Here is a 72,089-nt window from a genome sequence, read left to right as displayed (position 1 = left end):
AATTGAGGCATCTCCTCTTACCCATTTTGTGGTCCATCATGTTGGCACCCTCCTAATGTGCTTGGGGGCCATCAGGACCACCCATTTTCCAACCATTTTGGAGCTGGGCCAGCAGCCCAACTGTTGGACGTCTAGCTGAGCTGACATCCAACAATGGAATGGCCGTCCTCCCCCTTGTGGCCCACCTTAATGTATGTTTTATCCAGGCCGTCCTCCCCTATGTGTGGCTCACTTGGTTAGGGACCATTCCTTGGTGGGACGTCCACAAGTGGGGCCCACCTTGGTGTTGTTTTGGGGCAGGCCGTCCAGGCCATTGGACCGCCCAACCCATGTGTGACACCCAGTATTTTGGGCTGCTGCTGGACTTGCAGTCCAGCAGCAGACCCACTTGACTTATGTATTGTATCTTCACCCTCCATCTGGTGGGGCCCTCTGTGATTATTGCTAGCCATCATAAGATTAATGTGTACTCAATTTTACTATCAGTTGGACCTCAACAGGCCCAGGAAGTTGGGTGGGCTGAAAGTCCAGCAAGGGGCCTTAGAATATTTTGTATATAGCTGAAAGTTGTCAGGTTGTGAGGCCCACAAAATAGAGAGACTTGTGTACATACATCATGCCTTTATTCTTGAGATTGTTGGGCTTAATTAGTGCCTTATGAGGCCCACCTTTAGTTGATTAATGACGACCCAACATAGTCCAGATTTTTGGGATGTCCAGCAAGCCCAGGTGGGCTGGGACGTCCAAATTTGACCCAGTCCTTGTGCATGGGCTGTTTTCACATTATGTTGGACTATGTGGGCTGAATTGTATATGTGATTGGGTCCTTGATTACCCACCTATTTTACCTAGACTTGGGCTGATATTGTAAGGCCCATCTTGGCCCAACTTGGATTTGTTTTACATATGTACTTGGGTTTATGGGCTGCCCATTAGGCCCAACATAATGTATGAATTCGGTAGCCATTGTTCTTGGGCCATAATTTGGCCCTTTGGGCCCATGTTGTTGTATGTAGGCCTAAGGCCGTTTTCTTGAGGCCCATCATGTGAGATGATATGTATGTATTGCTACCTATTTTATTTACATGGAGGTATTCGGGCCTTGGGCCTTAGTTTAGCTAGTTTTCTTGTTGGGCCACCTTCTTGGGGATAATGGTGGTTAAATGTCCCCATTGTGGACCCCTCTGGGCCCATTTGTTAGGCCCATTCTCATCTATTGGTGGTTGAATGTCCACCTTAGACCCTTTGGTAGGCCCATTCTCACCTATTAGGCCCATAGTATTTCTCACTTAATCTTTGTGGGCTACCCCAAATTGTTGGGCCCCACTAGTAGTTGTGCTCTTTCCATGCCTTTATTCTTGAGATTTTTCGACTATGTTGGGTCCTCATTAATCAACTAAAGGTGGGCCTCATAAGGCACTACTTAAGCCCAAAAATCTTAAGAATAAAGGCATGATGTATGTACATAAGTCTCTCCATTTGGTGGGCCTCACAGCCTGACAACTTTCAGCTATATACAAAATATTCTAAGGCCCCTTGTTGGACTTTCAGCCCACCCAACTTCCTGGGCCTGCTGAGGTCCAGCTGATAGTAAAACTGAGTGCACATTAATCTTATGATGGCCAGTAATAATCATAGAGGGCCCCACCAGATGGAGGGTGAAGATACAACACATAAGTCAAGTGGGCCTACTGCTGGACTGCAGCAGCCCAAAATACTGGGCGTCACACATGGGTTGGGCGATCTAATGGCCTAGACAGCCTACCCCAAAACAACACCAAGGTGGGCCCCACTTGTGGACGTCCCACGAAGGGATGGTCCCCATTCAAGTGAGCCACACACAGGGGAGGACGGCTTGGATAAAACATACATTAAGGTGGGCCACAAGGAGGAGGACGCCCAGCGCATTGCTGGATGTCAGCCCAACTGGACGTCCAGCAGTTGGGCTACTGGCCTATCTCCAAAATGGCCCGAAAATGGGTGGTTCTGATGGCCCCCAAGCACATGAGGAGGGTCCCAACATGATGGACCACAAAATGGGTAAGAGGGGAGGCCTCAATCTCATACATACATGAAACAAATTTATGGATAGTAAGGTTGAAATTAAAATATACTGCTGAAAATACTGTTGTCCCTGACTTGTACACCCCATTGGAGTGGGCCCATGCCTACCAAAAATTGGAAAAAATGGGTGGCCAACAAGCCTTCACAAGTGTACAACAAGGTGGGGTCCACAAAAGTGGCCCACCATCTCCAAAACCAAACTGATATTTATGTTTTTCCACCATACAAAGAGGCTGGATGGCCCAGAAATTTGGACCATCCCGACCCTCTGGGCCTGCTCCAATAACGTCCAATCAGGGATGGTTGTAGGTGGGATTCAACATACATCAAGGTGGGGTCCACACCTCCATGAATCTCCCCTTAATAAGGTTAAATCAAGTCTTCATGCAAGGCCAAAACCCCAACCAAAGATCAATCACAAAAGTCCAGAAAATAGTCCAAAAATTTCTGGATAGCAAAATATAGCTAAATATATCTATCCATATCTTGCTTGACAAAGGGAAATACTCCACAAAAATAATGGTATGGCCTACCTAAGTGGGCCCCACAAACTTCCAGACCAACATCCCACCTTAAAACTCATTGCATGTCACTTTGGGACAACAAGTCGGACACCCAATGTCCAGAAAATGGACAGCAAGGGGCATCCCACCTTGCTGGACAGTTTGGACATTCCAAGTCCTCTAAGTGGGCCACACACATCAGAAATCAATAATAGAGAAAGAAGAAAGTAAATTCGGCCATAGGAGAAAGGGCTCTGCCTCTATCGAGGCCCTCTCCATCTTCACAACCGTACAACATTCATTACATCAAGATACAAGCTAGATCTTACACATGTATGGATCTAGAAATCGAATCTAAGGTGGGGATGTCATCCCCACCAAGGATCTAGGGTCTAGATGACCCCAATAAGCCATAAATCAAAGGAAAATTACCATGATGGGGTCCATGGAGAATGGCCCCATCTATGGAACATACATGCACAAGGTGGGCCGTTGGCCACACCCATGGAGACATGGGGGACTCCACCATCAATTGATGGGCCCCACAAGCTCCTAAGAAGAAAATAAAGAAGATCTAAGAGGAAAAATTTGAAAACTACTCTAAATGCTCACCCACTTCACAAGAACTCCTACTTTCTCCTATCACCAAGCTCCTCTAGCTCCAAGGGATAGAGATCAACGGTTGAGATTGAGTTTTAGGGGTTAGATTTAGGGGGAAATGAGAGAAAAGAGGGCTAAAATTTGCTGGAATGATAGATGTTTTTCTCTCTTGCAAATGGAGAGGAAGAAAGGAAAATGAAGAGAAACGAGAGAGAGGGAGAGATGTAGTAAGAGAATGATGGTTTGTAAGCTCATGATGAGCTTTGAGAAGAGAAACAATGATGGCTCATGGGAAAGAGGGAGTGGTCATTGCCTTGAGAAGAGAATTCTCATGATAGCTAGGTAGGCTATATGTGGGCTAGGCTAGCTAGGTAATTATGGAATAGATGATGTCATGCTACTAGGGGGAACGTGCACATGCTAGGTGGGTCCCACAAACACAATCAAGGGTCCATATGAAGCGCAGCCTACAACTTTTGACGTACACATCGGATTTACGCATGAGACGTGGCGTTGGAACCGCGACGCCGACGTGGTCGCAAAGGTATAGGTTTCGGGTCGATCCGGGTCGGGTTTATAGGATGAGATTTAAGGATGATTACAAATGCTATCTACAGGACGTGGGTCACCAGAATTCGACCGGTAGGACCACGAGATCTAACAGAATAAAATAGATACTCGATTAAGGGTCTGACAGCTCTCCCCTCCTACAAGAAAATTTTCATCCTTGAAATTTATCACATCCAAGACAAAACAGGGAACAAGGAAAAACATCATCGCATATATATATATATATATCATTCAAAATAAAGCAGTACGTAATACAATACAAACAATCAATCAAAAAAATAAGGATAGTGCTCCCTAATCTCTGCTTCACAATCCCAAGACGCTTCTACCTTCGAATGATGATTCCACTGAACCTTTACCAGGGGAATGACCTTGGTTTGGAGAACCTGCTCCTTCCGACAACTGAGGGTCCTGCTGAGTGGTGTAGAATCTGCCCTAGGCTTGCGGGGGAGGTGCTTGTCCCCTCTGCATCTGCGGTCTCTACTGCTGCTGCTGCTGCTGTGGAGGCTGGTGTGGGGGCTGTTGTGGTGCCCTCGGCTGCTGCTGGGGATGGGGACACTCGTGCCTACGATGCCCCATCTGTCTACATCCAAAATAGACTCAGTAAACAGACCAGAAGAAGAAGCTAGTTGCGCTGCTGGCACTCTAAACCTCAAACGGCCCCTACACTGACGGTACTGATGTTGGTGGGAGCTACCGGAGTGCGCCTTTCTCTTCCGGTCTCCTCCCTGATCTTGGGACCTTTGAAAAGTGGCCCAATCATCCTCATAAACTAGAGCCCTCTGCACAATGTCAGCGAATGTCGTAAGAAGATGCCCAACCACTCGACTCTTGAGAGGCGGAAGGCCCGCTGTTTACACTCAATCTTATTATGAGAAGAGTACAACATCATCGCATGGCATACTTAGTTATCTTCATGACTCATTCCCATGTGCATCATATGTATGCTTGGTTGAGATGTAATTGGTCATGGTTTATGCCATTGGGCAGGCTGTTATGGGACTCCCTGAGTGATGGAGTTGCCCCTCTTGAGCACGTTGTATGCGCATGACTGATGCATGGTTGATTTGTGTGATTTATGCATCGGGCATTGCATAGCACGGTTTCTGAGTTTGGGGCGTGACACCTATATCCTAACAAAGGGACAAGTGTGAATCAGAATGGATATACTAGTGTCACTGGTAGTTTGATATATGCGATGAACTGTACTAGATTGAATATAACTTATGCTGTATGAAAACTAAATAAGTTTACTAGTAATCTCAGAAATGAGCATTGGAAAGCTATACGGAGAGTATTGAAATACTTAGAAAAGACTTAGCACTATGGTTTACATTATGGTAAACTTCCAGTAGTATTAGAAGGATATTCTGATGCTAATTGGAATTATATTTCTGATGGTTGAAAAGCAACCAGTGGCTACATCTTCCTTATAAGAGGAGGAGCTGTAACTTGAAAAATCTAAGACGCAATTTATTATTTCTGACTATACTATAGAGTCTGAACTTAAAGCTCTAACCTTCACTATGAAAGAAACCGAGTGGTTGAGAAATATACTGTATGATATTTCATTTTGGAGTAAACATGTACCTTTAGTAAAAATTAATTGTGATAGTTGTGAGACCCGACCCGAGTTCGCATGTGTGCATATGTGTGTAGGTATGTATTTCATTTCTCTTGATCCTGCAGTCCTACCGGTCGAATTTCGGTGACCCGCGACCCTTGGATTGTGTTTGCGATCATCCTTGAGTCCGGTCACGTAGACCCGACTCGGATCGACCCGAGACCTATGCCATCTTATTCGCATCGTCGCCGCGGTTCCGATGTCATGTCTCATGCGCCAATCCGATGGGTAGATCAAAAGATGTACTAATTGTAATTCTTGACCCTTGATTTAATGTGGGATCCACTTTAGTAGGGTGTGCACATATCCCTAGGAAGCAAGGCACACCCTAGGTGTAATCATTCCCTAGGTGTCTAGTGTAGCTAACCTACACCTTTTCTAGCTAGCTATGATAGCTAGAGTCTCCCTAAGCAACTAGCCTAGCTAACCATCATGTAGCCTCTCTAACCAAGACCATCATTAGCTTCCTTCCCTAAGAGAGGCATCATTACTTGCCCTTACCAAGGCCTCCCTTTCTAAGTAAACCCATCATTGCTATGGCTACAACCTTCCTTCTCTCCTCTCTCTTCCGCATTTCTTCTCCTTCTTTGCTAGAGGGGTTGGGACGTCCAACCCTCCCTCCATTTTTCCAGCCTCCTTCTTCCTTAATCCCCCACTATCTAACATTTGAAACTTCATCTCCACCATTGATCCATTTCCCTTCATGCTAGAGAATCCTAGTGTGGAAGTTTAGTGATCATATTTGAGGTGGGTGCTTCTTCTTCTTCCATTTCTCTTTTTCCTTTAGCCACATGCATGGAAGCATGTAGGGCCCACCAATCCATAGTGGAGGCCCTACATGGCTTCTAGGATGAAGGCCATGGGCCTAGATCTTACTCCTTTCCTTCCATGGTGGGTCATTCTCCATGGACCCATCATGATGTACTGCCCCTTCATTCTAGCATCTCCTAGGCCATTTAGGCCTTTGCATATATAGTGGGGAAAGGTGTCCCCACCTTTCAGTAACTTTTCTTGATGTATAGTAGCTTGCATGTAACATATGTACAATGTGGATGGCATGGATTGTTATGTAGAAGGTCCAATAGTGGCGGGACCTTCCACCAATGGCCGGATCACTCTCATTTTCTCTCCCTTTCCCTCCTTTTTCTTCTATTTATTTCTGATGATGTGTGGCCCACTAAGGAGATCAGCAATCTCAGATCCATCAGGGAGATGAGACGTCCATGCCCACCTTGTTGGACGTCCAGGCCCACCATGTATGCATGAGTTGGGTGGCCTCCAAACTTGATTTTCTTGGAGATTTTAATGCACTAATGGATCTAGAATCTTACTAACCCATCAAGGTAGCCTCCACTTAATGGATCAGGGTAATAAACCCTTGGATTAATTTATATGGGCTGAAATATGGACAGCATATGTTGCTGTCCAGATTTCAAGCCCAGTTGAAACATGACTTTTGAGCTAATGTTTGGATTTGTTTGCATGCCCTTTTCTCCCAAATTTCTTTGGAAATTTTGTAGTGCATGGACCACACTTTGATGTGGAATAGTGGCCCACGCCATTTCTCCCATGATTAAGACCCATGGGATGGGCCAAAGTGGGCTAACTGTCCAGAAATTTCTAGACAGTTCAGCAACACTGCAAGTTGGAAATGAGCATTTTTACCTGACTTTCTGGAAGAAGTGGGATACCCTAGTGGACCCCACTTGTTTGTTAGATGTAGGGCCACCCTTTTCCCAATTTTCTAAGGGTTTGGGTGGGTCTAGGCCCACTCCATGTGGTCCCAAACATGGGGATAGATATAATTCCAGCAACAACCAGATTTCTAGACAGATTATAATCCTGAATTAAAATAAAATACTTATGACTATCCAAAAATCATGAATTTTTTAGAGGTGTGTTCCATCCATGATAAGAACCACCTACCAATTTTTGGAGCCAACGGACCCCTGTGCACACCGTAGAAAGGGCTGGACCGGCCCACCACGTTGGGACGTCCAGGTCAGGCAGATTTTTGAACAAACTGTTTTCTTTAAATTAATTAAAATACTTTTAGTTATTCAAAAATTACAAAAATTTTTACATCTGTGTCCCACTCATGGAAGTACCACTCTGAAAATTTTCAGGGCCATCGGGCCCCTGTACCATCCGTGGTGTGGCCTGAAGTGGCCCATCAGGCTAGGACGCCCAGGCTGTGGTGTCCAGCCTTGGCTGACTATCCAGGCCACTTTGTGGGCCCACCTTAATGTATTTTATATCCCACCGTTCATCCACACGGGGCCAATAGGGGGATTTAATCATCCTCCCCTTCAGTAGCATCCAATTGGGGCCCATTGGATGAGTTTTTGGGCCAAACACCCAAGCCCATAGGACCACCCACCATGAGATGCCTAGCCCATTGGGCTGCTACTGGATATACAGTCCAGCAGCATGGCCCATCTAATCTGTGTGTTCAATCTACTCCCTTCATCTGGTGGATCCCCCTGTGACATGTATGGGTCACCAGGATTAAAATAAACATATAAATTAATTAATTTCTGAATTTCCAACAATGCCAGATTGTGGGTGGGCTAAAATTTCAGCAACAGGCCCAAAGTTGCTGCCCATCAATGAATGTTTTGGGGCAGCATCATCCACCAAATTTGGAGATATTATTACACATATCTTGCCTTATTTTTAATTAGATTTTAGGCTTAATTAGTGCATATTTAAGGTCCATTCTAATTTGGATCTTCTTGGACTAGTCTTCATAGTTATTTATTGGGTTTTCTTAGGCCCATTGACTTGAAACTTTCTTGATAGGCCCCTAACCTTTGAGCCTATATTTAATACACTATTGTGATGGGTTTTATGGGCCAAAATACTTAAGTAGTGGGGCCCTTGCTTGCCCATTAAAATAAACCCATACTTAGGCCGATATGTGAGGCCCAACTTATTTGTTTTAAATATAAGGATTACCCATATGTTGGAATAATGGGCTGCTCATAAGTCCCACCACAATATATGGGTTTATGATCTTTATGGTTAGGCCCAAACCTTGCCTATGGGCCCACCATATTGCTTATGAGATAGGCTTTGTATGTTTACCCACCAGGCCCATGATTAGTTTAGGCCTTGGGCCTTGATTTGTATTTGGTTAGAGGCGGGTTACCTCTTGGAAACCAGTTGAGGTTGGATGTCCTCCTGGGTGGTTCTAAGGTAGGCTCATGGGTTCTTCTATGGATGATTAAAGGCCGCCATAGGCCCTAAGCCATTTGTTTAAGGATCCATGTGAATGTATGTGAAACCTACCTTAACGCGTGTTTGGTCTAAGCCATCTAAGCCTTGGATCGCCCGATCATGGAAGCATTCTCTACCTTGGGTTGCTGCTGGATTCACAATCTAGTAGCAGGCCCACTTAATCTTTTTCATGATATATACACACCCTCTATCTGGTGGGGCCCCTTGTGAATATTATTGGCCTTCATGAGATCATTCCCACTTATTTGACTAATTTCTGGGCTTTAGCAGGCCCAGGAAGTTGAGTGGGCCGAACGTTTATCAAGGGGCCTTAAACGTACATTGTTATGGTTGAAACCTTATTAGACATGGGACCCACCATATTGAGAACTTGTGTACGTGTTGCATGCTTATATTTTATAATCCTTGGGCTTAATTAGTGGATTCTTTTGGGTCACCTTTAGTGATCATATGAGGACCCCATCTTAAAATCAAAATTTTGAGACATCCAGTGGGCCTAGAGTGGGCAAGGACATCCCAGCTTGGCCCAACCATACATCGGGCCGACTTCCACCATTTTGATGGACTTGGGCCTTGGGCCTTATTTCCCCTCTTGGGGCCCGTGTTGTTAAATGTAGCATTAGACCATTTTTCTTATGGCCCATTATGAGGAATATATGTATGTGACCACCTATTTTTATCTTGATAATGGGCCTTGGGCCTTCTATCCATATAGTTCATGGTTGATATGCCTTTTGGGGAATAGTGGTTAAATGTCCTCATTATAGACCTCCTCTAGGCCCAGTAGTATCTAAGTGTGATTGGATGTCTATCTTTGTGAGGCTCATATCCTATCCCGTACTGTTTTGTACGCTTCCGCGGTTCTCCCAGTTGAATTCCGGCAACTCGCAATCTATTATCGGTAGCTGCGCGTAACCTTGAGTCATGTCCCATATTCCAGAGTCAGCTCAACCTGAGACTTGTATAATTGCGACCGTGCTGTCGTCGCGGTTCCAACGCCGTGTCTTGTGCGCCAAGGCGATTCCCGAGCCAGGAGATGTGGGCTCGCATTCAGTTCGAGGAAAATGTCGCGTGTTGCAATCTTGAGAGAATCCATCACATCAATTCCATCAATCAAAGTACACATCACACTTCATCACTCACCCATCCCCAAGTACAACTACCCCTCCCCTAAAGTCAACTCTCTCTTACACAAGTACACATCACTCACTCACACCCATCACACCCATCTCTCTCTCTTACACCTCTCTCTCTCATCTCTCTTTCATACTCTCCCAAGCAACCCATGAGAGTCCATCGTCCAAGCTCCATGAGAGAAGCTTGGCATGGCCCACTCCCTACCACCCAATCCCACCCTCTAAAATCAATCTCGACCGTTGAATCGCACCATTTGGAGCTCTAGGTTGCATTGATGGAAAGAGTCCAAGAAGATCAAAGAGGGGTGTCTTTTTTTTTGAGTTGATTTGTGGATTGATGGGCCACATATGTGGGACCCATCTTGATGTATGTGTTATATAGGGAGGGCCCATAGTGGCGGGTTCCCTCCCCTTCTCACCGTCTCTCTCTCTTTCCATCTCTCTTTTTCTTTGTTTATGGCCCACTTTGATTTGGTGTGGGGCGACCCACCCTTCCATGGACGCCACCGTGATGTATGTCTTCCATCCACACCGTCCAGATGCTCTGGACGGTGGCACCACCTGGTTCAAATGCTGCTTCCAACATGAGGGGGTCCACTTGATGATGCATGTGTGGTGTCCACACCGTCCAACACTATGGGACGGTGGGACCCACCAGATACATTTCCAGGCCGTCCTTCCTAGACAGACCCCTGATGAAAGGAAGAAACAAATATATGCTTGATCGTATAAGCTGGTATGTCCCACACGTGTGGACCCATCAGATGGATATATCTCCAGCCGTCCAGCTCCTGCAACGTGCTGCAGCCCAGCAGCTATTGTATATTTATATTATATATATGTGTGTGTTATGGTGGGACACGTGTAAGTGGGACCCACATGCTGTGTGTATTTCATTCACACCGACCGTCCATGTGACCCACCTAGGCATGGTTCATCTACACCGTCTAGTAGACCTGGACGGTGGGAAAACCACAGATATCAGCTTGTTTCAAAAGCTGACAGGTCCCATGCTCATAGGCCTCACTTTGTTGCATGTGTGGTGTATCCACACCGTCCATCCAAGCCTCCGAGGCATGGGATGAGGCAGATTCAAATCTCAGATGTATCCTACCATGCACATGGATCTCCACTATGATGTATGCGTATATCCACGCCTTCTGTCCATTTCGATGGGACATGGGGCCACCTCACACGTGTGGCTTATGTGATGGTGGGGCCCACCAATAGGTATGTGTTTTATTTCCACGCTGCCCATTAGCGTTTTATCAAAACCGTCCATCCAAACGTCCAGCGTCTGGACGCTGGACTGGACCTAGTATTTTAATAATAATAATAGTATTATATTAATATATTTATATTATGTATTTGGTGTGCCGAGCTGATTGGCTAACGTGCCCCATGTCAGCTATATAGCTGGTGCATTGACCTCACTAAGTTCAGAGGGGTCCATCTGTACCGTGGACACCACACCATGATGTATTTGTTTCATCTACACCGTCCAGACAGTGCTAGACGGTGCTGGACAATGTTTGGGTGGTGCTGTGTGCCCCACCATGATTTGGACAGTGGACCCCACCATTGCAATAGTGAGAACAGTGACATCGAACCATTCAAATTCTAAGGGCCACAGTAGCTTCCAATTAAACTGATATTTGTTTTCACTTCATCTATCACTATGTTAACTTATGAATAGGTTGGATCTCAAAATAAATCCCGGCGGGCCACACCGTGATAAGTGCATGAAGTCCAGCCATTGATCAGGTGAACCACACTGCAAAGACTAGTGGGGATTGAACGCCCACCATTGAACCCCTTTTGGGAGTACAAAAGTTTTGGATGAGTATGAAATTTGTTTTTCCCACTAAATTCAGGTCTTTGTGACCTTATGAACAGACTGGATGGGAAAGAAACGTGATGGTGGGCCCTATGGAATTTCAACAGTAGAAATCATTATCTCCACTACTATTTGTAGCATGGTCCAGATGATCTTGCGATAGGATTCATCTTTAGCAATAGTGTGGCTCGACGTGTTGTTTATGAGGCCCGTTGGTGTGGCCCGTTGATGCGGCCCATTCGATATTTATTAGGCTCATTGGTGCGACCCATTGATGCGGCCCATTTGATGTTTATTCGGCCCATTGGTGTGACCCGTTGATGCGGCCCATTTGATGTTTATGAGGCCCTTTGGTGCAACTCGTTGATGCGGCCCATTTGATGTTTATTTGGCCCATTGGTGCGGCCCGTTGATGTGGCCCATTCGATGTTTATTAGGCCCTTTGGTGCGACTCGTTGATGCGGCCCATTTGATGTTTATGAGGCCCATTGGTGCGACCCGTTGATGCGGCCCATTCGATGTTTATTAGGCCCATTGGTGCGGCCCGTTGATGCGGCCCATTCGATGTTTATTAGGTCATTTGGTGCGACCCGTTGATGCGGCCCATTTGATGTTTATAAGGCCCATTGGTGCGGCCCGTTGATGCAGCCCATTTGATGTTTATTAGGCCCATTAGTGCGACCTGTTGATGCGGCCCATTTGATGTTTATAAGGCCCATTGGTGTGACCCGTTGATGCGGCCCATTTGATATTTATGAGGCCCATTGGTGCGACCCGTTGATGAGGCCCACTTGATGTATATGAGGCCCGATGTAATGTATTTATGACCCATGTGTCAAGGCTCATTGTGATGTACATGCGGCCCATGAGTGAGGCCTATAAGTGATGTGTATTGGCCCATTGTGTGAGGCCATGGGCCCACTATATATTATATTGGGCTCTATGTGGGTCACTCCTTGGGAGCAATGTTGGTTAAATGATCACATTGATGGGTAATGATGGTTTAATGTCCACGTTGTGACCTTCCCTTAGGCCTTGTTCGGCCCATTCTCATCGAGACCAATTATCGATTCTGATTCTGATTGTCATGGCCGATTGACCGATTAGCTGAGGCCGATTATCGATTCCGATTTTGATTGTCGTGGCCGATTGATCGATTAGCTGAGGCCGATTATCGATTCTGATTCTGATTGTCGTGGCCGACTACCGATTAGCTGAGGCCGATCATCGATTCCAATTCTGATTGTCGTGGCCGACTGACCGATTAGTTGAGGCCGATTATAGATCGATTCTGATTGTCATGGTCGATTGACCGATTAGCGATCGAGGCCGATTATCGTGACCGATTGTCGATTTCAAGTATTGAGGCTGATTATCGATTGATTCGGATTGTCGTGACCGATTCCGATTGTCGTGGCCGATTGACCGATTAACGATCGAGGCCGATTATCGTGACCGATTGTCAATTCCGAGTATTGAGGCCGATTATTGATCAATTATGATTGTCGTGACCGATTTCGATTGTCGTAGCCGATTGACCGATTAGCTGAGGCTGATTCCGATTGTTGAGGCCAATTCCGATTGTTGAGGCCGATTGTCGAGGCCGAGTATCGAGGCTGATTCCGATTGTCGAGGCCGAGTATCAAGGCTGATTCCGATTTGTCAAGGCTGATTCTGATTGTCGAGGCCGATTCCGAGTGTCGATTCCAATTGTTGAGGCCGATTTCGATTGTCGAGGCCGATTGTCGAGACCTATATGATGCACATACAGCCCGTATTTGAGGCCCATTGTGATGTGTATTCTTCTCGTGTTTAAGGCCTAATGTGATGAATATAAGGTCTATGTGATGAGGCCCATTATGATGCATTTGAGGGCCAGGCGATGGAGTCCATTATGATATTAGGCCCATGTGAGAGGCCTATCGTGATGTGTATTAACCTCTTGAGTAAGGCCCATGGTGTTGTATATTTGGCCCTTGTGTGAGGCCATGGGTCCACTATATGTTAGGCTCTATGTGGGTCATTCCTTGGGGGCAATGTTGGTTAAATGTCCACATTGTCGGAGTCGATTGTCGATGCCGGTTATTGATACCAATTATGAGTATGTGACTGCATAGCATCATGATACATGCCCACGCGCATCATCTGTATGTTTGTTATGAGATGTGGTTGACCATTGCATATGTCATTGGGCAGGTTGTTATGAGATTCCCTGATAGGCGGAGGTTATCTCATATGAGCGCACGACATGCGCAGGATTGATATATGATTGGATTGTATGACTCATACATCACGCATTTTGTGATATGACTACTATACGCCTTAGCGATATCACGGCTGTAGCCTCCACAGGCATATCGTGGATGGCCAGATGGGACACCGAAAATGTTTGGTTCTAGCATACGGGCGCCATATATGTCCCTGGGTGAAAATCTTTAAACCTCTGTGGCTAGGAGACGCCTTAACGTCGAGACCGAGTGGATGTATATGAGCGCATGAGGGCTATATACTAGTAGGCCGCGTCTCCCACTGTGTCGTGGTCGGTTGGGAGGGGGTGTGACCTTACTCGCCTAAGTGAGGGGGCAATATCTAGGTTGAGTCTGACCAGCTTGAGGAATTGGTCCGCTATTGACGAGCCGGACTCGATATTGGCAGGTGGATAGTAAGGTCTCTTCCACTTACCCAGTTGTGCTCTTGGATAGGGGCGACAAGCTGGTGTAGAGTGTAATAGACCTCGGTGATGATCCCAGAGATGAACAGTACTTATATGTGGACTTATTAAGTAGGAGTTGCATACTCATTCATTCATTCATTCATTCACTATCTACTTGGGCTAGTGGTGCGCAACTATTTGTTATCTGTACCTTCGCAATGGCCAGGATTTTGGTTGGGGCTCGCGACTAACCCGAGATCAGGAGTTTACTACATTAAGTCTGACTATCCAAATTTAGGTATGAGACTGATTTAGATAAAAGTCCCTTGTGATGGACCCCATAACCTGCAATATTACGTACTATCATCCCAACTTCACACTCCAGCATAGTCATTCCATTCGCATCGCATATTGCATTACATTCGTGGCATATGACATTTTGAGTTACCCGTATTTCTGCATTTATATGGTTTAGTTACGACATCTGATATTTGACTCTTTATGACTCCTCATTTGTATAGTTGATCTGTATTGTGTGTTTTGATATTGTCTTCATTTGTATAGTTGCTCTGTATCGCGTATTCTGATATTGTTTGACTCATGGACTTGTCAGTATTTTCGCTTACTCTGATAACATATGATTCATGACCTTGCGCCTATTTCAACATTATATGATTATAACATTGCGTTGAATACTTGACACCTACCTTGTGCACACACTTACACCACCCTCTAAGCTTTCTATAAGCTTATGCACGATAGATGCATGCAGGTGATGTTAGGTTGTAGCAGTATTGAGCTTAGAGTGTGCAGCGGTCTTTTGGAGCTTAATTTTTTATTTATGTATTTCCCTTTCAGCATTGTACTCAAATGATTATATTAGTGGATATGTGATGATGATGTTGCCTTTGTGAATTGGGTAATCTTGTAGTTATACTTATTATGAATTAAATGTACCAAAAAAATCTTCCTTGTAGGATCCCAGGATCGGAATCTGGCGTATGGACGCTAGGAGCCGAGAATGGGGTACTACGGAGGCTGTCGGCACTGGATTCAGCGATCGGGATTCCTATGAATCGGATCTCCGGGTTTAGGGCGTGACAATCTTAGACTCTTGTTAGGGCCATTTCTGCATTATTTAGTCATGTAGCTTATATGCTTAGTCTCATGGACTACACTAGGTAATTGGGCCTCCACTAGAGGTTGGATTCCTTATGGATATTGTCTAAATACTTAATCTTGTTCCCTTCTTAGGAGGAATGTACCGCATTGTATATCGCTGCATAACCCGTTTAGATTTATCTTCATGGCCCATGTGCATCATTGTATGCTTAAATGACACTGTGTGTATGTGGTTATGATTGTACCATTGGGCATTGCATGATACCTTCCCCGAGGGACGTAGTATCCCCTCTTGAGCATGTTGGATGCTTGGAATTGATACATGGTTAATTGTGTGATTCATGCATCTGGCATTGCATAGCATATGAGCATTATCGCCCTTGCTTCATCAGGGCTATAGCCTCCACAGATACATCATGGATAGCCATGTCTGGACACCGAAAATATTACTTGAGCATACCGGGTGAATATGATGCCCATGGGTGAAAATTTTAAAACTTTCATGGTACCAAGGATCTGCTCTAGCACCGTGACCGGGTGAAAATATGAGCGCACGAGGGCTTTATACCTTTAGGCTGCGACTCTCACTGTCGTGTAGTCGGTTGGATTGGGGTGTGGCCTTACCTGCCTGAGAGAAAGAGGGCAATAGCTAGGCTGAGTCTGACCAGCTCGTGAATGGGTCCGTTACCGTCAGGCCTTGCTGGTGATTGGCTGTCCACAGGCGGGTAGTGAGGTCTCCTATGCTCGTTTGACTGTGCGGGTCTGTAGAGCGGTAGTCATTCAGCAGTGTACTAAACCCCGGTGGTTTCCTTATGATGGAAATGTACTTGATATGTGGATTTGATATAAACACTGACATTACTTCGTATTGCATTTGCATCGGCTGTATAAGCCTCATATTTCATCGCCCTAACATGGCGCCCAGTACTCATTGCATTACAGTACTAATTGCATTATATAGCCTTGGTATGGCTTTCTGCATTATTATACTGTCTAGGTATATCTTCTTGCGTTCATGACAGCCTTGGTAAGGCTGATGGTGTTGGCTTTGATCATGTTTCCTTCCTGTATCTCCTGTTATTCTTTTGTGCACTATTATCACACACCTTCACCACCCTCTAAACTTCTATAAGTTTATGCACGATTGATGCATGCAGGAGATCCTAGATCGGCATCGTAGTAGCTGAGCTTGGATTAGAGTTGCGCCGACCCACCCCCCCCCCAAGTGTTGCAGATCTTCTTCCTACTCCCTTCGTTATCGGATGTATTTCTTTTCAGTTATGTACTTGTAAAAGTTCAAATTTATAGTGGATTTTGTAATGTGTCCTTTTGTTATTTTTGAAATTTACTTGTTGTGATATTGGGTATGCTCGTATTAGAAATGATTTTACTGTTATGAAAATCCTCCTTGTGGGATCCCAGGATCGAAACCTGCCTCAGGAGCCGAGAATGGGGTACTACGGAGGCTGTTGCGGCCAGAATAGGCTATCAAGTTCCTTATGAGTCCGGTTACCGAGTCTGAGGTGTGACATGAGTAATGCACGATATAATGGGAAAAGGAGACGCATAAGTCGAAAACACAGTACCATTGGAGAGTTACTCAAAGAATGAGTAATCTCTATAAATGAAATTTGAACGCCAGAAAATCTAGCGAATCCTTTAACTAAAGGCCTTGCAAGGGAGAAATAATCTATAATACTACGAGAGAAATGTGTCTTAAGCCAATTGAGTGAATTTCCTATAATGGCAACCCAACCAGTATGATTGGAGACCCCAGAAAATAGGTTTAATGAGAAAAATGTGTAATAGATTGGTTCTAATAGGAACTGGATAAAGGAAACTAGCTTTTCTGACTCATTCTAACAAAGGGTCAATACTACTTATGACTATCGAAAAGATGAGGTTAGACCTCTTAATGAGTTCTATAATCTTTATGGATGAGACGCATGGTTACAAGTGTATCCTTGATAGACTCACCTATACGAGTGTGAAGGTTTGTCCGCCTTCTATGAGAGTTTTGTTAATTCTCTAGAGAGCTCATGAAAGTAGGATTAACACATGGCCTTATAAGTGCTTTGTGCTAATATGCACCATAGAAGCGGTGATCAAACATGTGTGTGGAGTATTGATCTTACCAATTAATAGCTTCGTTTTAAAAGGCTTAGTCCACTAAGTCTATGGTAAAGGATTGCTTCTCATCAAGACAAGGTTTAAGTCCATGTGACACCATTGTTTATGCACGGAAGGTCAAATACTCACATATCTTTTATTTTTTTAAAATAGTAGAGGATTGTTAGTTTATTGGTATGGTTTTTTAAAAAACAAGATAGAGAGAGAGAGGAAGTTTGAGAAAAAAAGAACCTCTTTGATTTTTTGCTTGTGGGAATAGTCCCACATTAGAGAGAAATGAGAATTTTTTTCTCCTTTATATATACAAGCATGTAGTAAGCTTATGTTGAGCTCTTGAGAATGCCATGACTTAAACTACACATGCGTGCGCACTTGCCTGGCGTGCCGTGTTATGTCGTGACATGCGGGCTCGGGCTTGTCTACATGATTCCATTTTTTTTTCATTGTTTTTTTCTCATTTAACCGAGTCTTTTGCAACAGTACATGGGATTTTATCGCAATGTTTTGTGACCGTTTGTAAAATGGTGTTTATGTTGGTTGACACCTAAGCGTCAAGTGTCCGCCACGTCAGCCCATCAGCCCTATGATTACTATAAATAGTAATTTCAGGAAAAACCTAAAGGAGCAAGCGATCACGTAGTCATCTTTTCCAAAAAGATTTTTTTCCTGACTGATAACAAATTTCATTATTTTTATTTGTTTTCGAATTGATAGAGTTATTGTGAGCATCAATCACTTGGTGTTTGTGTCGGTCGTTCCAGACCGGTTAGTGGTTGCATTTCAAACACTTTTCGTTGCAGGAGATTTGGATCGGTCATCCAGGTCATCAAAAGGGTGCAAATAGTTTTCAAGAAAGTGACATGTATCTTCTCCTCCACTAAGTTTGTTGATATAATCCTCTAAGCGTTTCCTTCATTCATGGATCTTAGTGCTTTCCTTCTATTACGTTTTGTGAATTTCAAATCTTATAATCTGTCATAAGATTGATACATATTTAATTTTGGTTATTAATTTTTGTGCATTGGAATAATATGACACATACATCAGTAAGCTTTGTTGTCCGAATGGATGGACAATGCGGGCTTAAAACACGCAACAACGATTTTTGTTGTCTAAGTGGGTGGACAGTGCGAGTTTAACACATACATCAATGAGGTATGCTTTCTAAACAAGTGGATAACGTGGATTCATTACATACACCAGGTAGGTCCCACATCCCACCCTTATTTTGGCATAAAAGAAATTGGGTGGTGTGGATAGATCAATGCGGTAATTAACCCCTCTCCAATTGACTCTAGTGGTCGACTCCTCTTCCATAATAACCACCCTCCACTCCTCCCTTGCCTAGCTTCCTTTACCCGCTTCTTTTATATCCTTTCTTTCTCGCTTTTCTTTCTTTCTTCCCTTTTCTCTCCACTTCCTTTCTTTTCTCCTTTTTCTCTCTTCTTCTCTTTTCTCTATCTTTCTTTCTTTTCTCTCTCCAAGTTCTTGGGTCTGTAGAGTAAATGGCTAAAGAGTTGGAGTTGCGAGTAGGATAACCCCTCATGGGATAGGAAGGTGAGTGGATGGTGATATAAGGGTGATGGTAGTATTGGGATTATGGAGTGCATGCATTGGTGAATAAGGGAGGTGGAAAGTGTAGTGAAAGGTATGCATTGGTGCATGTGGGAGGCGGGAAGAGGAGAGAGGCTCACTTAGTGGAGGATGATGTAGGGTAGTAGAGTGTGACCTAAGAGAGATAGTGGAGTGTGTAGTAATAGATCATGGGCCTTAGTTTTACGAGCTTGACTTCAAAAAGGCCTATCACATTTTTATTTTTTATTTTTTAAAAAGGTGATGTGGAAAATGAAGTCAATATTTATAATAATTTGGTCTTAGTTAAACGTCCCTTTAAATATTTTTGTATGTGCATGTATAAGAGGTATATGCACGCTCACTCATGACGGTGTAGAAGTAATATACATGGCAAAGCTCACCTTCCATATAGTTTTTCTTTGTGTAGCCTATATGAAATACTAATGTACCTGATTTTTTAGCTACAAGACTAAGTTTTAGTATGACATCTAATGATTGGAGTGGATTCAATATAATAATCATGATGAGTCCGGTAAAAATCAAAGGTGGGCTTGTCTTTATTGTGGCCCCTCCTGAATTAAAGATCAACCTAATTTTAGGGATTACACATCTAATAGTTGAAACAACTCTCATAAACACATCTAATACTTGATTCCTTTCGAAAAAACAAGTCCCTTTGATTTTTGATGAGGCCCACCATGATATGTACATGAGATCCACTCCAACCATTGGATGTATCATTCATGTTAGGCTTAGATTTTTTTATTTTTATTTTTCTTAAAAAATCAAGCTGACTTGTGATTCAAGTAGGTTACTTCAAGATAAGGAGAGAGACGCCCACCCTTGAATTTTACAAGGCCCACTGTATTGATTATATTGAATACACTCTAACCATTAGATGCTAAACTAAAGCTTAGGCATGGGGCCTAAAAATCAGGCCTATTAGTGATTCAGGTGGGCCACACACAAAGAAAAATAGTTTGGAGGGTGAGCTTTGCACTATGCACCGTTCTAATCCTCTGGTTCACCTAAATCATGGATAGGGCTGACTTTTGAGCCCTAAGCCTGAAATGGGGTGATGAAACTCATGGTCGAGGTAGAATTCACACATCAACACTACAGTAGGGCCCGGTAGTGAGGTGAAATAACTTCGCTCCAGTATATTTATTAAGAGAAACTCCTTAGTTTAACTTTTTTTATGCACACAGCCCGCACATGGGTATTCGAACCCACTCTAAAGTTTAACTTTTTTTATGCACACAACCCATACGCATGGGTACTCGAACCCACAACCTCCTGTTGAAACTCTCAAGTTTAACCCGTTGGATGTCCAACAAGCTTAGAAATTTACTATTAATTAATCCTTAATTAATGTTAATACAAAATGGGTTGCTTGCTTGGGTGGGCCCTATTCTAGTGTTTACATAAAATCCACCCTAACCATTAGGTAAATCACCTCATGTTAGGCCCATGGTAAAAAACACAGCCACATCCTTGATTCAGGTGGACCACACAATTAAAAACAGTACACGGGACAACACTCACCATCTAAATTATTCCCTTTTTGTGTCTCGCCTAATTCATGAATGAGCCTAATTTTTAAGCCCCAGGCCTCAGTTTTAGCTTGTCATCTAATGATTAGAGTGAATTGTATAGAATCATGATGATGGGCCCTATAGAAATCAAGGGTGCACATCTCAATCACAACTGTTTCCCTTGGTGTGGCCCATCTAAATTACACATCAGCTGGATTTTTTAGCCATGAGCCTAAATGAGATTACAAATCTAATGGTCAAGAGTGGATATTACATTCACATCATGGTGGACTCCCTCAAAAATCAAGGGTAGCATCGTCTCCCACCCATTCATTCTGAAAAAGAGGAGTTCAAGTCCAACGGTTTGAACTGCAAGCTATAGTCACCATCATAACTTCCAAATTGTCTAAAGTGAAGGTCACATCTAGCCTTTTCAAGAGGTTGGGGCCACCTGGAGGATCGCTTGCGGCAATATTCAATCCTATTTACACATCTAGTAGGGATAACATTAAATTTTTTTTTTTCTTCCAAACATTGATAAATAAAGAAACATAAGTGGGATCCACTCAATGAATATCAGCGAGCTGGACCTTAACCCATACTCCAAGACCTACTCATTAAAAAGACAGAAAGAAAGAAAAAAAGGCTGCCCAAAAAAACTATGATAGGTGAACCCAGTGAAATGCCTTCTTCGGCTCCCTTTGAAAAAGGGGAGAGTCTCACGTGTAACAAGGCCCACTAAGCTACTGTACATGTGGTATATTGATGAAACCTAAAATAATACAATGATCAGTTCAACTCTAAAATCCAATTAACGGAATTATTCAAGCTATGCAAATGTTCGCCGTTTAAATGGACGGTTAATGTTAGTGAGTCACTTGTTTGTGATCTTACATTTATGGCCCACCAAAGACTTATAATTTTCTCATATTTTACAGAGTATCTTTTTCTATGGGCTTATTACAACCATTACTTGAACTATCACATATGTATATAAATTTAAAATATTAAAGCTCATTTGGTTAATCAAATTCCAGATCCATGGGAGTTCAAATGCATTCCAAATACAAGCTCCACATGGAAGGTTTAGATTCTAGTGCATTCATGCCAAACATAACATAGGATTCCAAATCATTTTGACTCTAAAGTAGTTGTGATATAGATTCCCACGCATTCCAAATACAGGCTCTCAAATGAGCCATAAGCCGACTCCGACCACTAGATGACACATTAAAACTTAGGCTTGAGGCCTAAAAATCAGGTTCACTCCTAATTTAGGGAGACTATGCCAATAAGAATAGTTTGGAGGGTGTGCGTTGTTATCCTGTATACTGTTTTTAATCATGTGAGCTGCCTGAATCAAGGATGGGGCTGACTTTCTATTCTTGGCCTGACATGGGGTGACTTATTTAATGGTCATAGTGGATTTTACATGAAGTTTATGGTGAGGTCCACCTGAGCGGCAACCCTCTTTTTTACTATTTATTAACCTAAATTAAGAATTAATTAATATCCAATTTCTAAGCTGGTTGGACGGAAAATCCATTGAACCCGAGAGTTTCTCATGAGATCAGGATGGAGGGAAGAGAATGGTAAGAAAGAGAAGAAATGGGGAAAGAGATATGGACGCGTACGCGTACTAGTCTCACCAGCATTGTCACTTGAGCGGACGGACATGTTGGGGCTCTATGGGACCACTGTGTGTGTGTGTGTATACACGGACATGTTACGGATGACTAGAGGCGCAGCGGCATTGGATGGAGATGACCCTCAAAACCCAACACAAGGTCTGATACCGAAACTTCTTCGCCGCCGACATCTCATATGGGGCCTCAATTACCCGCCGTTCACCGCCTATCATAGCTACGGCCATTACCTCCTCCGTTCTTTCTTTCCATCTTCCATCCGTCGCTATCTTCGCCTCCCGCGGCCACGAATCTCCTCTCAGGTCTGTCCTCTCTCTCTCTCTCTCTCTCTCTCTCTCTCTCTCTCCACATACATACATAAATCCATGAATTCGTTTTGCATCTATCGCCGCTCACTGGGACCCACACGCTAAATGGCCCCATGATCGAAACCGTCAATGCTGTGGACTTAATGCTATATGGAACAACCCAAGAAAATTTAGCTGAACGGATGGTTGCGGCCGTCACTATTTGTAGATGAATTTAGGACAGTGAAAAAGTAAAAAATTTTGATGGCCCAAATTCAACTGTAACAATGAAAAAGCTAGGATCATCACTGAAGATTGATTGTGTGACAGTAGCTATTTATGGTAGTAAAAAGAATATGAAATGTTAGAATCGTCAGACCATTTCATCATGTGGGCCCCAACGGGTGGTGATTCATGCTAGATCCTGAGTCTCAGGAGGGGCAAAATGAACTCAGCATCCATACATACATATACATATATGTCCAATCTGCTCTGTTAAAATCGGTTCTGGCTAGAGGTGTACATGAGTCGAACCAAGTGGAGCTTGGCACAGCTTGACTCCGCTCGGCCACTAGCTAACCCCAGCTCGAACTCGGCTCGGCTTGGTCCTCAAGCCTGACTGGCCAGCTCGGCTCAGTTCGGTCAGCAGCTCCAGCCAGTTCGAGCCGATTTCGAGCCAAGATCGAGTCTATGCGGCATTTTCACAAACACATGGAATGCACTTTCAATTTCTTACCGTATGTAAAACAGCAGCAGCTGTTTACAGGTATTTCATCAAACACCTTGTAGGCAACATCAAAATCAAGAAAAGGGTATTTGTTTCATACACATACCTTCCTTGCTACCAGCTGACACTTCGTTGAGTCATTTCATCAAACACTTGGTGAGCAACATCAATATCAAAGTAACTGAGTCATCAAACTGGTTCGATCCGAGTCGAGTAGAGCTCGGGCAAGCTCGAACTCGGTTCGGAATTTTTTCAAGCTCAAAAAATCAGCTCGACTCGGCTCGAACTCAATTTCGAACCGAGTCGAATCAAGCTTTTTCGAGTTGAGTCGAGCAAGCTAACTGAGCTAACTCGGTTCGTGTACAGCCCTAGTTCCAGCCCACTTTTGAAGCCCTGACATAATGGTCATAACAATGGGTTGGCGGGCCGGGTCCATTATGAGGCGCTAATTGCCGACATATCAGTCCTTTTTTTATTTGAATTGGGAGTTGCAATCTAAGATATTGGCCTATATCAACTGATGTGTGCGTGGGTCTCTCTCTCTCTCTCTCTCTCTCTATATATATATATATAGAGAGAGAGAGAGAGAGAGAGAGTATATATACTCTCTCTCTCTCTCTCTCTCTCTCTATATATATATATATATATATATATATAAAACACATCCTGAATAATGCGTTCGTTGTACCTTACCTATTATTTGTTGCCATATAAGAGCCTCAGCCTCGATGCTTGAATCATCACGAGATCTGCTATGGATCGCTAATTTGGGTGGGCAGAACATTTGTGATCGAGTGAGATGTCACTTAGGGCCTATTTGGATGCTACCAAATAGGTTACTTTTTCTACTTACAGCAGTAGATAAATGTTTTATTTTAGATAAGTAAGTTTGGTTTATGATTGTTATAAGTAACTTTTTTACTTGAAAGTATATAATCACTTTAGCTATTTTTTTTTAAAAAGCTTTTCTACTTTTCATGAGTTGCTTAAGAGAGTAGAAACTAAGATAAGCAACTTGTGGAGTAAGTAACTAATCTTAAGCAACTTATAACCTTAAGTTGCTTAAGATAAGCTACCTATGCAACAGGTAGCTTATGTTAGTTTCTACTTATTAAGAAGATAACTCTCTCCAGCAACTTAAGAAAAGTAGAAAACCTAAAAAAATTAACTGAAGTAATGAAGTACTTTTAAGTAAAAAAGTTGTTTATAACTAATCATAAACCAAACTTACCTATCTGCAATAAGTCACTTATCTACTGCTGTAGGTAGAAAAAGTAACTTATTTGGTGGTATCCAAACGGGCCCTTATAAAGACGTGGGTTTGATAGAGAATGAGCGGATGGCGCAAGGACTGGAATGACTTGAGGGTTGAGGGAGGAGATTAGGTAGGAAGCAACGCATTAGTGCCCTTGCGAGTTCCCAAGTTTTCATGTGTGGGATAGAGTGTGAGTGTTGGATTTGCCTCCAAATTGACGACGGGTTGTTGGAAACAGTGGATAGATAATCGTGCACTGAATCTAGATTGAGCAGATGATTGAAGTTAGGGGAAAATCATCCTAAGAGGCTTTGGGAGATTCCCTTTGCACGAGACCGTAAATAAGCTATCAATGGTCAGGAGGTCTGGAGGGTTCATGTGGGTCTCACTGTTATGTGTATGTGACTCCGTACATAAGGTTCATTAGCCCAAAGCAGTCCTAGGGCCCAAAAATCAGCCCTATCCGTTATTCGGGTGGGCTACATGAGTGAAAACAGTGTTAAGGGGGACACCCACCCTCCAAACCGTTTCCCCTTTTGTGGGCTACCTGAATCACGAATAGGGCTAATTTTTGAGCCCTGATCCTAAATTTTAGTGTATAGTGGATTTTAAAAATACATGATGGTGGGCCCACCCCATTTAGATAACACTTTAAGTAAAATTTACTGTTTTTCCCATACTGATGTGCTCACCGCCCTCTACCATGGTGTGAAGACTAGGGCCCACTGTGATGCATGCTTTTTATCATGCCGTCCATATGTTTTTCCATATCATTTTAGGGCATGAGACCATATTTGAAGTATATCCAAATCTCATGTGGACTACACCACAGGAAACGGTGGAAATAGAATGGCTACATTTGAAAACTTCCTGGGGGCCATAGAAGTATTGGATCAAGCTGGTATTTGTAGATTTGCGTGACCTTATGAACAGTTTGGATGACAAATAAACATCTCCTTGGGTCCTAGCATGGTTTCAACGGTGGACATCATTATCCCCACTGTTCTCTCTAGTGTGGTCCACTTGAGCTTTGGACATGCTTCAAATTCGGGCTCATGCCCTAAAACGAGCTGGAGAAATAGATGGACAGGGTGGATAAAATACATACATCATGGTGGGCCCCACAGAGTCTTACTGATGATAAGCCATATTTAATTTTGCAACAGATGGTTTTTCAAATTCCAAGTTTCTTTTCTATGCATCTTGCAAAAACTTGCAATGGAGCTGACGTCAACAAAATGGAAATGACATCAAATTTTCTGTGGAAATGCAAAACAAATTCCAAACTATGAAAAATAGTTTCCCATTTCCACATTTTCTTGGAAATTACGTCCATGGAAATCTAAATTTTCCACAACAAGGTATCCAAATGATTTCACCTATTAGATGGGATACTCTCCGTTCTGCAATTCTATAGGAATTAGGAACTTTGGTGAAGAGGCTGAGGGTTCTTGTCCAGTGAGGTTTACTCTAGGGCAATTATTTTGGCCTTTTATTTTTTTATTCCATTTCTTTATTGAAAAATCTCTACCCTTAGATGAATTTTGACCATTTCCTCCTATTTTTATAGTTTATCTCATTGATCATCATCATGTTAGCCTTTCTAAATCTTGGAGATACATGGAGAAAGAATCTAAATCTTCGAAGGAGGTTAACATGGATCTTAGAAGAGATACATGGATTATTTCTAGAAGAGCTGCGCTTCACTGGTATTGGTACCACTTTAAGCTTACGGTGATACTGGGAAGTTGTGAGGTCTATGTGATGTCTGAACACCATCCAACCCATCCATTAGATGTGTTACCTCAAGTTTCCCCAAGGGCCCATAGCTCAGCCCGATCCAAAACAAGGGTGGGCCATAGAATGGGGAAGAAGGTAGGAGGGTACACGTACACCCATCTTTTATTTTCACCAGGGCCCACCTAAGTCATGAAACCATTTTTACTTTTGGCCGGACCCTTCATCCAGTACAGATGAGGGGTCCAAACAACCTAGATTATATATACACAACACAGTGGGGGCCCTGTGCAAATCAAAGGAGGGTGTCCACTCACCTTGTACCCTCTGCTCTAGCCTACCTGAGTTTTGGATCAAGCTGAATTTCGTATTCTTTAGGAAAATTGAGGTGATGCATCTGATGGACAGGTTGAATTCCATGAACAAATCATGTATGACCCACATCTTCCTGGTACCACGGTAGCTTACAATGGTATTGGTACCAATGGAATGTGCCCCTTTCTACAAAATGACTGTGATTGGTTTGGCCATCTAGGAATGCTTAATCTCTGCTGCCTTCATTTGCTCCAGCTTCTCTGTTTCCATAAATACTACGGATTTTTGTGCTCAAGTGGAGGGCTCCGACGAAGTTCCTGCCTAAATATTTTCAGTTGCCATTGTGTTGGTAGGGTTCTTAGCCATTCTGGGCCGTGGTTCTGCCCACTGCAATGAATAACACTTAAGGTGGAAGAAGTTGACCTACCTCTTGTGGAGTAGAAGAAGAGAGGGGTGTACGTAACAACAGAGTAAAGATGGGACCATTCCCAACAGGGTAAGCCTGTTCATGTGCATTACCATATTCATGTTGGCATGACTTGTCTGTAATCCATGTACGTAGTTCCATCCATATGCATGATATGGACGGCTGCCTTCTATTTTCACACTCAAGTCTACATTAACTGGACCAACACCTCCTTTTTCCCTGCTGTAGTATTCATGTTAATACACTGAAGCCAGATACATTCTCTTCCCTGTAGTCTTCTCTTCCATTTAGAAATAATAACTAACCACTCTATCACTAGGTGTGTAAACTTGACAATGAGATCCCACTAGGTCATGATGGTGAAAGATACCAGCCATTGACCTGACATGAGAACCCCTGAAAAATATCAACAAATGGCTGGAGAAAAAGATGGATCCTGTCCTATCCAACAGGATAAGTATTCCTTCTCCTCCTAGCATTACCCTCCATTTGGGTAATTTGAACACGACTAAATGAGATGCCATTGGGTGATGATGATGTAACGTACACATCCTTGAAGAAAACTGTTTCAACTTTAGTATTTTGCATTTCCATCATCCCATGATCATTTCTTATTCTTCATTCACTTCCCAGTTACCTGAATTTTAATTTATTTCTTTAGGAGATAATTAAATCAGTTGTAACCAATGTTTGAAGTATCGATATCGCTACAAGTTTCGCTGGCTGGGGATATAGAAACAATATTGATATCGCTGATAACCAGAAATGTGGGAAAACATGAGGAAAACGGTAGAATTTTCAGTGATACTTCAGGAGATGATAAAATACACATATTTGCATATTTAGGAATAAAAAATTTGCAAAAAGAATGAATACACAATAAGTTTTCATTTAATGGGGGGCTTAAAAGCATGTGTTATCGTAAGAAACAGTCTAACCATCCCATCCATCCCATCTAACCATCCAATTATCCATGCAACCTTCCTTCCAAATATCATTCAATATTGCAGAATATCGATAACTCAAAATATTTTGCCAAGAAATCATTGACAATTGGAAATGACATGAAAGATTGTGGTCTTGATATCGCGCATGTTGCGACAACGATAATATTGAGATATTATCAATATTAGCAACGACAAATTGAAAATTGCATACAATAATGTGCTCATAAAAAATTTTGAAATATAATTTTTTGTAATAAATGAACTTTTCATGATATCTCTACATCGACAATTTTATTGAAATATCGCCGATACTCTTATGATACAAGTGTTGCCTATAATTTACACAGTAAAAAATATTAGTGATAGATTGGCAATATTGATACATTGGCAATACAAGTGACGCCTGGAATTTACATGTTGAAAATATTGGCGATATCGGTATGTTGGTGATACTTAGTGATACATCGCTGATGTCTGGAATTTCTAATACTACTGGTGTTACCGGTATCACCAAGCTGGAGATAACGATAATATCGGAGATAATTCAAACAATGGTTGTAACCATTCAATTTACTCTTACAAGCACTGGTAGCTTTCACATACAGCCCGGTCTTTCCTGCCAATTTTTATATGTATAGGATATCTGGGCGATGTGAAAAGATGGGTCACACCATGAAGATTACCTGCCATGAAAATCATGACAAATGACTCATTATATATGCCCCACCTGTATCTTGAGTCGGACTATCCACTGGCCATTGTTTATGATAGTGTGGCACGCCTGATCAGTGGACCAGCTTGATTTTCTTCCAGTTTGTATTCATGGTGAGAGCTACTTTTGCGTATCTTGGATCATCATCATCATCATCTAAGCCTTATCCCAACTAGTTGGGGTTGGCTACATGAATACTTTTCCCCATTCCATTCTATCAAGGACATGAATCCTTCAGCATGTCTTGGATGTTCTCTAGTTGTGACATGACAGGAAAGACGTGGATGTGGAAGTTCACGTACAGCACCTGTATGTGAATATATCTCATTATTAGAAAAAATGTGGTTCTTTGAGTTGAGATTTTCCCCTACTTCAGCCCAATGGAAACAATCATGCATTTGAGATCAAAGAAGCACCTAAAAATTATGTTGGGGTTGTGGTAGTGGGTTCTAAAAAGGTTATCCACATCCTTGCATCAAAAGGCCATGGGGCTGCTACCTTGAAGAAAAATTTCTGTAAGTCCTAAGGAAAGGATTTTGAAGCGACTAGGGACCCAAATACCATAGACGAAAGACAATTTAAATTCCAGATCAACAGGTTAATGCATGAAATGCATCAGAAATTTTGATAGTCGAACTTAACATTGATTATTGTGGAAGGAAACATGTAGCAATCTGCTAATTCAAATTGATCATGATGCATGCAGCAGAAACTACAACTGTGACATCCTCGCGGAAATAAAAAAATGTAATAGGTCCTTGTAAACTAATCATGGTAATAGATCTTAGTAAACTTATCATGGATCTAAGTTGTTGCAATGCAGCCTTTGTAAGGAAACTGCATTAAAGCATCAACTCTGTTATTGGGATTTTCCTTTCACTATCCTGATAGGGTGGGGTATATTGGATTACAGGGGGAAAAAAGGAAATCAGTTCCATTTGAGATACAATTCAGATGCAAGGGTACAAATACAATACCATTTTATGGTTTTGCAGTTTTCATTCTGCAAACAAATATAATAGCAGTAAGAAAAAAAATTATGCTACTTGGGTTCGACTTTGGCCGATAATGCGTACCCACCACTGTAGTCGAAAGCATCGCTATTTTCATCCTTTTTTAGTAGAGTTTGATCATAAGGATCGTGCACTGAACCCTTCATGAACCCAAAGTTCGTGGCAGACGAAGATGCGGAAGCTGAGTTTGTGTTCAGCCCATCATTCTGCAGTATGGTCTCGATTTCCTTCACCACCTCACTCATTGTTGGACGGTCCGCAGCCAATTCTTTGACGCATTGCATGGCCAACTCCAAAAACCTCCCAAAACCAATGAGATTGGTTGCATACCGAATGGAAGGATCCATTATCTCGCTCAGGCCGTAGTATTCTTCATTTTTATCCATTGCCATTTGGACCACCCGAACAATATACTTGCCATTCTCTATTGGCTTCTTCGCAGATATCAGCTCGAGCATAACCACACCGAAGCTGTATACGTCGCTCTTATCTGTCAGTTGTTGAGTCATGTAATATTCAGGATCGAGATAACCCTGTAACAAGTTGGTCATAGTGATGATAATGAATTGTCATAGATGTATGTAGATCAACACAGAAAACTCTCTCCATGTGTGTACTCAACCCAGAAAACTTGTTCAATTTCTTTGAAAATTATATCTTTTGAATTTTTTTAAAAGGAAAAATCAAATATTATTAAAACAGGGGTGCAAAGTACAAGCTAATTCAGGTGGGCCCACGAAAAGATCAGACTGAGCCTATCATATACACCACCGCTGAACAGACAACGACTTCACGCTCCCTCCACACTGTACAAACAAACACAGACCCAGGACCAAACTCATGCAGGCCGAAAGTAGGCCTTACCCTGCTTGATAGCAGCAATCCCCGCATTGTCCAAGGCAAGAAGACCCTGAATCTGGAATGGAAGCTCCGATCTCAACAGATAAATACTGTCGGAGCAACCACTGCTTCCCAAGCTAGATCCCAAGCTAGAGTTCTAAGTGAGATATAGTGAAATGTGGCAGGTGAAGTCCAGAATAAGAAATTGATCCAGAAATCTGCATGGTAATTTGGATATTCTTTCTCTTCCCCAGAAAAATTAGTTTGGAGATCAAATATTGATAATCACATCACAGAAGAAACTGCACAGAAAGACAACTTCATGTGAACTCTCAATAAAGAAGTTCAAGGTGCAACAAGTATAACAGAAATACTTACAAATGTGCCTTTAACTTGAGTAGAAACATGTCCCTTTCTGCTATCTGATACTAGCTTTGACAGGCCAAAGTCTCCAACCTTGGCAGTTAGATTTTCATTCAAAAGAATATTAGCAGACTTGACGTCTCTATGTATTATGGGAGGATCGGCGAGTTCGTGAAGATAAGCTAATCCTCTTGCTGAGTCTAAAGCAATACGAAGTCTCCTCTTCCATTCCAGATGGATGCCATTTCTCCCTACATTTTATAGTTACAGCAACATGGCTGAATACCACAATGTGAGACGGTTGATCTGAAATGGGGCTTGAGAACTTACCAGACAAGCTTTGGCTTAGTGTTCCATTTAGAACATATTCGTAGATCAGCATCTGTTCACCATTCTCAAAACAGAAACCCAAGAGACTGACAAGGTTCTTGTGATGAACCCTAGAAAGCAACTCAATTTCAGTCTTGAACTCCAGCCCACCTTGCATGGATCCTTGCTGTGCTTTTTTGATTGCCACAATCTGCCCACCTAGAAGTTTACCTCGGTAAACCTAAAGAAAGGAGGATATTATGCACAAGAGGAGATGCATGAAGAATGGATTCTGAAACTTCTGTGAACAATGACTTGCTATGGAATGGATCACCTTGCCATAACCTCCTGATCCAATCTCATTGATCTCTGAGAAGTTGTTGGTGGCCTTTTTGAGTTCATCATAAGAAAAACATCGTGCACCTTTTAGTTGTGGTGCACCGCCACTGTCTCCGCTGCTCAGACCCCAAGATGCTGTGACGCGGCAAACAAGCACTATTGAGAAGATTCACAATTTCCTGAGGTTATGTGCATTTTGCACTTAATATGGTTAGTATCAGATTTTACACATTACCGAAAGGTCTGCCTAATTGGATGGCTCTTTCAGCCCGTTTCTTTTGCCGGAAGGTGTATATCCCCACTCCCACTAGCAGGAGAACCATAACAGTGCAACCGATGGCTATCCCAATGATTATGCCTGAACTTATCGAAGTCCCTCCACTTCCCTCTGAAACATTTTTATGCTTTCAATGAGTTGAAGAGAGGAATTATTCACATTCTCTTTCGTAGAAAGGAGGGAGTGCATACCTGGGAAAGGATAATTTAGAGGTGTAATAAAAGAGTATGGTCCAAACTCATTGGGTGGTTTAAAACTTTGGTTGTGAAGAGCGAAGCCGATCCTCTGAATCTCTGACCAGTTGAAGGACTTTCCGTTGGAAGGGAAGAGTTCCAAGTCCATCACGAGACGGCGATGCATGTCTAAGGATAGGTTCTGAAGAGATACTGAACCTGGAGTTAGGCTGAGTTCCATCCACATTTTCATTTCCAGTGACTGGAATCTCGTGCTGTTGGACAAGTCACTGAAAGGAGGTGCTCTGAATATCAGAGTTCCAGTGAATGGGTAGGCACAATGGCAACTCTGAGGGCTTGGCCTCTGTCCGGAGGGACATGATATACTGCTACAGTTTTCCAGACTGGTTGAATAGGTTTTTGCTGATGATTGCTGGTCCCGGCAGTACTTATCATAGTCAGGCATAGGGGAAGTACAGAGTGGGTTCCCGACTAGTCTGCAACCATTGATTGAGAGAAAGATCTCATATAGACGAGGAACTGGTTGTAGAACATGGTATGCTAAATCCAACATAATAAAAAGATGGCGCGTGAAGATATGTTCTCACTCTAGAGTTTTTGTATAGCTGAGATGCTCCGTAACGGAGGTAATTTGGTTGTTTTCCAAATCTACCAGTTGTAGTTGTGGGCTGATGCTTTCACCCATGTCCAAGGTGCCATTGAATGCATTGTTCTTTAATTTCCTGTCACAAACTTACAATGACTAAATTGGCAAGATTGGACCAATTGGAATTGACTTGCGGACATCATCTTTGCAGCCGAAGCTCTTACACTTGCAGCAGTTGTGGAATGCTGAACAGCTCTTTGGGGACTGGACCTTCAAGTGCTCCGTTTTCCATGATTCTGGTCACCCATCAGCAAGAAGGGAATCTTGGGTAAGATGGATTAGTCTGAGGAATGTGGCGTATACAGAATTCCAAAACAGATAGCAAACTCACATAGTGGTGAGAGATCGTGTGGTTGAGAGCCAGTCCGGAACTTCTGATACATTGAATGAATTGTTGCTGAGGTCCCTGGAGAGAAAACCAAGGCATTAGTTGAAGCAGCACAAGATACCATTAGAACTTCCTGGTGCATTCAATTTTTTGGAATTTCCATGCTGATGTCGTACATGTAAGTGAAAGAAGTCATTCCTGTCAGGTCAGGTACTGGGCCTGTCAACTGGTTGTTTGCTAAATTCCTGAAAGAGATAGGAAGGGGTCAAGAAGGAAGCTGATATAAAAAATCATGGCTGATTATGGGGCTACTGTCAGTTCCAATTCGAAATACTACTCATAGTTCATTAATTCTTTGTTTTTCCCCCCTTTAAAGGTTATTGTTAAGGTTTTCCGGGGTGGGACCATTTATGGGGGTGTTTGGATCATAAGTTACTTTATATAAGCTACTTATTCCTCAAGTGGTTTATCTTGATTTCTACTTCAGCATATAAGTATGCTTGGTAAAAAACATGCTTATCAACTAGAAAGTAGAAGACCATGCATGCTTGGTTTCCAATGTGAGATAAGTACTTATCCCTCTAGTTTGTTCGGTCCACCCTTTAATATTCAGCACCTATCTTGTGGAGCCCACCTTCTCGAGCCCAGTGTGAAAATGCCCCCTCATTAATCACCCTCAGTGAGGAGTTTTGAACACGAGACCTCCCGCTCTAGTACCAATTTGATGCAGGACAATTAACCACTTTCTCTAAAAGCTCCAACTGATAGAGCATGACGAATTAATCCCTTTATCTCATAGCCCAGGCCTCAAATCCATGGGTTAGGTGGGCCACCTACCTCGAGTGTGCCCCCGCATCCCACAGGCCACCCCACTCGAGCTCGGTGTGAAAATGCCCCCGCATTAGGCCCACCTTGATGTGGTCATCCATCATGTGGGCCACTATCAGAATAAATTGTCCATGTGAGGCCACCATTAGAATAAATCGTCCATCATGTGGGACTCACTTTGAATGTCCACATCCCATCACGTGGAGCCTACCTTTGATGTGGACCATCCATTGTGCAGACCCCACCTTCAATGTGGCCGTCCATCACGCAGAGCCCGCCATGGTTGTGGGCCATTCATCATTATGGGCCAACCTTTGATGTGGACCATCCATTATGTGTGGCCCACATCCAATGTTATTGACCATCATGTGTGGCCACCTTCAATATTGCCAGAGGAATAAACGGTTTCCAACAGATCTGATATTCCTATCAAGTCGACTGTTGCAAAAGCAGCAATTACTTATATAAAAGTTCAGGTAAGTAGAAATAAAAACAGAAATCTAGCAACAGAAGGGAACAAATGAGTATATGGTTAGAGGGCCACTCACAGAAACTCTAGGGTTTGCACAAGCCCTAGTGTGGATGGGATCTCCCCAGTTAGTTGATTTCCATCAAATAGTCTGTCAGCAGAGAAGCACAAGCAGTTGGTAGAAGTGGAGAGTTGAGAGAGTAAGAACATTTCTTCAGTCGGTAGGTCTTTCCTTACATGTGTATCAGCTTCATTTCAGAGCTGAAAAGCTTGGCTGGAATTTTACCCAATAGCTTGTTATTGCTGAAATGGCTAGCAAGTGCATAAATTGGAAAAAACCGTTCATTCAATTGTGAGTATATCCTTGCCTTGCTTCCAAATGCTAATAAATTGACTCGTTAAATAAGACCCAGATGACGGTTTTTTTTTTTTTTTTTTTAAATAAAATAAAATCCCCTTTCGAGATGAAAACAGGGTGCTTGGAACACTCACAAATGCTTTGCATTGTGAAGATGGTCCAACCCGGGGGTGGTTGACGTTGAGACAGGGAGAGATCCAGTCAGCTGATTGTCTGCCAGGTCCAGCCAGTAAACTTTGGAGAGCATACCCAAAGAAGGAGGTATTTGACCAGTGAAGTTGTTTGAATTCAGAGCCCTGACAAGGAGAGTCGACATAGAAAATCAGATCTGTTGGAAACCATTAATGACATGGAAGTAGAAAAGCTTCGTGTGGAACTTACAGGAACGAGAGTTCTTGTAGGTTTCCTAATTCCTTTGGGATGTTGCCAGTGAAGCTGCAGCCAGCCAGGATCCTGACAGATAAAAAGAAATAGTGTTGAAGTTGAATTCATATCTTTCATCTCAATGCAATATGCATATATGTGCGGATACTTTCAATCTTACAGAGTGTTTAATTTCTTCAACCCGCTTATCGATGGAGAGATGAATCCAGATAGGCCCTTGTTGGAAGAAAGGTCCCTGAATTGGAAAAAAAGATATGTTAACAGAAAGCAATGATCATATGAGTCTGTAGACTCTGTACTAGATCAGACAAGTAGTGGGCTGCCCAAGGATTGAAATTATAAAAAAACAGACTACTTTGATCATTTCTGCCTCTGCTATTTGGAGTTGCATGTTGTAATTTCCATTTTGATCATTTTGTTTTTTAATTGGATCTAATCCATTTTGGGACAAACGACATGATAACACCTTTTACTTTATCTGGATTGAGTAGTAGGTTAGTTAATTGCACATAATATCTCAAATGAGAAGGAAAAACAGTATCCCATGATCACTCAAAGAAATAAAACCTTTATTTCAAGTCTAACTCGATTTTTAAACTAGCAATTTTTATTCTCCTTTTAGGTTCTACATTCTGTCTTCCATATCATTAAGTTCAGTCCCATCAAGAAGGAACCCTTGGATCTAGTGCAGAAATGGTTGCATAACGAATATTAATTGTTACAACTATTGGTTGTTCTGTTTCTTTCATCGAATACTATCTACTACTATACGACCAACTAATTACTTGAAATAAAAGGACTCAAAAAAAAAAAAAAAAACACTTTTCTACAACTATGAAAAGGGGGTTCTAGGTTTTGCATCTAATTGAATTGTAGGATATATTTCAAATGTCATTAAAAATGATTCACCACTCAATTTGAGTTGTAGCTAATAAAATGACATTCATGGATCAGAAGATCAGCTGAAAAGAATGGAATGGCGTAGGAGGATTTTATGACTGTCAATGGTATAAAATTATACCCACTACTTATATCATTTTTCCTTCTATTATTTTGAGTTGCATGACATGTTGCTCAAATCTTATGACAATGGTATCAAATTAAAGAAAAGAAACTAAGATGATCTCATTTGGAATTGTGTAAGTGGTGCGCAGATCTTATGCTTTACAATTCAAATGCCATGGAAAATGATCCACTACTTGGTTTGAATCGCATCTGATAAAAGGACATGCATGAATTGAAAGATCCGTTGGAAAGAATAAATGAATTGAAATGTAGTTCTCATAGTTTGGAAGGATGTGAAATCGAACTTTAAGTTGTGTTGTAGTGAGATTTCTTTGCAATGTTTGATGGCTTATACTGTACACAGTTCATTACCATATAGAAATGTACTATATTTCTCTACTATTTTCAGTATTTCTATTACTTCTTTAAATTACAATATGATTTGAAACAGACCACTAATGTTTGTAATGTGATTCCATTTTCAAGACATTGAGCGCGCATATCTGCTTTGGTGCCTCTTATTGGAGAAATCTTGTGGTTTTGGACACTTTGGATCTTGGTTGTTTTTTTTTTTTTTTTTTTTTTTTTTTTTAATTTAAAAAAAAAAACCTGTTTTTTGTAGTCATCCATGTTTTCATTTATTTGCTGCTTTAGGTAATCCATCAATTACCTGCGGTATTGGCAATGTTATCAAAGTCGTACAATTCACAATATGAATCGGATGATTCATATTGTATTGTATGGGTGTACGATTTGAATATTGGATGATTCATATCGTATTGTATGGGTGTACGATTTGAATTGTATATCCAAATCGTAAATCCTAAATAATCGTACGATTATTGTATTAATCGTATCGATCATACCATAATCATATCAAATCGTATGATAATTGTAGACTGAGTAAATGGGCCCAGAAAATACTTAAAAAAATCAATCGATTATCATGTTTTATTCAAAAATTTTCCATTCTTTGTACCCTTTTTGATGCAGGACATGAAATTCAGATATGATGTGCAAGATTTCAGATTTAAGATCACATAGTTCATAAACAATTACACAAATTCCACATCACATACAAAAGTCCAAATATTCAATTAAAGGGAATCTTTGTGGGTCCAGGCCTACACACATTAGGGTTGGATCAATGAAAATTATGAACCAAACAATATTCAAAGGGAAATAGAAATCATCCACACATGCATGACAATCAATCCATAATTCAAGGAATTCCCCAATTTCAAATCAAGGAACCCTAGGGTGAGAAAAGAGATAGAAATTGGGGATTTAGGACAATCTAGGGTTAGAGTTTATAAAAATTAGAGATGAAACGAGGGAAACAAGAGAAAAACCTGATCCAAAACACTGTTCCCACACGTGGACAGTGGGCCTGGGGCGCTCGCATGTGCACAGGTACCTGACAGCATGTGCGAGGGGGCATCGATTGCGGAAAAACTCTCTTTAGCCTTGGTCGGCCAGGGGTGTGCTTTAAGACTCCGAAGTTTTGGGTCGATCCGAGCTACGGCTTGTGCGTGGTGCTCCGCCGAAGTTTCAGCCCTCCTGCAGGGTCAAAATCTGGAATTCTGCTGTAAAGAAGAAAACTGCTGCAACAAAGGATGAATTTGAAGCACGAATGGTGGTAGAAGGTGAAAAAGAGAGATGATGGAGGATGGAGGTGATCGGGATCGATGTGGCTTCGCACCACAGTAATTAGCTATTCGAAAAGGGAGGGCTTCGCACCCACTTTTGAATTCTTCCACAACTCACTAAGAGAGCAGAAAAATAAATCAAGAATTTTTATTAAACTTGAATGAATCAAAAGAACTATAAGGGGTGCCTATTTATAGGAAAAATCTTATACCCTAAACTCATGCCATGTGCGTAACCTATTACTTGGCAATGAAGTAAACTAAAATAAAAATCAAACAGAAAAATCTAAAGCGTTCATGATTTTCTGAATAATAACAATGAGCAAAACTTAAAATATGAAATCAATCCAACTAGTGGGCCATGATCATGAGATCCCATGATAGGCTTTTTTTGACTAACGGGCCCACTCTTTTAAATCAAAACTTCGTCTTCTAGCTAGGAGGCCCTCCCTGGACGTCGTCATCGATCTAGATCGACGGTGGGGCCCTCCTTCTGGCGTACGAGCGTACGGGGTGGTGTGCGTGTACACGTGGACGGCGTGCGCTGGATGTTCCCATCAATTCTCCCTGGCTGCGAAGATTTCGCCACTGGCGAAATAAAACTCTTGAACCGCTCCGAGATGTAAGGATCAAGTCTCTGAAGCTCCTCCTCAGCGAGCCACGTATTGGTTGAAGCTGGACGTGACTTCCACTTGACCAAGAACTTCTGAAACCCGCCGTCCGACATTAAAACTATCTGATGGTACAAGATATCCTCTATTTCTTCTCTGGGTGTGTGAAGGTTAGGTATGGTAGGTGGAGCCTGGGAAGAACAGTCGGGACGAGTAGGTATGGGAGGTAGAGGCTGGGAAAATGGGTCGGGACGGGTAGGTATGGGAGGTAGAGGCTGGAAAAATGGGCTAGGATGGGTAGGAATGGGACGTAGAGGCTGGGAAAATGGGTCTAAAGGGGGCCATGGATCAAGGGAAAGGTCTGGGGAATTAGGATGGTTAGGCGAAAGGGTGGACAATGCATCAATGACCCCTTGAAATGCAACTAGATCCTCTACATTGAATATGGAACTAATTCCCATAGAGGGTGGAAGATTTGTCACATACGCATTGAGACAGGTTTGTTTTATAATTTTGAATGGTCCAGCGCTATACGCGTGTAATTTTCGAACGGCTCCTTGAGGGTACCGCTCTGGCCTGATGCGGATCATCACAGAGTCCCTTACATTGAATTCCTTGAAACATTTATGTTGGTCTGCAGAAAGTGAGTAATGTTCATTACTAGTCATGATCTTCTGCCTGATTTCTTGATGCCATGAATGAATGTGATGCGCAAAAGACTCTGCAGGCTCTGACGGCCTATGGGACAGTGACATAGGGACAAGATCAATAGGTTTCCCAGGTTTATAACCATTAACGACTTCATAAGGACTGAGACCTGTGGACCTATCGACAGAACTATTAAACGCAAACTCGGCTATAGGTATTACGGTGTCCCATGTTCTGGTGTGCTCTATATCCCTCCTAGGGGGAGACTCATCCGGTAGATCATCAGGAACGACATCACGAAACTCATCCACTACCGGAATGGCCTCAGTGGGTAACTCTACACTAGCCTCTGGTGCACTCTCTCTAGCCACGAGGCCGCATATGTTGCACCCCTCAAAATAATGGTCTTGATGTCTCTCATGGGGTGGGGGTACGGGTGCACGCCTATGACTGATTCCTTGGCCACCTCCCTTCATTGCTCTATCCTCCTGTCCACCTGCCTGAGATTGACTATCTTCCTTAATGGTGGGGTTTGTCCTGAGGGAGGCCCCTATTTGGTCAAGGCGTTGATCTATGTTTTGTTCCAAGCGCTTAGCTCAAGACTCGATCTGCTGGGACAGCTTGTTTAGTGACTCTAGTAGTTGTTTCATGTTTAGTGTAGGGTGCTAGCTAAAACTATGACCTGTACGTGTGGGCGTACAACTTGCAACTCCACATAAGGACTTTCTACGACGACTATATGGGACTAAATGATCTTATGAGACTATATGAGGGAAACTACGCAGTGCTACTAAACTCCAGCAATATAGTTGTCAAAATAAAGGAATAACAGAAAGTTACAGCAGTGTAAATTGCTAACTTTCTGCTAACAGAAATTTCAGCAACTAATATCAGGGACTATGGACTCCTAAAAGCTACATATGATGAACTGAATGCATAATGGACTCAAACAAACTAAGCCCTCCTGAAGGGCTAAAATCTGGAATTCTGCTGTAAAGAAGAAAACTGCTGCAACAAAGGATGAATTTGAAGCACGAATGGTTGTAGAAGATGAAAAAGAGAGATGATGGAGGATGAGGGTGAATCGGGATCAATGTGGCTTCGCAACACGGTAGTTAGCTCTTCGAAAAGGGAGGGCTTCGCACCCACTTTTGAATTCTTTCACAACTCACTAAGAGAGCAGAAAAATAAAGCATGAATTTTTATTAAACTTGAATGAATCAAAAGAACTACAAGGGGTGCCTATTTATAGGGAAAATCCTATACCCCTAAACTCGCACTATGTGCGTAACCTATTACTTGGCGATGAAGTAAACTAAAATAAAAACTAAACAAAAAAATCCAAAGTATTCATGATGTTCTAAATAATAACAATAAGCAAAACCTAAAATATGAAATCAATCCGACTAGTGGGCCACAATCATGAGATCCTATGATGGGCTTTTCTTGACTAACGGGCCCACTCTTTTGAATCAAAACTTCGTCTTCTAGCTAGGAGGCCCTCCCTGGACGTCGTCATCGATCCAGATCAACGGTGGGGCCCTCCTTCTTCTGGCGTACAAGCGTAGGGGGGTGGTGTGCGTGCACATGTGGACGGCGTGCGCGGGATGTCTCCATCACTTTTGCTCATAAAATATGAATAGGCTCTCCCCTATTAAAAATGCCCTCCTTTGTTTTGAGAGAGAGAGAGAGAGAGAGAGAGAGAGAGAGAGAGAGAGATTTGGGGATTTTGATATTCAAAAACACAAAAAGCAAGATATCTTTTGATTCACTATGGAATTGAATGCCATCTCTAACGTATGTTTTTTACGACAATTTTTTAAAAAGGAAACAAAGGAAAATGACAAGAATCCTTTACTATTATGATATATATACCATACACATTTTCTCAATTGATAATATCATGATATGTATTACGTTTTTGGTAAACATTGATGGTAAATAGATGATTTATGAGTTTTTTTTTTTTTTTTTTCTTTTTTCTTCTCTATCTTTATGATTTTCTTATATCTTTTCATGTCTTATTATATATTTTTTGTAAATCGGAAAAAATCTTATGATTTACGGTATAATTTGCAATTCAATACGATTCAACTCCGATTTGATTTGGGATTCAGTATGATTCAACCCCTATTAGGATTTAAGATACTATAATGATTCTGACAACATTGGGTATTTCATATTTGTAGTAATAATGGTAGTTTCAGTAGAACATTCAGCAAAATATGTAGAGGAGAAAAAACCCTACTCACAAGATTTGCAAGTCAGTAAGTCCCCCAATGTCGCCGCCGAGATAACCCACAAGGCCTATGGATGATGATTTCCTAAAATATTGAAGGGGTGATCTTTCGTTATACGGGGAAGAAGAGAAGTTACATTAAAGAAAGAAAAAAAAGAAGCATCAATGAGTGATGGCAATTAACAGAACAAAGACTCACAATTCGGTCACCCTTTCACCAGTGCAATAGACCCCATCCCACTTCGAATTGCAAGGATCATTTGATTTATGCCAACTTGGCAGCGTGTGCTGCCATGCATCCCTTAGAGCTAGCAGTGCTGCCACTGCATAATTTATCTATTTGTTAGCCATTATCCTTTTTATCAAAGGACACCAGTATTTACACTCCACCCATTTGATTTGCTTAAGCCCTTTGGGTCCCACAATGGCAAATAAGTAGATTGAACCCCACGATATGTTGCATCATTGGACCATCCAATCCTATGAAACAACAAACCAGACCGCTCAGCCCTATGGACTTGATGTTACATACTGGTAAACCTTACAATACGTTCCAAATTCATTGGGCATGCAATTAGAACCACTCGGTGCTACTGCAAATAAAATGTTCCTTTGTTGGAAATAAATGGCCAATCGGCCATACATGTATGACTTCTCTTTGGTTTTTTACTCTTTGTATCTGGAATTTTCTTGTGCTACTTGCTAGTGGCTAGGCTTTTTAAGTTTAGAAACTATGTGAAGCACTCCACATACAAGTAGTTCTGTAGAGAGTTCATGATGATGTAATTGAATAGATATTAAAACAGACTTAGTGAAAATATCTCTTTAAAATGGTGGAGAGATGATCCACCCCTCTTGAATGCCACCTCACAAATCTAGGTGTTGGGCTGTGATATTGGTGTTTCTCGTCCTTCCGTAACATCTTCAAAGAAGGCCTATGGCGCAATTTCCTGGATTGACTGATAGATGTCAATTATATTAAGATGAAGGACATATCACCTACACCCAGCGGCCCACCTGATTCATGGATCAGACTGATTTTCAATACCGGTGATCTTCATGATGGGGTCTACCATTTGCATGGTATGGGTGTCCTACACAAGGACCATTGTTGGTTGGAAAGATCGGACTGCATGAAAAGTTAGCATTCATTCACCTATTTGCATATTTGAAATGCTAATGTTGATAGAAGAAAAAAATGGGTTGGAAAATGTTGTTGGATTTACATTATTGAGTAGGTAAGCAAGAATTTATTATTAATCACCAGGGGAAAAGGCCAATTACAACAGCAACAACGAAGGGAAAAAGACCAGACAGCAAGGAAAAAAACAACCAAAAACTAGAAAGCACAGCATATTAAGTCCTGTCACAACCAGAAACTGCAAGCACACCAAAGTACTTATTTAGGATATTCAGTTTGTACAAGTGGGACAAAGTAGTGATCCAGGCTATTGATTCAATGGGACCTGCTTTGGGTGGACCCCAGAGAAATCTCCGAAATTGGAATGGCATGGCAATTCGACCTTTGGTCTTTTTCCGGTTGGATGTGGGACTGACTGTATTGGTTTTTTTTTTTTTTGCTTAGCCATCTATTTGCAGGTCACCAGTGGAAGCATCAGGATTGCCCAAGCAAGACATTTGGTCTGTGGTCCATCCCCCATGGGGCCCACTAGATCATCAGATAGATGTTGATACGATCGTAAGTTTCAGGTAGCTTTTTTTTTTTTTCACACAAGCACTTACACTCCCACACATATTCAAGCTCACACCACAGTGGGTACTTGAACCCACGACCTCATGTTGAAACTCTCGTGAGTCTACCACAGGGGCATGAGTAAGGACCCCCAAGTTTTGGTAAACAAAGTACTTATTAGCCAAAAAGATAAAAGTGTGTTTGGTTCCCAACAGCACACAAGTACTTATCCCACCACCCACATCTACCATCCATCATGTGTATGTTGGGAATGGAGGAGAGAGGGGTAGTGTGGCCAACCCCTAGGGGGGCCCATCACTTGGCGCAACCCTATGTATAGGGCCTGCATAACCCATATCTCCACTTCTCATGAAATCTCTCTCATTCTCTCACCCTCCCTTCTATTTTTGGAAAAGCCGCACCTTCCTATTTGGAAAAAAGTCATGCCATCCTGTTTTGGGAAACGCCGTGCCATCCTATTTTTTGGAAAAAGTTGTGCCTTCCCTGTTTTGAGAAAAGTTGTGCTATCCCTATTTTTGCGAAAAGCCGCGCCATCTTTGTTTTTGGAAAAATCCGCCCCAACCCTGTTTTTCAGGAAAAGCCAAGCCAACCCTGTTTTTCAGGAAAAGCCACCAACCCTATTGTGCGGCCGCACTGACATCTGAGGTGAGGGAACAGGGAGATGAGGTAAGATATGTATCTTATATGGGGCCCATCCACTTGCAAGTTGAGTAGGACTATGTCGTTGACGCACCACCTTCGTTGTCAGATCGGAGATGTAAATTGGCTTGTCTTCCCGCATCTGGTTAATTTGAGTTGGCCACCGAGTATTCGTGTTTCAGCTCCCTAGATCAGTCATGCAATTGTATTGCTAGATCCATAACACAAAATAATAATAAATGCCACATTGTCTACTTCCTTGCCAATAGTGATATAAGAGCAAACGTCTAATATGGATCCGACCAGAAGATGGTGGAGTGGCTTGTTGACACACCTTTTATTGTTCGCATTGTGGTGCATTGCATAGTTGTCTAATTTTATATATGCGTGTAGTGGCACTACATGGATTGCATTATTTTGTTGCATGGCTATTTAAATTTGATGTGTGTCATGTTTATTTTCAGCGTCACTTGACCATTGCCATGGAGGGATTCCTTTTTGGTTTATCCGACTTTGATTGTTTCTACTATGCCCAATTGGGTAAGTGAAACTTTTGTGCTAGACCAATGATGACCATATTGCCTTTATGTCAATAGGTTTATATGGTGCCAACTTGATCCTTTTGACCCACTAATGATGATTGTGTAGGAATATTTAGTATTTAAAGATTCGTGTCTTGGATGTGTTTCCTGATTGACTTAAATAGAACCCTCCATCACTTGACGTAATGACTAAAAATGGCATGTCCAAATCCGTTGTCATCGATTTCTTGAGAGGAGAAGTTTGACATAAATAATTTTAATGATAGGCGTAGATCCGTCAATATATTGCTAGATGAAGAAAACATGTTTTACAAGTTAAAAACTATTATAAAGAAGATAGAGATAGATGATGAGGATGTTCTCATAGGCAACCTAAAACTCACTCATCAGAAATACAAAAGGTGGAAGAAGAAGAATAAAACTATCATAAAGATCTTAGTTCCATGCACAAGGATTTGATCCCCATGTACGAAGTCCATGGGTTGCCCTAGTTGAATCGTATGTCAAAATATTGAATGCCGAGATTAAAATGAAGCAAATGGAACTTGATGTATATAGAACGCCAATTGGGTGCACCATTAGGGATCAGATTCGAAAAATGGAACAGATGATGGCCGAATTGCAGAATGTAGGTTGTGCACTAACCAAAAACCAAAATTTCTTTTAGCATGTTTCGATGTCTCCTAAGCTCATGGTCTCACATTAAGTATATTTTGAATCACAATGAGATTATCTAAACTTTCAAAGACTTAATCCATCATCTAAAACATGAGGTTGATTCCAGCAGCGCAATTTATGCTACTGAGAGCTAAAAGAAAGTTAGCTGGTCTAAGAAAAGAGTCAAGAGTTCAGGCAGGCAAAAATTGGCAAAAAAACTCCCACCAATCAACCTAATCTACCCTATTGACCACCAGCTCCTCATTTTCATTCACATCTGCCCTGTTACCTGTCAAAGGAAATATCAATCTACACAGCAGATTTACAGCTTTACAGATTTACAGATTTACAGCAGATTTACAGCTAATATCTACAGCAGATTTACAGCTAATAGCAGATTTACAGCTAATATCTACAGCTTTGACTAATATGACAGTTATACAGATTTATTCTTTCCTTAATTAGGATATATTAGCTGTACAGTATATTTAGATAGATGTATATATGGTAGGGGCTGAAGATCAGCTTGTATTTCTTCCCTAAATAGCTTGTAATCTACCTATATAATGGGCAATTGTCAATGAAGAAAGGCAGACTTTTTCAAAAGGACTCTAAACTGTCATGGTATCAGAGCTATAGCTCTAAATTTCCATTTGTCTCGTGCTCTCAAGTTTCTTAGTCTCGGTTATTCTTGTTCTAGTTCTGTTGACCTCATGTCTTCCGATAAGTCTGATGTTTCTTTGATTCGTTTCAATGGCAAGAACTACTCTGCTTAGACGTTTCATTTCAGGATTTTCGTCAAAGGTAAGGAGCTGTGGGGACATGTTGATGGCAGTAACCTAGCTCCTGACAAAGACAAAGACAAAGACCGACACGCCAAGTGGGAAGTCAAGGACGCACAAGTTATGGCATGGATTTTGGGATCCGTTGAACCCAACATCATCTTGAACCTTCGATCTTCTCAGACTGCAGCTCAGATGTGGACATACCTGAAGAAGGTCTACAGTCAACAAAACACTGCTCATCGTTTCCAGCTTGAACATGAATTGACCACTCTCCAACAGGATAGTCTTTCTATCTCTGAATTTTACTCTAGATTCACTAATCTTTGGGCTGAATACACTGATATAGTTTATGCTGATTTACCATCCGAAGGTCTTAGTTCTGTTCAATCTGTCCATGAAACTACTCAGAGGGATCAATTTCTAATGAAACTAAGGTCTGAATTTGAAGGCACCAGATCCAATCTTATGAACCGAGAATCTGTCCCCTCCTTGGATACATGCCTAAATGATCTTCTTCGCGAGGAACAGCGCCTTCTCACTCAAACCACCATGGAACAACTACGATCTACATCTGTTCCTGTAGCCTATGCAGCACAAGGCAGGCCACGAAGCAGGGATATGAGCACTGTTCAGTGCTTCTGTTGCAAGGGATTTGGTCATTATGCTGCAAACTGTCCCCGAAAATTCTGCAACTATTGCAAAAAGGATGGCCATATCATCAAGGAATGCCTAACTCGACCCCCCAAGAAATCGGAGACAGCATATACTGTCTCAGTTGGCTCTTCTAGTGCGGGTAGTTTGGTGAGTACAACACAAAGTGCTCCTGCTCCTGCTCCCGTTTCAGTCCAACCCGTGACCCCTGACATGATTCAACAAATGATCATTTCTGCATTTTCAGCTTTAGGACTCTCAGGTAAACCCTTCACTATATCATCTCCTTGGTACTTTGATTCCGGGGCTTCCCATCATATGACAAACAATGCTGCTTCTCTTACCAATGTAAACAAATATTTTGGAAATCTCAAAATTCATACTGCTGATGGCAATCATTTACCTATCACGGCCACTGGTGATGTTTCCTCCTCTCTCACTGATGTCTTCGTATCTCCCGGTCTTACTACTAATCTTGTGTCTGTCGGTCAGTTAGTTGATAATGATTGTAAAGTAGAGTTTTCTAAATCTGGTTGTGTTGTGCAGGATCAACAGTCAAGGCGGATGATCGCGAGGGGGCCTAAAGTGGGACGTCTTTTTCCTCTTCAATTTCCTTTGTCTTCTTTTTCTTTGCCTTTTGTCGCTTGTAATTCTGCTCATGTTGATTACCGAGCGTGGCATAAACGTCTCGGACATCCAAACTCTAATGTACTTCATGCTTTATTGAAATCTGGTTTTCTTGGGAATAATGAAACACCATCTCTTAGTGTTGTTCAGTTTGATTGCAATTCTTGCAGACTTGGCAAAAGAAAAACTCTACCCTTTCCTTTTCACACACCGCATGTTGTCAAACCTTTCGATCTGATACATAGTGATGTGTGGGGTATGGCACCAGTCATTTCGCATGCTAATTACAAATACTTTGTCACTTTTATTGACAACTATAGTCGTTTCACATGGATTTATTTCCTTCATTCCAAAGACGAAGTATTTTCTGTTTTTAAGATTTTTCATGCATATATTCAGACACAATTTTCGGCCCATGTCAAAATCCTTCGTTCTGACAATGGGGGTGAGTATATGTCTCATTTGTTTCAGGACTTCCTACAGAATCATGGCATCATCTCTCAACGGTCTTGCCCTTCGACACCTCAACAAAATGGAGTGGCTGAAAGGAAGAACCGTCACCTTCTTGATGTGGTTCGCACTCTTCTGTTAAAATCTTCCACGCCCTCTCGATTTTGGTGTGAAGCTCTTTCCACTGCTGTCCATCTCATTAACAGATTGCCTTCTCCCACATTGAACCATGACTCACCTTTCACCAGGTTATTTGGTCACCCTCCAACTTATTCTAACCTTCGTACCTTTGGTTGTGTCTGTTATGTTCATCTTCCTGCACATGAACGCACAAAACTTACGGCTCAGTCAATTAAATGTGCTTTTCTAGGATATTCAGTACAGCAGAAAGGTTTTCTTTGCTATGATCCAAATCTGTGTCGCATTCGAGTTTCTAGAAATGTGATTTTTTTCGAAAATCAATATTTCTTTTCTACCCATCAAGATCATGTTTCTCCTTCATTTTCTGTTTTGCCTATGTTTCCTAACTCTCTTGCAGATCCAGTCCCTTCTAAACCTCTCCTAGTGTATCGACGACGCTCCACCGCCACTTCCCACCAACCTTCAGCACCTCCTGAGCCCCCTCAAGCTTCTTCCCCGACTGCTGCTCCTGTTTCAGCACCTGCACCTCCCTCTCTCCGACTCAGTACTCGGGTTCGTAGACCCCCAGATAGGTTTGGTTTCTCTTCTCCTTCATCCTTCACAGCCACTTTGTCGTCTATTTCTCTTCCTTCATCTTATAAACAGGCAATGGAGCATGAGTGTTGGCGAAAAGCAATTGAAACCGAACTTCTCGCAATTGAAGAAAACCAAACATGGGATGTTGTTCCATGTCCCTCCTCCGTGAAACCCCTTGGCAGTAAGTTCGTGTTTTCTATCAAGCTTAATTCCGATGGGTCCATAGATCGTTACAAAGCTCGGTTAGTGGCACTTGGCAAAAAACAAGAATATGGTCTCGACTATGATGAGACCTTTGCACCGGTCGCCAAAATGACCACTGTCCGAACTATACTCGCTCTTGCTCATCCCAATCCTGGCCCTTACATCAAATGGATGTTAAGAACGCATTTCTCCACGGTGATCTCAAGGAAGACGTTTACTTGAAACTTCCCTCTAGTATGCCCACTTCCTCACCTACTGATGTTTGCAAACTGAAACGTTCTTTGTATGGTTTGAAGCAGGCACCAAGAGTATGGTTTGAGAAGTTTCGATCCACTTTGCTTAGTTTTTCTTTCACTCAAAGTCAGTATGACTCCTCTCTTTTTCTACAAAGGACATCCACAGGTATCGTCGTCCTCCTTGTTTATGTGGACGATATCGTCATCACTGGCTCTGACTTGGAGGCAATCTCTGCGGTTCAGACTTTGTTGAATTCTACATTTCACATGAAAGATCTTGGCCAGCTCACCTATTTCTTGGGTTTAGAGGTGCATCATCAGCCGCACGGTCTCCTCTTGCATCAGCACAAGTATAGTCAAGATCTGGTTCAGCTAGCCGGTCTCACCAACGCTACTTCGGTTGACACCCCCATGGAACTTAATGTGAAATATCGACGTGACGAAGGGGAGCTTCTTGAGGATCCTACTACCTATCGGAAGTTGGTTGGTAGTCTTATCTATCTAACCATTACCCGACCATACATCTCTTATGCTGTTCATACCGTCAGCAAATTCATGCAAGCACCGAGGCATCTCCATCTATCTGCAGTCCACCGCATAATTCGCTACATTCTTGGGACACCTACTCGTGGCTTATTCTTCCCTTCCGGTTCTTCACTTCAGCTACAAGCCTATAGTGACGCTGACTGGGCTGGCTGCCCAGACACCAGGAACTCTACTACCGGCTGGTGTATGTTTCTTGGTGATGCCCTTATCTCTTGAAAATGCAAGAAGCAGGACCACGTCTCCAAATCATCTACTGAGGCCGAGTACCGAGCCATGTCTGCAGCATGCTCCGAGATCATTTGGCTGCGTGGTCTCCTCACAAAGCTCAGTTTCATTCCCGTACATCCTACTCCACTCCATGCTGACAACACTAGTGCCATCCAAATTACCGCAAACCCAGTCTATCACGAACGCACCAAGCACATCGAGGTTGACTGTCACTCAATCAGGGAAGCCTATGATCATCAAGTCATCACTCTTCCACATATCTCCACAACTTTGCAGATCGCCGATATCTTCACAAAATCCATGCCATGTCAGCGCCATCATTTTCTCGTTAGCAAATTGCTGCTTGTCGATTTACCAGCATCAATTTGAGGGGGGATGTCAAAGGAAATATCAATCTACACAGATTCTGACTTCTGATTCTGATTCTGACTTTACTGATTCTGATTCTGACAATTCTGATTCTAATATTTACAGCAGATTTACAGCTAATAGCAGATTTACAGCTAATAGTAGATTTACAGCTAATATCTACAGCTTTGACTGATATGACAGTTATACAGATTTATTCCTTCCTTAATTAGGATATATTAGCTGTACAGTATGTTTATATAGATGTATATATGGTAGGGGCTGAAGATCAGCTTGTATTTCTTCCCTAAATAGCTTGTAATCTACCTATATAATGGGCAATTGTCAATGAAGAAAGGCAGACTTTTTCAAAAGGACTCTAAACTGTCATTACCAACATTAAACACCCCAATATTAGCCATACCCATCTCAAAATCACTTGTACCCACCTAGGCAACATCCAATGAAACCTTTATAACAATCTCAAACCTGCAATGTCTACACAGAATCGTTATCATTTTGGCAATTGCGGCACAGCTTAATTTGGAGTTATATAAGATGGATGTGAAAACTACATTCTTGAATGAAAATTTGTAGGAAGATATTTATATGGAACAACCCATAGGATATGCTAATAAAGATCAAATGAGTAAGATATGTAAGCTCTTAAAGTCTATTTACGGGCTAAAATAATCGTCAAGGCAATGGTATATGAAATTTCATGATGCGATCACTTTATTTGGATGTTTTATGTGCAAAGAAGACCATTGTGAATATGTGAAGCGATCTGAGTGACTTTTTAATAGTATCCTTATATGTTGATGATATCTTACTAATAGTCAATGATGTGGGAATGTTGTTTTCAACCAAGGATCTTCGAACTTTGAAATAAAAGACCTTGGTGAAGCAAATTACATACTAGTAGTTAGGATTATTAGGGATCGCTTGAAGAAGTTTGGGCTTATTGCAAGCATCCTATACTAAGAAGATTCTGGAGCGTTTAAAAATGCACAATTATAAGCCAGTCGAAACTCCGATCGATAAATACCTCAAGTTGAATTATAGTATGTGTCCCTATTTTGATGTTGAGAAGCAATCCATGTCATCTATGCCATATGCCAATGGGATAGGCAACCTCATGTATGTTATGTTATGTACTAGGCTAAATATATGTTATATCATGGGACTTGTAAATCAATATTTAATTAATCTAGGCCAAGCACATTGACAAGTAGTTAAAAAGGATTTTCCACTACATGTGAGGAAAGAATGAATCCATGTTTTATCATTGTAGGACTAAGTTGAGGGTGTTGGCTTATTATATTGCTTCTTAGGTAAATGATTAAGATGAAAGCAACTCTACTTCAAGCTATGTGTTTATTATGAATGCCATGGTGTTGTCTTATGGTCTAGTAAGAAACAATCTTCAAATACTTTATCAACTATGGAAGTTGAATATATTGCATGTTGTGCAAACATTTTAAGAAGATGTGTGGATTTTGAGTTTTTTTTTTTTTTTAATTGATTAATTAATTTTTATACTTTGGGTGTTCTGACTGCTAAAGGTCTTCTCTTAATTAAGATGACATCATATTCTTCATCGATCTCGCTAAGGATAAAAAATATCATGAGAAATTCAAACATTTTGAGATTAAATTTACTATATCAGAGATCATGTGAGAGATGGGCATGTTGTCCTTGAGTACATTTTCACTAAAAAAATGTTGGCTAATCGCATGATGAAGCCCGTTACTGGAAATTTATTTGAGATGCTTGTCAAGTAGATAGGACTCAAGAGATCTTAATATCTTTTTTGTAAGTGGGAGTTTGGTACTTTCATCCCCACTAGTTATGATGGTAGATATCCCATTACCCACTATTCAAAGACTTACACATGAAATGGGATAGAGTCCATGTACTCTAAAGAACGGATGATGTGATTTGTTAATTTTTATATGCATAATGAGATGTATCTTTTATAGCCACATTATATATACATGCATAATCAATCTTTCTAAGCCTTGGCTAGTCCCACATTTCTGACTCTTGCTGTATGTATACGATGTTAGTCAATATTGCTGGAGTGAATGAGGTTGGTTGTGTATCCCACTACGGGGTTGAGTGAGAGATGTTGGGAATGAAGGAGAAAGGGGGGTAGCACAGCCGACCCCTAGTGGAGCCCCCTACTTGGCGCGTCTCCCCACTTATGGGGGCTATGGGGGCTTATATACGCGCCCCCCCATCATTCACACATGTGAGAGATGGGCATGTTGTCCTTGAGTACATTTTTACTAAAAAAATGTTGGCTAATCGCATGATGAAGCCCATTATTGAAAATTAGTTGAGATGCTTGTCAAGTAGATAGGACTCAAGAGATCTTAATATTTTTTTTTGTAAGTGGGAGTTTGGTACTTTCATCCCCACTAGTTATGATGGTAGATATCCCATTACCCAGTATTCAAAGACTTACACATGAAATGGGATAGAGTCCATGTACTCTAAAGAACGGATGACGTGATTTGTTAATTTTTATATGCACAATGAGATGTATCTTTTATAGCCACATTATATATACGCGCACAATCAATCTTTCTAAGCCTTGGCTAGTCCCACATTTCTGACTCTTGCTGTATGTATATGATGTTAGTCAATATTGCTGGAGTGAATGAGGTTGGTTGTGTATCCCACTACGGGATTGAGTGAGAGATGTTGGGAATGAAGGAGAAAGGGGGGTAGCACAGCCGACCCCTAGTGGAGCCCCCTACTTGGCGCGTCTCCCCACTTATGGGGGCTATGGGGGCTTATATGCGCCACCACCCAATGACATCATTCACACACTCTCTCTATCATTCTCTCACCCTCCCCCTAGTTTTTTTTTTTTTTTTGAAAAGTCACATCATCTTTCGCGTCTCCTCACCTATGGGGGCTTATAAAACCCCCCCTTTCAATGAGATCATTCACGCTCTCTCTTTATCATTCTCTCACCCTCCCCTTAGGTTTTTATATATATATATATATAGAAAAGTCGCATCATCTTGTTTTTAGGAAAAGCCACACCATCTATTTATTTATTTATTTTTTTTGGAAAAGTCGTGCCATCCCTGTTTTGGGAAAAGCCGCGCAATCCATATTTTTCAAAAAAGCCGCACGAATCCTTTTTTTATGAAAAGCCACATCAACCCTATTGTGTGATTGCACTGACATTTGAGGTGAGGGAATAGGGGATGAGATAAGATATGTATGTTATGTTTGGCTCATCCACTCATAAGTTGAGTGACATGGTGTTATTGGCACACCACTTCTGCCGTCGAATCGAGGATATGAATTGACTTGTCTTCCCACATGTGGTTGATTTGAGTAGGCCACACAGATATGGTGTTTCGGCTCCCTGAATCAGTTATATAATTGTATCACTTAGTCCATTATCATAATAATCTAATAATTGTCACGGCTACATATACGCCTAAGAGTGGGCCAACCTTTAATGTGGATCATCCATCATTAGGGCCTAACTTTAAAGTGGATCATCCATTATATTATATGGGGCCCACCTCGGATGTGGGTCATTCATCATTAGGAATTATTCTTCGATATGAAACTTGAAATTGCACATGGTGTACGATACCACGGCTATGCGCGAAAGCTTGGAGAAGTTATAAAATGAAGGTGGTTTCAAGCCAATAGTAGGTCTAATCACATATACTACAATAGATATGCCATTCAAGCAACTAGTTTATATATGATAGTGTATATAACTCCTAACATTTATCTAGTCATGCATACATATGATTCACTAATCAATCACATAAGCATAATTAAACAAGTGCTCAAATGATAATCTCAAATACAAGCATGTATAGTGGTTCGGTTTTCCTACTCTACTCTCAGCGAACGCACTCAACCCACGAGAATACTAACTTCTACTATCAGAGGTTTTAAATCAGGTTCACTTTTAACCTTTACAAGTGTAGACTCCCACCGGAGGCCTACACAAAGACTTACCAATGTACTTACCTGTGTCGGTGCCCTACGTAAAGACTTACCACGTATACGATTGTGTTGGTGGCCTACTCTAAGGACTTATCCGCATACATACTTGTGTCAATGGCATACACAAGGAGTTATCCATGTACACACTTGTGTCGGTGGCATACACAAGGACTTACACATGTACTTACCTATGTAGGTGGTGAGATAATCCTACACAAGAACATACGCGAGTTTGGGTTATAAACTCTACACTCAATCCTACACAAGGAAGGAGTGTGTGGACACTTACAATTAGATAACTTGTCGGATTACCTTTTGTAGCGCCTTCTCAGGTTGCTTGATCGATGCTATCCGATGCTTCAATTAGCTTCCATTTTTCTCCCCTGATTGTTGATGTCGTGCATTGTCAATGCTTCAACTCTAAGATTAAACACCTTGCATGCGATGCACCTTTGAGGTGACCAAGGTTATGGGAGGTTGGGTAGAATCTCCTAAACTTCTATTGCATCAAATGTCATTTTGTAAGAAATTGATTTGCAATGGTTATGAAATGGCTAGTTAACGGCTTTGTCAATAGGATCGAAATGGCCTTTGATGGGATCGAAGGTCCTTCAATAGGATCAAGCCCTCTGGTGATCCCATCGAGAAAATCCAGAATTATCTTTATTAGTCATTGGACTCATTCTTCTATCAGATTTAGTGGACATTCTATTGGATTGAGTTCCATCGACAGCCTGTCATGGGATCGACGACCACTCGAAAACTATTATTTTGGGCATACGATTTCATTGCAACTTCACACATCTTTTATCCTTATTTATCATGTTCCAATTAAGCTACTAAAGCTAATGGATGATTAATAAGGTTTACCTATATATCTATTATTATTTAAAGGTTATAGGGTTGTTTTTGGGTTAAAGATTAGGGTCACTAAGGCACCTCATTTACTTATTCTTTGCTCCTTGATGCTCACATTCTCTTGTATTTTCGATCTTCAGCTTCAGCTTCCAAGGACTTAATTGATTACATGACACACAAACTCATGTGATTGACAAATAAAGTGCACAAATCAGTGCACTAATAAGACTATCCTTATGTAGGGCCCACCTTTGTATGGGTCACCATCATGTGGGCCTACCATCAATTTTATGTCCATCATGTGGGGCCCACCTTCAATATCAACCACCCATCATGTGGAGTCCACCTTCGATGCAGACCGTCCATCATGTGGGTCCCACCTATGATGTGGGTTGTCCATCATGCAAGGCCTACTTTGGAAGTGGGCCATTCATCATTAGGGGTTGACCTTTTGATTTGGCTGACCATCATATGAGGCCCACTTTGATGTGGGTCATCCATCATGCGGGGCCCACCTTCAATATATGTTGCCCATCTTATGGAGCTCGCCTTTGTTGTTGACCATCAATTTGTGGGCTCCACCTTCAATGTCGGCCATCCATCATGCGGGTCACACATTTGATACAGATTGTCTATTTTACGGAGCGAGTAGGAAAGTAAAAAAAGTTAAAACGTTTTCTGGTGGTGACAATAAATAGCCTTATAGTGCTAAGTTACTTTTTGAAATTTTGTCTATACAATTAACTTTAAAAAAAATAAAAATAAAAAAAATTAGTTCTTGAAAAAGTTAATTATGGAATGGTATCTGAATAGGCCCTAATAAACTACAAGGCTAGGAAATCTAGCAATAATTTGCCAAGGAAAAAAAAAAATCCACTTAGAGCAAGAAGAGCAAAAGAATAAGAAATCTCATGTGATGTGTACTTAGAATGGACTTTCCCAGCGAAAGGAATTCTAGAAGTGAGAAAAACAATGGGAAGAATTTCACTCCCAAATAGCTATCTAAAACAATAATTGGACCCCAATCAAAGAGTCAAATCTCCAATCTTCCTAAAAAAGTAGTTGTTTCTGTTTCAGTACACCAACGAGTTAGTGGTCAAGATTTCTCTTCCAGTTTTCATCTAATTCTCATTTTGTTTTGATGAATTGTGTCATGTTCGCAAACAAAAAAATAATAATCCTGCAATCCCCACTTAGAATTGTTAATGCTTTGGCAGTGTTTTATAAGCCGCATGACCTCAATCATTGAGTTTTGGGGTTTATGCTTTTAGTGGGATTTACAAAAAAATAATGAAACAATGCTCTTGCGTTTGGATACACAGAAGAGCTTTTTCTTTTCTTTCAAATGCAATATGAGAAAACAGAGTTTCATCTTGGAAATTCTAGTCAAGGGTGATAATCCAAATTCACAAATTATTTTTCTTGACTCCTGAAACGGTCATGACCCAAGCTCAGCCGTAGGTCCTGAAATGGCTTTATGATCCACCACAAGTAATGGAGAGTTTGGGCAGAGATTATCATAAGAGCAAATCTCTCTCTGATTATCATAAGAACAAATCTCATAAGAACAAATCTCTCTCTCTCTCTCTCTCTCTCTCTCTCTCTCTCAAACCCAAACAAGTAACGCCGGTGGATTGATGTAAGATGAAAACTCTCACTTTCAAACCCAAGGAGAAAGAAAAGAGATGAGAAGAAGAAAGAAAAGAAGAGGAAGATGAGTATTTCTTTCATGTCTTTCCAGAGAGGAGAACCCAATTCAAGTAGAATAGAGAAGGATACTACGTTACCATCTTGACCGTGCGAATCGCTTGAGACCATGTAAAGGTGCACTGCAGCAGCAAGTAACAACAACAGCCATGTCCATGGCATCGTCGCCATGGCCGGTTAAGGAGAGTGACCAGAGACCAGTAGAAGAGAATGCTGTGAACAGACGATGGAAATTGAAGGAGAAGCTCACGACTGTCGGATTAATCCCTAAAAAAGCAGCGGTTTGTTAGCAGAATTGAGTACAGAGCAACCTCCATTCTCACATCCCAAAGATAGATGGATCCACCAACACCATGACTAGCATGTTTGCATAATGGGATGTATGATGTATTGAAAAGTCTTCAAAAGTCTCCTCGTCTGTAACTTTCATGTGACCACTTCTCGTCGTGTGAATGAGAAAGAAGTCTGGATTGGATTTTTGCTTGTTTGACCATTTACTGGTCTCACAGGATTAAGCAATGAAGGTATAGGTTTGAATTCCATTTCTGCCGGATTTAAATCTGTTAATTGCTATTAGAATTGTGCAAATTTTAGTGCTCACAGTACTTTTTTTTTTTTTTTCACGCCATGGTGTTGCTTTCCCAGCACATCGGGTCGTGTATAAGGTGGGCTTCACCATTGAGATCAAATGGGGGAGAAAATATGGTTTTTTGGCTAATTGGGTGGTCCACGTCCATACATTGAGCAAGATTTAGATCAACGTCTGTCCATTGATTTCGGTATTGTAGCTCACCTGATAAGCAGGCAGCACTGGTTATTGCTACAGGTGATCTTTATTGTGCAGCCCACAGTTTGCACGGTTCAGATTCTCCACAGTGACCCATTTGTGGATGGAGCATGACCCACAAACTACACTGAGAAGCTAATATTACCAATCTGATTTGTTTTCCTTGGAATTTGGACCATTTACTATTTAAATTTTAACCATCCATTTGATAGTCATCAATTGGATGGTTGGGTTTTCTCGATTGGTGTAATTTCAGAGATATGGTCCATTTACAATATGTCCACAATTTCGATGATATGGAATAACGTATATGGGTGCAACACGGGAGGAGGATGAGTCACACCCTTTCCAAACGTATCATAGGAGTCTCTTTCGTGGAAAGACCCATACGAGGTGTTAAAGACGATTGTAGTATAGTTCATATCATCAGATGATCAGTGCTGTCTAGGGCTGAAAGTCCGGCGGGTTCAACTTGACCCACCCATAGCTGACCCGACATTTGGTTGGGGTTGTGCAGTATGCATCGGGTTCAGTCTTGAGCTTGGGCTATACAAACACCAACCCAATAAAACTTGGGTCATGATTGAGTTAAGGTCTCGGGTTGCCCAACCCAACCTGAGCCCGATCGATATATAAGTTACAAATTATAATTGAGTGTGAATCGGCTTGAGTTGAAAGCACATAAAATTCTAGTGCCATTAGGTCTCATTGGTCCACGTCATTTCTAATGACTCAAGCTAACAGGATACTCTCCTTCCCAAATAGATTAAGTGCTATAAGCACGACTTTTAAAGAAGTATATTTTAGCTTATTTGTTTAGAAAAAATGAAGTTCTTTACTCTCTCTCTCTCTCTCTATATATATATATGTAGAGAGAGAGAGAGAGAGAGAGAGAGGGAAAAGGTACTATGCGCTCGACCTCACGATAAGCTACTGTGAGGTCGAGCTGTGTGGGCCCCACTGTGATGCGTGTCGACCATCAACACCGTGCATTTGATGGGTACCCTCTAAATTATGGGATATGCCAAAAATCAGCCGTATACGGAACTTAGGTGGGCCATACCATCTAAAATCATGTGAAGACACCGTTAAAACATATAAAATCACTTGGTGGGGCCCACCTGAGTTTTGAATGTTGCTAAAACTTGGTCTGAACCCTCATCCAAGTGGGATGCACATAATGGATGGGCTGGATTTGCAAACCACATCTCGGTGGGCCCAAAAAATGATTATGAATGTTTTAATGGTGCATGGCCCCTCCCCACTTCTGTATGTGGTGTGGCCCACACAAGTCACGGATTGACTTGATTTTTGAAACCTAGGCCCACGATGGAATGGTGCATCTGACTGATGGGGTAGATGTTCGAAACGCATCACGGTGGGGCCCACACAGCTTGACCTCATGGGACGGACTCGTGAGGTCGAGCGCATAGTACCTTTTCCCTATATATATATATATATATATATATATATATATATATATATATATATATGGAAAAGGTTCTATGGTGTCGAGCTCATGGGAACTCCCATGAGGTCGAGCTGTGTGGGCCCCACTGTGATGCATGTTGACCATCTACTCCATCAGTCAGATGCACCATTCCATGGAGGGCTTGGGGCTTAAAAATCAAGTCAATCCGTGATTTGTATGGGCCACACCACATACAAAAGTTGAGAGGGGTTACCCTCCATTAAAACATGCATAATCATTTGTTGGGCCCACCGAGATGTGGTTCACAAATCCAGCCCATCCATTATGTGTGTCCCACTTGGATGAGGGGTCAAACTAAGTTTCAGATGCATACAAATTTCAGGTGGGCCCCACCAAGTGCTTTTATATGTTTTAGACGACCGTGTAGAACCCGCCCCACACACCCCCCCACACACACACACATGTATTGAATTATAATAGATTAATGTAATAACATAAATATTAGCATATATCTACCCGATTGAGCCCGCTTAAGTTGGACTTGGGTTGAGAATTCCTAACCTAAGGTTGAGTTGGGTTAGAGTTAAGGTACAGGAACCTTGGGTTGGACTACGGTTGAACACCAACCCAACTCAACCCGCCGGGCTTTCAGCCCTAGTGCTGTCAGTGCACAATAAGTCAAGAGTACTCCCAGTAGACAGCCCAATCGACTGATCTGAACTGTCGGATACATTCATAACACATGTCATAGGCTACAATAAAAAATCGCATATCTGGATGATGCAATTCATCCTTATTTATTTTATTTTATTTTATTTTTTTGTTTTTCAACAATCCATTTTTCCAATCCACTGATAGGATGGCTATAATTGTAATAGTGACAAATGCCATTGGCCTGCCCGATCACAATAGCGTCGAATGCTAATCCAAAGATGCGGCATCAAACGTCCATTCCAGGATGGCCCATCTTGGCCATTCATAAGGTGGTCCCTACATTGCATGTGTCATATCTAACATAATTGGTTTGGCCATTCATAACATGGTTCCCACGTTGCAAATAAATGAAATTTTCACCCATTAGTGTTGTTCCTTATTTCTGGTTGAAAAAGCCGGTAGTAGCATTACATAAGAAATAAGAAGGAGATGAAAAGATCTTCGGGATACTTGAGTGCTTGTTGCGGAATCATAACTGACGTAAATTCAATTTTATACGTCAATAGGTGGTCGATGAAGCAATGCTGTTGAATTACTCAAAAATCTAATAAACAAAGAGAGAAATGCCATTGAGCTATTCGAGGTACAACAAGTGACCAAGAGGAACAAAGCTTGGGTGATAAAATAAAAACAGTTACAAAAGAAAAATGTAACAAAAAGAAGAATATAGAGAAAGACTTTTTGAATGTCATAATTGTTGCAGCAATGGAAGAAAGATTTGAAAGAATAAACTACAACAAAACTCTATAAATAGCGGAGGAATTTAATAAAATAAAAACACACAATCCCAACAATTAAAAACAAATCAAACAAATCTATCAATTTAATTTATCTCAACTTATACTATGAGTAGCGATAAATCTTAGCTATAATCTTAGTTGTAATCCAAATCTACACTCATACACTGGATTTAATGTCTATTTAATATCATACGCATTCTTGTAGTTGCTCCTAGTGACCGATTGTGAGGTTTATTTTATTTTTATTTTTTTTTTTTTTTGTTGCAATGGTATTCTAAAAGTCCTTTTTTGTGGAAGGCACAAAGCAACCTATATTTGGAGGAAGAACAACACCATTTGATTATTGCTTGATTGTTATAAAATTTTGCATGTGGTTGAGTAAGTGACCGATATTCTTAGAATTTGGTCATATATGTTCATATTTTTTGTATTGAATTGAATGACTGAGTTTGCAAGATATGTTCAGGTGAATCCAAATTTTGAAATTAGGTAGAGTTTGGGTGCACTATTGAATTGAACGACAATAATTTTAAACGGATTACAATCTTTACCCTCATTTGAAAAATAGATGAGAAAGGAAACACTCATATAGCAAATGGAATTCAGTTTACTTCCAACCTAATATGAAACTTATCAATTTCTTCTCCACTTCTGAGGACGTGAGGGACTTAGTTCAATTTCTACATATAACCCTTCCTGTATATCTTCATCTTCTTCAAACAAATCATTTGTTAATGAAGGGGCTGAAGAGCCCATAGTCAATCTGTCCTCAAACACTAGCGGATCTCCAAATGCATATGTATCCTTGGTCAACCACTTTGGAACATTTAATATAACATGCCAGTCATCTCTTGTTGGATCCTTGTAGTAGAAGACCTGAGATGCTTGAGAAGGATGGATAAATGACTCATCATCTTCATTAACCTTCCTTCTAAACCTTCCTAAATTGACAAATATCAAATTTGTTTCAGAATCTACTTAACATCCATTTGAAGTATCTTCGATATGCATCCAATTATAGTTGAATAGTGTGATTTTGAAGTCGAAGTAATCTAATTTAAGAATTTGTCTAATTATACCACAGTAAGTGGCTTCCTATTCTACAATGTTCTTGTCATTGGCACTCAGCCTGAAAGTAGTTAACACCTCCATAGAGACCTCATTGTTTTTTGTTGTAAAGTTCTTTTCAGAGTCTAATGTGCTAAAAGTATATCCATTTACTAACTATGTACTATATGATGTGGTTGTATAGTTAGGACCATGAACGATTATCTTAAATTGTGACATTTCTTCATTCTCTAATTGATCCCCTAACCAAGCATTGTAGTCTATTTGTTTTTCTGTTGATAGATTACCCCTACAATTTTGTCCCCTATGTGTTTGGCCATGAAGGTATGCATTGTACTTCCTACAAATCACATACCATACAATGTAAACAACATTTTTTTTTTCTTTACATTAAGCCATCTAATGTACATTAAGGATAGAAGAAAATACTTTCATTAACTTACTTCTCCCATTGAGCATTTTCAGCATGATGTTGTAATACCTATCTGCATACTTGTTGATATTGTGCATTACTAAGAACATTGATATTGCGCATTAGTAAGAACATAACTTTTTCCTTTCTTATCGATTTGGAAATTATCAACATTCTCATCACCCTCATCATAGAATATCTTTTGTACTTGCTTATATCTTCTTAACTTCTTATCGGGCCCGTTGTACATGGATTCTTAACAGATTCTTCTAAGATGTAGTGTTCATGAATAAGTTTGATTTCCTATATACTTTTTGTATGTTCTCATCATCCTATTCAGTGTTAAAATCAAATATCGATAGAAAAAGGCTATTGTAACAAAGTTTATCAATTCTTACAGTTAATATTACCCCTTAAAAGGGTACATCCACCGATATTTGATGGGTCCATAAAGTTGTGCCTCCTTTGCCAAGTGAATAATTAGGTGTGTCGTTGGAACAAAAAATGATGGAGGAAAATAATTTTCGAATACACATAATGTTTGCACTATTTTGTTTCTCATATTTTGAAGTTCTTCACGATTAATAACGTTTGAACATATGACGTTGAAGAATCTTAACATTTTACAAATGATGGCACACGATGTCTTCTTTTTCCCTAAAAACGAGTGCATCAACAATACCGGCAGCAATTGCTGCATCACAATATTATAATCATGGACTTTAGGGCCTTGAGTTGACAATTCTCCAAATTGATGCGATATGTCCAGTTTGCACTATAGCATTTCGGAACTTTCAAATTGTTTAAGGTTTGACGAAACAAGTGTCTTTTAAATGTGGACAACATGAAAGGAACTTTAGGTAAGAATAATATGTTGTTCCTTTCTTCTGGCCATAATGGCTTTTTTTTTTTTTTTTTTTTTTTTTAATCTTCATAAGCTGAAGATCTTGACAAGCTTGTAAACCATCCTTAGTCTTATCCTTCATGTCCAAGATTGTTGCAACGAGGTTCTCAGTGACCTTCTTCTTAATATGCATTATATTCAGATTGCGACAAATGGACATATGCTCTTAGAATGGAAAATAAAAAAAGATTGATTTCTTCGTCCAAGTAGTAATGTTGTGCAAGTCATCCTTGAACTTCTTCCTATTCTTTCACACTTGCTTTCCTAGCTCAGTTTTAATATTATTCATTTTATGTAGTACATCAGATCCCAACATTCTCAATAATCATCAAGTTAACACTACAATATCAAACTTGGACTCTAATGTTCAAGCTAGATGTGAATTGTGAAAATTCATGATTCAATTAATGTTTAAAACTCTCAAAATTGAAAATTAATAAAACTAACTCAACTTTGAAACTTAAAAAATAACTTGATCTAAGCTTAAAAAATTCTCATCAAACCATGTACCTTTCTATATTCAGATTACCTAAACAATACTTGAATTTATAGAATTTCAGCTTAAAAAAAATGTTTTCAAAAAATTTAGCCCAAAATTAGCAAAAGTTAGCACTAATTAAAGATTTTTTTTTAATTTTTTTTCCAGAGGAAATGCTACCCCCCTACCCTAAATAATACATTATTTTTAATATTAAAAAGATATGCAATAAAGTGACCTGAGAGCAATTCAATTATAACCAAGTAGATAGTAGAGAGTACCTGAAATGACGAATATGCACGAGTTTTTAACTTTTCAGTAATCAGTGCAAGCAAAACAGAAACTAACTGCTAAATTAATAAAGCAAACTAATCATAAGAAAGCAATTAAAATCCTAATCAAGGAAAATAAAATTAAAAATTATTCATTCCAGTAGACATTTTTCTCATTTGGTCAATATCCCAATAAATTTCTCAACAGGCTTCTCAATAAGATCATCCAAATGCCCATTTTGTAGTAGGCTTGGATATCCTGTAGAACGAATATCAAGAAAAATTTACAAACCTCAGCAAAAATTCTTCGATCAATATTTTGAGATATCCAGATTGTATAGAATTCATCTGTGGTAGAAAAATTTTCAGTGTCAGTACACCATGGTGAATAAGAGAATACAATGAATTGTATATTAGAAAAAATATCTTTAGCCAGTGCAATCTCAGTAAATTCCAAAGTTTCAAATTTTAGTTCAAATTTGAACTCCTCCACCCTTAATGGGAAAAACTTCAAAAAAGATTTTCCCTCGATAGGTATTAACTGCTGAGGTAAGGTCTTGTAAGGCATTCACTATTTTCTTAATCATGTCATCATTAGAATCCTCAAAGTGTGTTAGGAAAAATTCCAAGGAGTCGGAACATTCAGTTAAGAGGGACTCATTTTCCATGATGGAATCAAACATGTCATGGTGATGGATTGTATCAATATCACCACGTTTGAAAATGCCTTAGATATCTTAATCATTAAGTGGGGCCTTATATGAGATCAACCTTTGGCCATAGACTCATAAACGCACTCCGGCTCTTCATCAAGTTGAACATTACTAATCTCATCATCACCCTTAGATTTTGTAGATTCCTCAAGTGCTTCAACTTTCATTTGAATATCTTCATATACTACCTTACTACTCCTAGAGATGGTGGCAAAATTAATACTCTCAATAAGCGTGTTAAGAGAATTGAGATCACTCACCTAGCATTGTGCTTCTGGGTTAAGCTGGGGTTGGGTTAGAAAAGTCCATTCCTCCTTAATGAGACGTGACTCAATTGTCTCAACTGTCGTTGTTAGCTCTTGTATGGCTTGCGAGATGCTTTGATTAATTTGTAATTTTTATTACATAAACACTTGCAATGTATCCTCAAGGGTCTTTATCAGTGGGGGCATAGAAGTAAAGAGCCATTGGGGATAGTTGTTAGCATCTATAGTTAGTCCATTTCTTAACTTGAATTCTGATGGTTCCTCCAATTAAGATCATATGTATTAGATGTGAGTGTACTTAATGGTTGTTGATAAGCATAGTCTCCCACATAATAATCATGCATCGTCCTAACCGATGAAACATCATATACTTCATTCTCATTATAAACTGGCCTATTCTTAACCGTAGTTCTAATTAATTTATGAGACATAGGGTGTTTCCTAATATAGTGATTTGATCACCCTTCAACTAATATCACATCTCTTAGAATTTGATTAGAGTAACCCCAACTTAAGAGCGTAAGACTAAAAGATAAAATCACATAACAAATTAATGAACAAGAAAGGAATTGAAAGAGGTGAGGAGAAGATGTCACCGGATGAGAAGAACTAGAAACTTCCTATAAAACAAAAATAGCAGGCTAATGTTAGTGAATTCAGAAAATCATAAACAAAATAAACCCTAAAAACAAAATTCTAGATAAATGAAAACTTATGTTATGAAAATTCAGAAAAACAGAAAAGCCAAACCTAAAACAAAAATTAAACATAGAAAACCTAAAACCTAATTTTATTCAATGCCACTCCCTAGTAATGATACCAAAAAGTTGATCGAACCTGATGCTTGACAACCCCAAGGTGTAGGGCTGCGGTGTATTAATAACTCGGTAAGACTGAAGTCAAATCACAAGGAATGTGAAACACAACTAGAACTAGTCTAAAGGTCCAAACAGGTTGCCTGAGTTTTTAATCTGGCGAATAGGTTAAGGATACAAATAATAAAAATAAAGTATTAAGGATCCAGGGATTCACTTTTAGTTATCACAATGCATAGTCCATCGATTCATATTCTATAACTCACTTAGAACCGAATTCAAATTCATTCTAACTGGAAGATCAAATAATTAAACAAATCTCAACATCCAATAATGTATGACTTCAACTGAACGATTTTATCATGCAACACTTGCACATTGTTGAGGGTCAAATATTGCATATGGATCCCATTCATATCTTGGTTTTATGAACATGAGACTGCTTAATGTCCTATTTTACTCATGTTTGTGTTGTAAGGTGAATTTAAGAGCTTAGATTGAAAAGGATGCTAAAAGCATGGATTTAATGCTCAAGAATCACCAAAGCAAGGATGGATCTTATGAGACAAAAAATGAAGAATTCACATGCCAAAGATCCAAGAAAACTAAATGAGGAATGAAGAAAATTGAAGACTTGAAGAGAAGAAAAGGAACCCTAAAAATCTGCCTGCTACAATTAGTCTAAGCCTTCCTTCGACTAGTTCAAGGCTCTTGCTCGACTAGTCGAAGATTCCTCGACTCGAACTCCAGTAACATGCACTTTTAATTTCAGGCGATCCTCGACCAGTCAAAGGAGACCCTCGACTAGTCGAAGGTGACCCTCGACCAGTCGAAGGCTTTCCTCGACTAGTCGAGCGTTACATAGGTTTTGTGCTGACTGTGTAAATTTGAGGTGGTTTTTGGATTTTTCCAAGTCAGTGCGAAAGGAGGTGATGCACAACTATAAATAGGAGTCTCCAGGGCATCTCTAGGCATATTTTAGGGTTTGAGGAGTCAAGTAAAAGGGTGGAGAAGCCGTTGCAAAGGGTTTTTCTTCATTTTCCTTAATTGTTTTTATGCTTTTCTTAAGAGATTTTATTTCAATCATGTCTTTGGTTGGCTAAACCTCTTAGCTAGGGCTAAGAGGTGAAGCTTGTAATGTGATGGGATGTTTCTTTTACTTTGATTCATGTTTATGTTGAATCTTTTTTTTTAATTTTTTTTAATTTTTTAAAATTCTAGTTTGATTTTAAAGGAATACATTTAGTTCTTAATGGTTTATTGTGACTCAAATTACAGTAGATCTGCAATAGCTTTGAGTATATTCTTTTCCTGGAGATTGTGGGATTGTTAAATCTTATTATCAGCCACCGTCTCATGGGCATGGTTTGGTGATGGAATCTCTTCCAATTATCACAATTCTCCTCCATTGAGAATTAGGTCAAGGAAAGTTCAGATTGATCTTAATTGTATATCTTCCAATTGGATAGGATAGGACTCTAATTCCAATCGTGTAACTTGAATCAAGTAAGTGGGCTCCCTAATTTCTACAAGTGGATCCTTCAAAACCCTAGTTACTACCTTTGAATTTGTTAGTTTTTAATCACTTTAATCACAATTACTCTCTCAATTAATTCAAATCTAGATTCACATCTTCTTCTAGTTCTAATTCTAGTTGCTTTCAGAAACGTACAAGTTTAGTCCCTGTGGATTTGACCTCGGTCTCACCGAGAGAATTACTACATCACGACCCTACACTTGGGGTTGTTAACAAGTTTTTGGCGCTGATGCCGGGGATTAATGGTTGCATTTTTTAACTAGTTTTAGAATTAGTTTAAGATTAGGGTTTTTCCATTTTCTATTTTTAGGATTAGGGTTTTTCTGATTTATTTTTAGAAACTATATATATGTGTGTGTATGTGTGTGTGTGTGTGTATATATATATATTTGCAACTTGATTGCTTTCCTTTTTTCTTTTGCAGGATCCCAATATCGAAACTTCTAATTTGGTGACTTCTTTCTAATTCTCTCTCTCTTTCTATTTCTAGATTTCTATTTTCCTTCTTTTTTTTTTCTAGGTTTTGGTTAGATTCTGAAATTGAGTGCTGAGAGTGTTTCATACCCAAGTGGGTCTGTACAACACTCAATGTCTTTTGACTGAAGGAGGATTAGTTGAGGGGTTATCTATCCATAACAAGGTTAGACACCACTCGAGATCCTCAGAGTTAATTGAGGTTATGACTACAAATCAACCTGTAAATCAACCGACGAATCAGCCGCAACCTCGAGTTGCGGAAGTCTAGGATAAGAATAAGGTGCACCATGCACCCCCGCCTCGTACTTTACGAGATTACTTACAACCGACGGGGGTGAGTACCCCTTCTTGTTTGCTTTTTCAGGAAACACGGGAAACATGGATATCAAGCCTGGAGTGATCTAACTCCTTCCAAAGTTCCTTGGACTTGAATTTGAAAGTCCATACCTACACTTGCAAGAGTTTGACGAGGTTATAACCACTTTATACTTTCCTAACGTGTCTAAGGACACGGTCAATTTGAAACTCTTTCCTTTTTCCTTGAAAGAGAAAGCTAAGACGTCGTTGCACTCATTACATCCGTGATCTATTAGCACATGGAATTACATGATGAAAGAGTTCATAAAAAGTTCTTTCCATACCATAAGACGAACACCATCAGGAAGTCGATCATGAACTTCGCCCAAAAGGAAGATGAAACATTCTTCCAATGTTGGGAGTAAAAGTGCCCTGGTTTGTCAATTAGCGTGAAGGTTGAGTCGATGAGTCAAGTGAGCCACATAAGAAGATTGTTCAAGCCATTGCCTCAACCGGATGTGTCTTCCGAGCCGTCAAAGGTAAATTAAGCCTCACATCCCATGTCCCAAAACACCTAGGTAAATAAACCCTTTAAAAACCTTAGAACAACATAGGAGTTAAAAGTCTGAAAACTTATTCTTAAACAGGAAAATTTTCTAAGTTTTTCAGCTCAATTCGATAACATTGAGCTTTCATTGATAACATTAAACACTCACTGTCGATGACATCGAACAGGCTTCGATAACATTCAATTGAGACATTTTATGTCCAGTAACCACAAAGTATTTGGATAGACTTTTCGATAGATCGAACATAGCTTCGATGACATCAAACATCAGTAATCGATGACATCAAAGGCTAGTCGATATCATTGAAGGACTTAGAGCATTATCCAATAAAATCTTTTTGAAAAATATTTTGATATTGCTCGAGTAATTGAACTTGTTTCGATTTCATCGAAATTCAAATTGCGATGATATCGAAATGGGTTCGATGAGATCGAATCTGGACTAGATGTGTCCAACAAGCTTAATAGGAAAATCTGTGAGAATGGTCGAGGAATCGAGATAGCCTCGATGACATTGATATTTGAATATCGATGACATGGAGGACGTATCGATGAAATCGAAAAGTGGACAAAAGTGTCCAGCGAGCTTTTATGTTATATCATCCAAAAAGATCGAGGAATCGAACTGAGAGTTGATGTCATCAGAATTTGAATTCGATATCATCGAACCAGTTTCGATGGCATCGATGCCTTCTTTGATAAAGTCTAGCAAGCTCTGAGTAATGTCATATCGAGGAATTGAACAGTGATTTGATGTTATCGAAGTTCAAATATCGATAACATTGAAGGAGGTTCGATAACAACGATCTTCGATAAAAAAATTCTCGGAGTAGTTTTCAGTTGAGTTTGTATCATCGAACGGCTAGCCGATGACATCAAAAGTATACGTTCGATGACATCGAATCAGGTTCGATGATATCGAACTTAGTCAGACTCTGACAATTTTATTTCCGTTGGGAGTTTTTGCCTTTATAAGGAGAGCTTGTTTTTGGTTGTAGATAGAGGAAAAGAGTGATAGCCTTGAGAGAATACTTGCATATCATCTAACCTAGGTCCTTTTTCTAATGGGAGTTCATTCTTCAATCCACCCTCATCATTGATATTCTGTAGAGTGGATTGGTGAATGAACTTCCTCATTCAAGGATCATCCAATTACCATCTTAATGGCAAATCATTGAGCTGGGATCCCTTGAATGCTTAAAACCTTGGAATCACTCCATCTCTTAATGATTAACATTTATTAGAGTGGATTCTAATAAACCTTGACCCAACCTCGTCGCCTTACATTGGAGCATCATCAGTGTTGCGGATAAAGGGAGCTGAAGAATTTTCGTCATTAATGCAGTATATCTTCAACAACGTGCAGAATGGGGCTCATCTACTTATCTATAAGTCATTAGAGTTTAGAGACCCTGTTGAACATTCCTTGTGTAGGATTGGGTCACGGGTACATCTCACCCCTTACAAGCCCTTATAGGAGGCTTCTGATGAGAGAGTACATTTGGGTGCTGTGTGTTGACCCTTGCTCGTGTAGGGCATAAACTTAGATCCTTTGTGTATGTCTTTGGCCGTGTAGCCTAAACTAGGGTCTTTGTGTAGGTCCTTGGCTTGTGTGGCCTAAACTAAGGTCCCTGTATGGATCCTTAGCCTGTGTGGCCTAAACTAGGGTCCTTGTGTGGATCCTTGACCTGTGTGGTCTAAAACTTAGGTTCCTTGTGTGGATCCTTTGCTCTTGTGTAGGGCATAAAACCTAGGTTCCTTGTATGGATCCTTTGCTCTTGTGTAGGGCATAAAACTTAGGTGCTTCGTGTTGACCTTTGCTCTTGTGTTGGGCATAAACTTGTGGCTTGTGTAGGCATGTCTAGGTTCCTTGTGTAGGTCCTAGAGTCGACCGTGTAGGTTATAAAGGTTAGAGGTGAACCTGATTTAAAACCTCCATTAGTGAAATCCAGTACACTTAAGGGTTGAGTGCGTCCGCCAGGAATGGAGTACGCACATGGCCGAACTACTATAAATGATTGTGTTTGGGACTGCTATTTGCGTATTCTTTTGTTGTGTTTGCCTTGAGTGTTTATTTAAAGCATGATAACTTGAATATCTAGAATTGATAAGAATCACATCCCACACACTTTCACATAGTTCATCCATCATAGACTAAGTGCTATATCTTGTTTAAATATTGAGTAGTCATATGATTGGATCCTCTACTTGGCTTGGAAGTCGTTAGAGTTACAGTGAGTACATCTTGATAGTGGCATATTAAATCAAAATTAGGTTAATAGATTTTTAATTGTTAAGAAAATTCAATAAAGTCCTATTCACCCCCCTCTAAGACACTTTGACCTATTCCTACTTCTACTATAGCGGTCCTTACAGCAATTTCAGGGAGCGGTTCAAGCATCTCGTCAGTTCATGCCCACAACACGGTTTTGAAATGTTGCGCATAACAACTTTCTTTCACGATGGACTGACATCTTCCATGTGCCAATTTGCCAAGACGATGTGCAATGGGGAATTCATGAACAAGAATGTCGATGAGGTGTGGGATTACTTTGACAAACTTGCTGAAAACGTACAATCATGGGACATCACCCCAAAACCTAACACCATATCTAATTCTACTCAAGCAAGGGAGAGAGGTGGGATATACTTGATGAAAGAGGATGATGATATAAATGCTAAAGTGGCTAGTCTTGCAAGGAAGGTCGAGGCCATGGAACTTAAGAAGGATAAAACTAAGGAAGTTGTTTGCAGTTTTGCGCTTGCAACATACATACAATTGAAAATTGCCCAATGATACCTACTTTTCATGAGGCACTGAATGAGCAAATGAATGTCATAAACAACTACGAAAGACCTTTCAATAGACCCATCTCTAACACAAACAATCTTAGTTGGAGAAATCATCCGACCTTTAGTTGCAGGAATGGATAAACTGCTACTCCTCGAGGAATCCCTAACCAATTCTTGAATCAAGGGATACCTCAAGAGGATCCGGTCTGGAAACATATTCAAAACTAAGTGCTTATCAATTAGAGTATATTGCAAATCCTTCAAGACCTTTCAAAGGCTATATAAGGGCGTGAGATAAAAAATTCAATTGGGGAGAAAGGGTTCCTACCGGCTCAACCTCTTCCCAATCTAAAATTGCAATACGAAATAAGTGATCTAAGCTCTTCAAAGCAAATGGAGCAAGCCAAGTCTATTACCACTCTTAGGAGTGGAAAAACAATTGACAAATCTATTTCAGTAAGGACTGAAGAGTCTAAGGATTCGGAAGAAGAAACATAGTATAGACATAACATTGCTCCACATGGATTAGAACCGAAACCTCTGAGCAAGCCGATTACTCCATTCCCCCAATGGTTGATTGCACCAAAATCTCTCTAACTCTCAGGACATTCTAGAGGTGCTTAAACAAGTAAAGGTCAACATCCCTCTCCTGGATGCCGTGAAATAAATTCCTTTATATGCCAAATTTTTGAAAGACCTATGCACGATCATGAGGTGGTAAAGTATCAAAAAGAAAATTTTTTGGATGAAAAAAGTGAGTGTCATCCTCAGCAAGATGTGTATGGCCCGTATCCTAAATCGTACCGTTCCTTAGACTCTCGCTATTCTCCCTGTCGAATTCTGGCGACCTATGACCTATAGACGACATTTGCGCGTGACCCTAAGTCGCATCCCGAAGATCTAAGTTAACTCGACTTGAAAGTTATACCTTAGCGACCGCACCGTACCGTGGTTCTAATGCTGCGTCTTGCACACTAATGCGATACCTGGGCTAGGAGTTGTGGGCCGCATTTATCTCGAGAAAATGCCATGCATTGCGAATTTTGATAGATTTCAGAGAATCTTTACCCACCTTTCACATCAATCAATCAAGTACACATCCTATCACTAGCCATGCTTTCTTTCTCCCCAAGTCAAGCAACCACCCCCCAAAAAAGTCAACATATCCCATGCTTCTCATGTCATCTTTCTTACACAACCCATACCTTCCCATCACTCCATCCCATCTCCCTTACATAAGAACCCATCCTCTCTTTCTCATTCTCTACCCATTCCAAGCAACCAAGGAGAGAGTGACCGTCCAATCTCTAGGGAGTGTGAAAGGTGGGTAGAGGTTCTCTGAAATCTCTCAAAATTTGCAATGCGTAGTGTTTTCTTGAGATAAACGCGGGCCCACAACTCGTAGCCTGGGTATCACATTGGTGCGCAAGACGCGACATTGGAACCACGGTAATGATGCGGTCGCTAGGGCACAAGTTTCAAGTCAAGTCGACTCATATTTACGGGATGCGACTTAGGGTCGTGCACAAATGCAGCCTACAGGTTGCGGGTCACCGGAATTCGATGGGGAGGATCATGAGAGTTTAAGGAATGGTACAGTTTAGGATACGAGCCTTACAACTCTCACCTCCTAATAAAAATTTTATCTTCGAAATTTACATTATCATGAAACTAGACATAACTCATAAGGGAAGAGAAAACATAGCATCATATATAATCAGAGACAACATATAAAATACAATCAATCATCGAAGAGATAGGGATAACGCTTGTGA

The 72,089-nt window shown here is 40.8% G+C and overlaps 1 protein-coding gene and 1 long non-coding RNA gene across 3 annotated transcripts; one reads left to right on the top strand and one right to left on the bottom strand.

The window, feature by feature from the left end:
* Window positions 1–22,333: 22,333 nt before the first annotated feature.
* Window positions 22,334–43,786, top strand: LOC131223720 (uncharacterized). Its single transcript, XR_009160650.1, has 3 exons — window positions 22,334–22,537; window positions 26,910–27,052; window positions 42,728–43,786. It is a non-coding gene; the product is annotated as an uncharacterized LOC131223720 (long non-coding RNA).
* On the bottom strand, window positions 29,558–56,431 carry LOC131223719 (leucine-rich repeat receptor protein kinase HPCA1-like). Of its 2 annotated transcripts, XR_009160649.1 has the most exons (19): window positions 56,122–56,431; window positions 41,342–41,465; window positions 41,156–41,227; window positions 35,151–35,225; window positions 34,988–35,059; window positions 34,741–34,902; window positions 34,486–34,560; window positions 34,328–34,399; window positions 33,128–33,196; window positions 32,955–33,029; window positions 32,788–32,859; window positions 32,565–32,699; window positions 31,975–32,453; window positions 31,742–31,894; window positions 31,502–31,641; window positions 31,189–31,408; window positions 30,874–31,109; window positions 30,520–30,797; window positions 30,052–30,188 (listed from the first exon to the last, which is right to left on the bottom strand). XR_009160649.1 is itself a non-coding variant. In XM_058219205.1 (18 exons), exons 1-18 carry the CDS (start codon window positions 56,210–56,212, stop codon window positions 29,685–29,687), a joined length of 2,826 nt encoding a protein of 941 aa, XP_058075188.1. In that variant the 5' UTR covers window positions 56,213–56,430; the 3' UTR covers window positions 29,558–29,684. The 2 variants fall into 2 exon arrangements, 1 of the variants encoding a protein (XP_058075188.1); XM_058219205.1 differs by lacking the exon at window positions 30,520–30,797 and having other exon boundaries at window positions 29,558–30,188; window positions 56,122–56,430.
* Between the last annotated feature and the right edge of the window lie 15,658 nt (window positions 56,432–72,089).

This window comes from Magnolia sinica, chromosome 13, assembly GCF_029962835.1.
Source record: "Magnolia sinica isolate HGM2019 chromosome 13, MsV1, whole genome shotgun sequence".
Lineage (NCBI taxonomy): Eukaryota > Viridiplantae > Streptophyta > Magnoliopsida > Magnoliales > Magnoliaceae > Magnolia > Magnolia sinica.
This window is presented reverse-complemented; position numbering and strand designations above follow the sequence as displayed.

Bases quoted from the DNA above. Each gene is read 5' to 3' on its own strand.
- LOC131223719 (XM_058219205.1), bottom strand. From the start codon at position 56,212: ATGGCGACGATGCCATGGACATGGCTGTTGTTGTTACTTGCTGCTGCA. The intron at 34,400-34,485 runs GTAAGGAAAGAC...CTCTGCTGACAG, and splicing joins GAAATGAAGCTGATACACAT to ACTATTTGATGGAAATCAAC. The intron at 33,197-34,327 runs GTGAGTGGCCCT...TATCTCTTTCAG, and splicing joins GTGCAAACCCTAGAGTTTCT to GAATTTAGCAAACAACCAGT.